This window comes from Schistocerca americana, chromosome 6 (genome assembly GCF_021461395.2).
Source record: "Schistocerca americana isolate TAMUIC-IGC-003095 chromosome 6, iqSchAmer2.1, whole genome shotgun sequence".
NCBI classification, from domain to species: domain Eukaryota; kingdom Metazoa; phylum Arthropoda; class Insecta; order Orthoptera; family Acrididae; genus Schistocerca; species Schistocerca americana.
Genome location: NC_060124.1, coordinates 454,375,447 through 454,447,535, shown reverse-complemented (window position 1 = coordinate 454,447,535; position 72,089 = coordinate 454,375,447). Strand labels below are relative to the sequence as shown.

Genomic DNA, 72,089 nt, shown 5'->3' with positions numbered 1-72,089 from the left:
GAGAAAAGTTTAGAAAAATCACTGGTAGATGAAGCAACACTTAGGACTTTATTGTTGTAGATAGAGTCCGCCATCAAGTCGCGACCAGTCGCTGAGGGAGGCTCGGCAGTACTTACACTAAGCTGTTTCATGATTGGAGAATGGTTGGCTATAATACCCATAGGCCATGAACAAAGTATACAGAAAGATCTTGAAAGAGAGGGCAAGCAACGAGGAAGATGACAAAATGACTTGATGAAGATATGAAAGGAAGCATACCTGCTCGATCTCTCAAACTTCCATGAAGTCCAGCGATCTAATCCGAAAACTGGGAAATGTCGAATGAATTGTACCCTTGCAGGAAGACAGAAGGTGAGGCACTTGATGGAGAGAACCGGCATTATCGATAGAAGGCCAGGGAGAGATGTAACCGTGAGGACCTTAATGCTTCATACCCCAGAAGGAAGAAATATTAGTCGGCCGGTGCAACGGGTCATCCCACTTGATACTGACCAGGTAGTGAGGCTGTTGAGGATTAAATAAATTCTCTATTTGCGATTCATCTCTGTAATACTTATATCTTTGAAAGGAGACGAAAATACAGCAGTAGACATGACATGTGGTGTCCTCTCAGTTAATACATGCGATTGAGAGTGTTAGTTTGTTGCCTTGACCAACGCGTTCTCTAGGTTGAAAACGTCTGGTAGTGCGTTGTCGAAAGGCTAGTGCGCTAGCACTTGCCAGTCACTACAATGGGTGGACTGTGGCAGTGAGTTGAAGCAACTCTGGATGATGTGTCCGTATCTCCCCTCTGGGCTCAGTTCACTCCGATGGACAACCGAATTAAAATTAATATCCCTGAGTGAGGAGGCAGTTCTGTGTACTTCACACTCTGTATACCCCCAGATTACATGAGAATTTAAACGCGTATTCTCGGTGCTCTTGCATATACGCGCAATGAGTTCAGCTTCGTTACTGGTTAATCTTCCTAGTGCTACGATTTTAAGGGCCAGAAGTGCACCTTTTTTGATGGTTGATTTACTATTAAAGGGATACACTAAAGCAGGAATTAGAGAGGGATCTAAACTCTGTAACCGCTAGACTAAAAGTGTTGCTTTTATCATTCGTGTTATGTGTTCTTAAGACTGTATCTTCTTATGTCAGAGGAACGCTTACCAATGGGAATTTAATTTCGCTTTTCTCGTAATACACTTGTGTCATAGTATACTTATACATGTACCACTATTTCTGCAACATTTACTCAATGAAAAATTAAAGACCTGGTTAAAACGTCGAGGAGATGACCATACCTTCGGAGAAATATAACAAGCACGAATTGCACAATGTTGCTTAACGAAGTGAACTGTGAACCTCTTCAGTGGACCCAGCCACGCATTGACCTCAGTCGATGTAAGGTATCAAATAGAAGAGCATAACGTGGGTGGTCGGACGAGTGTGTGAACACTTGTTATCCCAAATGTGAGTCCAGAAAGGCGGCAAAGAAGACAAAACAGTCCTCTTCGTCCCTTTCTTGGATAATGCTGACTTACAATTAATTAATCATTCATTCTCTCTGCTATTTTCGTATATGCACAATTAGTAAGGCCTCGATATATGTTACTCATCTTTCTGTTGAATTCTGATGGCCAGCGAGGTTACGTTACTAGCCATGATTTCATCAGATGAGCTAGGTACAATGAATCCGTGTCTGCAGTTACGTAGAAAGCGTTACAGCCTGTTTTCCTTCAGTTTAGAAGCCATTAATGGATCGTCTGGAGCAAAGTATTAAATTCCTTGTTCCAAAGAATGCCTATGAATGTACGATAGTGAGACATTACTCGTGTCGACTCAGTTTTCTAGCTGGCTACACAGAAGACGCACGAGTTTTCTAAATTAGTGAGCTGTGGGGTGAGTCAAACGAATAGCAGAAGCGATGTGTTCCTAGCGTGTGGCATTACCTAGCAACAGGTGGCTGCCAGAAGTCACTGTGCAGTTTCACGGGTCTGCAGTAGCGATTTCCTTCGGAACTTCTTAGACCGTTCTATCCACGTCTCACAACGCACTCAACCTGTAAGCTACCGGAAAGTAACTTGTACTCCCTGTCTCTCCAATGTTCCAGTATCCTTTACATGTCAACCACTTCTAGGTACCAAATCCCCTTTGTTGTTACAGCTAAATTTATAAACTGTCAGGTCTTCCCATTTTACCCGCGACATTCTACCTCCCATATTCATTCAAGCAGTCCATCCAGCTTTCATCGCTCCTATGCAATATGAGGCAGACGTGTAGTGAATGGAGCTTCCTTTTTCATAAATATCATTTTTCTTCTAGTATACACATTGAGATTATTATTCACTTGTATTGAACTGCTAGTTAAAATATTCGGGAATGGTAAGCCAACTGTAAGACAGCATTAGATATTATGATACGTGATATGATTAATGTTAGCAGGATAGGCCAACTGAAAGGTTACTGACCTGGAAAATAACAGTGTTGCATCAGTGAATATTATTCCTTTTAGGAATCACATGTGCATTGCATATGTGTCTGTACTCTGTTTAGCATGCAGTCTAATATTAATATATTGAAAATCAAACAAAACAAGATACGCAAGTGATAGCGAATTTTAATCATACAGACTGAGTACCTCCAATTGCCTGGATATGTATATATTCTAGTGTTCTATTAGTCCACTCGTCCGCTCCTTCTGTGTCCACTTTCTCCTGCACCTATCTCCGCTACTGTCCACATTATTCACCCCCTCACTCCATCCATTTCCTCCTGCTTTTCTTTTCACGCATCTCCTACGCCATTATTCTCATTCTCCCCGTTTGTCTGTCATTATTGTCCTTTAACCGTGTCCAGCTACTACTTACCCCTCACTGTTCCTCCGTCTCAAAATACATTGGTAACATGTGTACAAAGTTTGGTTAACATTGGATTTAGGAGCAATTTTTACTTGCAGCTTCACCTCTGTAGGCTTGTGTCACATACATTTCAAATATATTTAACATATTTCATACAAATTGGTACCCGTATGTGACTTGTACCCCTAGTGAATTTCACCCCGCAGTCTCCTTTTCACGAAGTTCTATGTTTTGACGTCTAATCTTCTGAACAATGTGCCGTACTAAGATGTAATGTTCCAGATACATTAAACGGTATTTGTGCGTACTCTCCGCAAAGTGTGTTGGGAGTAGAGTTGGTTCTGGAGTATTAATAAATTAAAACGTCATGCGCACTGAAGCAGCTTTTTACGCATGTAAGTGTATATGACGTCATATTTCCAGAACTATGTGCCGTACAGTGGTATATTTTGCAAGTGCAGTCGGTGGCATATGTGAATACTGTATGCGATATGTGTCATGAATAGAGTTTCTGTCAAAAAAAGCCATAAATTAAAATGTGATTTCTGATGCAGCTGTTTTACTGCACTACATGAAAATGTATTAAGGGATAAGCACTGAAATTACGTATAGAGTTTGTTCCGAATGATTAAGGGCCCTCACTCTTAAATGTTGAATGAATAAATTCCAGATATTTGTCAGTCATGGGCTATGCTACTTTTTCACCAGCACCCCCACCACTTTGATTGGTGGCTGGGTCCTACACACCACAGCGCTTCTTTCCAGACAGTGCGAAGTTTGAATCAAATCTATCCAGTGGTTTAATAGCAGATGTGGAATATTGGCAACGGTACAATTATCTGTAGGAATCAGCATGGGTTTCGAAAAAGACCATCGTGTGAAACCCAGCTCGCGCTATTCGTCCACGAGACTAAGAGGGCCATAGACACGGGTTCACAGTTAGATGCCGTGTTTCTTGACTCCGCAAGGCGTTCGATACAGTTCTCCACAGTCGCTTGATGAACAAAGTAAGAGCATATGGACTATCAGACCAATTGTGTAATTGGATTGAAGAGTTCCCAGATAACAGAACGCAGCATGTCATTCTCAATGGAGAGAAGTCTTCCGAAGCAAGAGTGATTTCAGGTGTGACGCAGGGGAGTGTCGTAGGACCATTGCTATTCATAGTATACAAAAATGACCTTGTGGATGACATCGGAAGTTCACTGAGGCTTTTTGCGGATGATGCTATGGTGTATCTCGAGAGGTTGTAACAATGGAAAATTGTAATGAAATGCAGGAGGATCTGCAGCGAATTGACGCATGGTGCAGGGAATGGCAACTGAATCTCAATGTAGGCAAGTGTAATGTGCTGCGAATACATAGAAAGAAAGATCCCTTATCATTTAGCTACAATACAGCAGGTCAGCAACTAGAAGCAGTTAGTTCCATAAATTATCTGGGAGTGCGCATTAGGAGTGATTTAAAATGGAATGATCATACGAAGTTGATCGTCGGTAAAGCAGATGCCAGACTGAGATTCATTAGAAGAATCCTAAGGAAATGCAATCGGAAAACAGAGGAAGTAGGTTACAGTACGCTCGTTCGCCCACTGCTTGAATACTGCTCAGCAGTGTGGGATCCGTACCAGATAGGGTTAATAAAAGAGATAGAGAAGATCCAACGGAGAGCAGCGCGCCTCGTTATAGGATCATTTAGTAATCGAGAAAGCGTTACGGAGATGATAAATAAACTCCAGTGGAAGACTCTGCAGGAGAGACGCTCAGTAGCTCGGCACGGGCTTTTGTTGAAGTTTCGAGAACATACCTTCACCGAGGAGTCAAGCAGTATATTGCTCCCTCCTACGTATATCTCGCGAAGAGAGCATGAGGATAAAATCAGAGAGATTAGAGCCCACACAGAGGCATACCGACAATCCTTCTTTCCACGAACAATACGAGACTGGAATAGAAGAGATAACGGTTAGAGGTACTCAAGGTACCTTCCACCACACATCGTCAGGTGGCTTGCGGAGTATGGATGTAGATGTAGATCCTTTTTATAAAATATATGGATTAATTTGACACACAACGACAGATTATTTCATTCTGTACCAGGGAAATGTACTGCATGTGGTCACTGGATGAGCTGCTCGTCTAATTACCCTGAGAACTTCAAATTACAGGTGATTAAATTATTTAGCTTCACAGCAACTAATGAATGAATTCTGGACAGAAATTATCATTAAATTACTGTCAAATGGATAGCACATACACACACACACACACACACACACACACACACACACACACACACACACACACACAAACACACACACACTGTGATGTTACAAAATAGAAGTGATGTTGCTATTCAATGGAAAGTTGGAAATTGAGATTTAACTAACTGTTTTATCAATCACAATTGGCGTAAGAATCATGGATTGACGATTGTCATAAAATATTGCATTATGAGATGTGAATAGTTTTTACTTGCGGTTTCGCGTGGCTTGAGGCAGTCTCAACTAGCGTGCTATTGATTAAGAAATTGCGTTATCGTCTTTCTAATTACTTCATGATCGTAGATACGATCATACCCGGTTGTGAAGTTATTGTTATGACAAAACAATTTCCTAAGGGACCAGAAAGTTCTTAAGGGCGCAAAAACAACTGTAACATCACATAAAAGGGAAATTCAATATTAAAGCTGATGCAAGAAGACGATAAAACAGTTTTCTTTTTATCAATGTAACACGCACATTAGACTGCTGATCTTGGTGTCTGTAATATTAGCAAAATGCATAATTAAAATGAAAATAATACTGAGGAGATAATAGGAATGAGCACTGCTAAATGATTCAGTATTCCCAGAACAAATATTTATTATAACTAAAACATATATCGTACCTTAAGCTTAATACAACAATGACGGTAGATTTTTATGTCCGTATCATGTCCACTGAGCGCTCTTTTATATAGCCATTGTCTTCTTTGAGTCGCTCGTGCGTCGTCACGGTAGGTTATAACAGTTCTTTACACTTCACTCAAACTTAAACATAACACGTTTTTATACATTTAGTAAAAAATTAGATCAGACTGCCACAAATCTGCGTCCGTCTTACTTCAGAAAAACAGTACAAGTCTTCTTAGCGCTCAAGGCTTCATTTGTTCTCCAGCGAACAAAATAGTGAAGGATCGCATATCCATCCGTACTTTTCTGTTTATATTGCCGCCCAAAGACGACGAATTACATTATCTAGAAAATTCCACCGTCGCCATGCGACGCCTTATTATATATTAATCATTCTTTATAAACAAGTATTTGCCTTCTAACCGTGGCACTATCACTGCAGACTGTTCGCATCCTAGAGGCAGTAGTACTGTTTCTTCCTAAGCTTCTAAAGCTACAGACAAGCACTTACATTGAATGAAGCGGTAGGAAAACACATCTTCTACGATCATGAAGTAATTAGAAAGACGCTAACGCAACTTCTTAATCAATAGCACGCTAGTTGTGACTGCCTCAAGCCACGCGAAACCGCAAGTAAAAACTATTCACATCTCATAATGCAATATTTTATGACAATGGTCAATCCATGATTCTTACGCCAATTGTGATTGATAAAACAGTTAGTTAAATCTCAATTTCCAACTTTCCATTGAATAGCTACATCACTTCTATTTTGTAACATCACAACACACACACACACACACAGACACACACATATATGCACAAGCATAAGTGTGTGTACGGGCTTGTGTGTGTGCGTCTGTTTCCATGTACCGAAAAGTTTCTGCAGTAAAATGCAAATGTCCAAACTTGACAAACAGCTCAGAACACACGGAGTCACCTGGTGCCGAGTCATCATATCGCCATCGAATACCGCAAGTACTCACTCATTAACTACGATTTCATAATTTCCTCCTTATCTCCGTACTAGGCACCAACAGTTTAGAGGAAACCGCACTTCGTCAAAGCGTAACAACATCTCCATTAACCCGTTCTATTGCCATTCAAATTTGGCACGGTAGTGTAAATCATCAACTTTTTTCCTTGGGTCTTGAAGTAGCTGAGCGTTGTTGAGTGTACGTTCGTTCGTTCCTGCTTTAGCGCCACCCGGATGTCACGTCGAAGAAACGGATACCTTCTGAATCAGCCTAGTGTGGTTCACGTCATTTCATACGGGTAGTTGGTGGATCTTGTAGGGCATCGTACATGGGAGAGCAAGTGTACTTCAGCTGCTTTCCTCCTTAAATATTTCGGAGCAATGTAAGATAGGACCGCTAATACGTAATTGAAGCAATAGTGTTACGGAAACATGTGATAGCTGGTGAGCGAATGAAACGGGAATGAAACCGCTGGGGAAGCTATTCGCACTGGGTAGAGGGCAGTTTTAGTTTCTCTTTATTTGACCCGTAACAGTTTACAAACAACGGGAAGACCGCCATTTGTATTTAGAAGGGAATACAGTTACTGATTATTTTTAGAGTAATTTAATTATCTGGCACAATCGCATTTATTCCTAACGAAGTAACCGGTTCCCGCCGAGATCGGCCTCCAGTGGCTGTGCTTCCCTTCCACGACTGCGGAAACCATGTTGTCAGTGGTGAGACGTAACCACGTACTGTATCGTATGACCTGAGGATTGCAAATGTCAGCCGAAACAGGTTATTTTGTTAGATATAAATATGACTCTGCAGATGATTTTATTATTCTAATTCTAAAAACAAGTCTAACGTGTGTGGTAAACTGCATCCTGGTTCATATGAGCCGTCAATAAAGTGACTGAATCCATCACGAGTGAAAGAAACGTCGGAAGCAGACAGAAGTTTACGCAGACAATTTTAATAGCAGTGTGTTCCCAACTTGCAAGAGCACCATGCGACCCCATCGATTAAAGCAGCATGTGGACTTGCCTAGACGTTCGTCCAGGCAGCTCCTAAATTTCACAGCAAGAGTTAGAAAGCAGAAACTGCATATTTCAATCACGTTTAGGCCAAGACCTGATTTGCACCCACACTAAAAAACCCTGGAAAAGTTCTATGTAGCTCAGCTCAGAGAGAACTGTGTGAGCTCTGCCATTGATCGACACGAGCTCACATCTCTGGCCATTTCATTGCTTATACAAACTCACGGTAAGAAATGAGTCCCAATAAAAGCAACTTTTCAGCAGTATTCGGTTTTGCTAGATGGGTTTCTACACACTTCCAGATTAATGTTTCTTCCGTCATTTACCGCATTACTTACCACCTGCCGTCTTTTTGGTAACTTCCACACAGACATGTCTGACCGCCTGTTCGACGTATGATGTCTGTCTAAAAGGAAAGACACGAAGCACGTAGTGAATTTCCGATGCGCTAGCCATACCTCTCATAGTTATTCCCATATTCAGATGTCGTACATGAAGCTCATTCGAACATATTAAATTTCGCACTCTTCTTTCATTAGAGACGAGCTGAGGACCATGCTTAGAACATTAAATTTGCGTTACGCTTTTTTTCCTCTCTCCTGCTCTGCATTTTCTTAAATGTCTTTTTCGAACAGTTTTGTCTTAGAAATCTTGCCAACATTCAGTTTGGATGGATTACGTGGGAGAGATGTTTGAGGTACAAGCTGATAACATCAGATTGAATTTAGAAGATGAAGGAGAAGAAAATGAAGAAAAACGAAGTTCTAACGTATTGAAATGTGTATTGGAGAAAGTAAATCAGTAGCTCCGGGAAAGGAAATCATTGGGCTATAGCAAAATACCGTCTGAGACACCGAAAATCTTCAATGAAAATTGATAGCCAGATTGACTGTGGTAGGAAACAGAATTTATGATGTCGGAATCTAGTATCAAGATTTACTTAAGACTTTTCTACTACCTTTACCTAAAACGTACTATACAAAAGAATGCGAAGACTATAAGACAATTAGGTTTATCTGTCCAGTTACAAAGGCTATAACGACAGTCATCCTACAGAGAATCGAAAGGAGAATTGAGGTAAATAATAGGGAAAACCAGGTTAGCTTCAAAAAGGGTAAAAAAGCAAGAGGTGCTATATGTTGTATGAGGATGATAAGAGAAAGAATGACAGAAATGAGCAAGGTGATGTATACTTACTCTGTCGACTGGAAGAAGGCTTTCGATATTGTCAGCTGGAGTACACTGCTGATATTTTTAAAAGACGTGGAAGGTGGAAGGATGTAAGGTTAATACAGGAGACGTGTGCAGAGCAAAAGATGATAGTGTAGGCGGTCTGGTGTCGGAATAGATGTGCACTGAAAGAGTTGTCAGGCAAAGATGGTCACTGTAACCGAAGCTATTCAACATACGTGGAGAAAAACAGTTAGGTAGGGCCATAGAGGATACAACAGACATTATCATTAGAAGAGAAAGGAGAATGACTATAAAATAAGCGGATAGGCCAGCAGTGCTGGCGGAATGAAAAGAGAAGCTACAGAAAATGTTGAAGAGTATTGCAGGAAGGAGCAACGAGTATAGGATGAAGATAAATACTGGAACGACAAAGCGCTAACAGGCATGAAGGAAGCTCCAGTAAACGTATTCCCAGAGAGAAAAAAGAGAGAACAAGTAAGAGTCTTTCTACACGTGAAAGTTTTTTTTTCATGAATCTGAAGTTATACGGACCAAAAAAGGAAGTAGAACATCTATAGGAAAGAGAGCGTTTGTAAAAGTGAAGCAGTTAGTAACTTCTAGAGGAATTCCAACGGAGTTGAGGAAAGGATTTGCTCAATTTTGTGTCTGTATTGTAGTGTATACAGCAGTGAATCATGGATGGTTAAAAAGAAAGAAAAAATATTATAAAGTTTCGAAATGTAGCTATGGAGAAGAATTCTAAAACCGACTTTAGAATGAGGAAGTTATGAAGAAAAAGGTGATGAAAGAAAATTTATCGAAGGAATTGGAAAAGAACGCATAGGATTTTTTTTGCACCAAGGAATTACATAGGGAAAAGTGGAAGGAATTAGAGGAACAGGTTGGAAGAGAACAGGAATGACAGATAACATTTGAAGACGACGGACGTATAAACAGATGATGTTCAGAACACTACAGATTTGAAATGTGTACCATCTCTGGTACTCTAAAGAAGTCGAATAAGAAGCAGCACACTAGGTTGCTGCACAAGAAGCCTGATCGAGACTCTAATCGAATTCGCGCGGCAAAGTAACGACATGCGCTGGTACACCGATTAGCCTGACTGTGTGTTGTAGGTGGTTTCCACGCTCGTTTAGGCGAGTGATATGCTGGTCCCCAAATTCCGAATCACATGACATGACACATAAGCTGCTCAAAACATTCAGAACAAAGTTTACGCAATTCACAGACAAATGGTGCACATTGCTTTCCTCCCTTATGTTACCGTGACAACTGTGGCATCAGGAAGAGCATTCGTCCACAGAGTTAAATAATAAAAAATAATTACTAAGTCGTCGAATAGGGGACTCCGTAATAGATGGCAATAAATGCTGGAGAAATGAAAGAAAGAAAGAAGCTGTTGAGTTGCTCTTATAAGCTTACTCTCTGTACGCACCCACAGAACATCAGTCTTCTTTTCCTAATTTAGTCCGTAATTATTTCTGCATAATTGTATACTTTTGTATTACATGTTACTTTAAATTTTTTTACTTTCTGTAACACTCTTTCTTTCATTTTCCCTCATTTCCTTATTTTCCTTTATTGATCCTTAGCTCAGTGTTTCTGTTGCATATCGGCGTTACGGCCAACGTAGTCTTTTGTAATGGTGAATTTTTGAACTTTTGCTTTCTAGACAATTTTTTTATGTACGAGCTTTATTAAGTAGGTTGCTAAGTCCACCTTCGTTAATCGTATTCTGGTAGCTTCATTTTCTCTTCCATTGGTCCGAAATAAAAATTTGCTTGTTCTTCATGCACCCATACTTCATGCTTAATTTTGACGATGCAATTGTGAAGTTTATCATTGTATTTCTCAAAGAGGTTTGTAGACGTTCATGCTGCTGATTTAATTACTCTTACTTATTTTAATGTTACCTCTGCGTTCGTGGAGGTATGTATGGTCTATGCAACTAAATGAAGGCAGTTTGTTTATTGCCATACGCGTTTCCCTCCTATTATTTGGGAAGCATCATCAGTGGCAGGAAATATATGTTACTTTTTATATATACGATAAACGTATTATATGATGGATATAATATGCTGCAATATTACATTTGTCGTGTTTTTCTCTTGCATTTTGGGTTAGAAATCACTTATGTAGCACAAGTTCGGTATTGTGAATCTATCGCTCGGTGTTACGATTTCTAGCACAGTTGACACATGTGTGTGGTCCTGGAGATGTATTTGTTAGTTTTCGTAATCCGGCTGGCCGATTTCTGCCGTCCCTTCATCGACATTTGTCACATCGTACGTTTCACTTTCAATTTCCATTTGGTGATCAACACATATGCGGTTTTTGGTGTGTAGTGTTGGAAACTGTCGTTGTGTGTTTGTCTTTTGTTTGTGTTGTGTTTCATGTTTTCATTTGTTTTGTGTGTGTGTGTGTGTATGTGTGTGTGTGTGTGTGTGTGTATGTGTGTGTGTGCGTGCGTGTGTGTCTATCCTGCTGTGCGTAAATGTAATTTTTTTAAATAAATATGAGGTTACGTGTGTGTGTATTTTACTGTGTGTACAGTAATTTTTTTATAATAAATACGTGTGTGTGTGTGTGTGTGTGTGTGTCTAAATGTATTATTAATATTTTTAATAAAAATGAGTTCATGTTTCTGTATGTGTGTGGGGGGGGGGGAGGAGGGGAGATGAGGGGAAGGATATTTATTAATTATTTATCGTGGTTACATTTCGGTTTGTTATTATTTTGGTGGCTAGCATGATCAGAGAGTTATGGTTTATATGGATCTAGTCGTTGAATACCTTCTCTTCCATTGCAATGGCTTATTGTATGTGATAGTTTTCTTGCAATGTCAGGAGCTTTCCGTTGTGATTATTGATTCCGATAACTGTCATGTCACAGTCCATGTTGTGTAAATGTATTATTATTATTCTTAATAAATATGAGTTCATTTTTCTGTATGTGTGTGTGGGGGGGGGGGGGGAGGTGAGGCAAGGCTATTCCTTAATTATTTATCCTGGTTGCATTTCTGTTTGTTATTGTTTTGGTGGCTAGTGTGATCAGAGAGTTATGGTTTATATGTATTTGGTCGCTTAGTACCTTCTCTTCCATTGGAATGGCTCATTGTATGTAATAGTTTTCTTGCAATTTCAGGAGCTTTCTGTTGTGGGTATTCACTCTGATAACTGTCATGTCACATTCCATGCTGGATGGTTGATGTCCATGTTTTATAAGGTGTTTAGCGGAGCTTGAACGGCTATTTTTATGTTTCCAACTTCTTATATGTTCTTTATATCTATCTTTGAAGTTCCTGCTTGTCATCGCCAGATATACTGATTTACATTCTTGGCACTCTAGCTGGTATATACCTGATCCTTGGTATTTATTTGGTGTGTCTGATGTTTGTAAATGTTATTGGAGTGTGTTTCTTATTCTGTAAGCTCTTTGTAATCCCTGTTTATAGTGTATATTTGCTATCTTTTGTGATTGTATGTAAGACTGTACCATGTTTTTTGTTATTCATGTCATGAGTGTTATTGTTTTGTGTTTCCGTGTGTGATGTAGTGTCTGTGGGTTTCTGTGCTCTCTGCATGTTTTAATTTCTCTTTAGTTGTGTTTTATTTTTTTGATTGCTTTATTGTACTATAAGAGTGCTGTAATCATTGTTTGTGGCTATGAGTTGTACTGTGTGTAATTCTTTTTCATAGTTTTCTTTGCTGAGTGGGTTGTTATTTAGTCTGTGTAACATGTGTCGTAGGGCAGCTAATTTTTGATTTAGCGAGTGGTTAGATGAAGCAGGTATAATAACGTATGTGGCTGATGGCCTTCTGAAGACGTCAAATGTGTGTTTATTATTCTCGCTCTCTAATGTTGTATCGAAATACATCTAAAGTAATAGTCTTTTGCTATTACGCTTTGGTTGGCGATTGTTGATTCGGATGGTATTTTGTGGCTGGTAGAGCTTTGAAACTGATTCTTCAAAACAGTTGTATAAGCACATAATATTAATTTTAGTTTTTATTATTTTATACCAATTGTCTGCTGCTTGAGTTTATGCGGACGCCACTTACCACTCTCTTTCTAAATCTACATCCACATCTACATCCATACTCCGCAAGCCACCTGACGGTGTGTGGCGGAGGGTACCTTAAGTGCCTCTATCGGTTTTCCCTTTTATTCCAGTCTCGTATTCTTCGTGGAATAGCAAGGGAGCAATATACTGCTTGACTCCTCGGTGAAGATTTGTTCTCGAAACTTCAATAAAAGCCCGTTCCGTTCCTTCTCTAGATTATCGCACAGATGATGAAATGGTAGTTATCGAAATAGACGACAGAGCGATAGAGAAACAATTAAATTCGCTCAAAAGAGGAAAGGCCGCTGGACGTGATGGGATACCAGTTCGATTTTACACAGAGTACGCGAAGGAACTTGCCCCCCTTCTTGCAGCGGTGTACCGTAGGTAGGTCTCTAGAAGAGGTTAACGTTCCTAAGGATTGGAAAACGGCACAGGTCATCCCCGTTTTCAAGAAGGGACGTCGAACAGATGTGCAGAACTATAGACCTATATCTCTAACGTCGATCACTTGTAGAATTTTGGAACAGGTATTGTGTTCGAGTATAATGACTTTTCTGGAAACTAGAATCTACTCTGTAGATTTCAGCATGGGTTTCGAAAAAGACGATCGTGTGAAACCCAGCTCGCGCTATTCGTCCACGAGACTCAAAGGGCCATAGACACAGGTTCCCAGGTAGGTGCCGTGTTTCTTGACTTTCGCAAGGCGTTCGATACAGTTCCCCACAGTCGTTTGATGAACAAAGTAAGAGCATATGGACTATCAGATCAATTGTGTGATTGGATTGAAGAGTTGATAGATAACAGAACGCAGCATGTCATTCTCAATGGAGAGAAGTCATCCGAAGTAAGAGTGATTTCAGGTGTGACGCAGCGGAGTGTCGTAGGACCGTTGCTATTCACAATATATATAAGTGACCTTGTGGATTACATCGGAAGTTCACTGAAGCTTCTTGCGGATGATGCTGTGGTATATGGAGAGGTTTTAACAATGGAAAGTTGTACTGAAATGCTGTAGCATCTGCAGCGAATTGACGTATGGTGCAGGGAATGGCAATTGAATCTCAATGTAGACAAGTGTAATATTCTGCGAATACATAGAAAGAAAGGTCCCATATCATTTAGCTACAATACAGCAGGTCAGCAACTGGAAGCAGTTAATTCTATAAATTATCTGGGAGTACGCATTAGGAGTGATTTAAAATGGAATGATCATATAAAGTTGATCGTCGGTAAATCAGATGCCAGACTGAGATTCAGTGGAAGAATCCTAAGGAAATGCAATCGGAAAACAAAGGAAGTAAATTACAGTACGCTTGTTCGCCCACTGCTTGAATACTGCTCAGCAGTGTGGGTTCAGTACCAGATAGGGTTGATAGCAGAGATAGAGAAGATCCAACGGAGAGCAGCGCGCTTCGTTATAGGATCATTTAGTAATCGCGAAAGCGTTACGGAGATGATAGATAAACTCCAGTGGAAGACTCTGCAGGAGAGACGCACAGTAGTTCGGTACGGGCCTTAGTTGAAGTTCCGAGAACATACCTTCGCCGAGGAGTCAAGCAGTATTTTGCTCCCTCCTACGTATGTCTCGCGAAGAGACCACGAGGATAAAATCAGAGAGATTAGAGCCCACACAGAGGCATACCGACAATCCTTTCCACGATCAATATGAGACTTGATTAGAAGGGAGAACCGATGGAGGTACTCAAGGTACCCTCCACCACACACCGTCAGGTGGCTTGTGGAGTGTAAATGTAGATGTAGATGTAGATGTAGAGGTAACTGAATGCAGAGCAGGCGTACAGGTTAAAACATTGCGGCAGACAAATAAGATGGATGTTTTCATTTTGATATCGGAAGACCAAATCCTCCAAGCTTTCGAGGCCTGACCAGTACTTCATACCGGACTCGAAATATATGGTGGCGCCACAGGAATCGACCAGACAGTTGTTTCAGTCTGCAGGCCATCATCGCGGGAAGCGGGAAGACCTGTGCAAGTTAATATACTTTACTGAAGATATAGGTTTCTAAAACCCGTACCTTGTGAAGGAGGCTAAGGGAACGGCGTTCATGTTCAACGACCGCCCCATGAACACGACTCGCTACCTCACTCCAATTTAGTGTCGCCATTTTGATTGGATTGCAATCCATTAAGATCCCTAAGGTCTTGGCGATTGAAGACCGTCGCCTAAGAAATGACGACATGATCGAAGCCTCTGAACGGTAGGAATGTGCATTTACGATCATTAATGCGAGCACGAGCAAGACGACAAAAGGAATTCAAGGTGTTCGTAAGCCTCGGTATGTCCTCGACATGTCGTTCTAAAACCATGACGTCATCGACGTATGCACGGACCGAAAAAACTTCCTCCAATATAGTCGAGCCACGTAACTGCATGGCGAGGCGGCGAAGTAAGGGCTCTAAGAACAAGACAAAAAGCGACATCGATAAGGGGCTTCCCTGGGGTAAAGCCCGTCTGATCGATATCCGTGGGGGGGGGGGGGGGGGTAAGTTGACCTCTCACAACCACTGAGATAATGATACCGGTAAAATGGCGACACTTAGTCTGTTGTATTTTGTCTTAATTTTCCATAAATCTTACTTCCATTATCAATCACTATGTCACAACTGCTTTCTCGTGTCCATCTTCATCAAAGCCAAATCCAGAAGCAGATCGAGAACATTCTTTCACATTCTTATCACCAATGTGGATGCATGAGCTGTTAAGCTAATTGTGCGACAGATCTGCATCATACTAGAGTAGCATTTGTTTCATGCACCTAAGTACTTCAGTCGTGCGTCATAGGTGGAACATTGTGGACCGTTTGGCTGCTTGCTTCCGTTGTGCCATAACCAGAGCCAGGTTTGTGTGGTCGTTCAACTTTAAACTGTCCGAACTTAAGCTTCAGAGCTTCGAAGATTGTGACTGATTCCAGTGACGGATAACCAATCACGTGATTAAAGCACCTTGTAATTTTTCACCCATTTGACCGCATTCATTATGTTTATTCTTTATGGTCAGTATTTGCGACATACGATCATCACCTACACTACCTGTGGATAAAAACAGGTCTTCGAAAGCAAGTGTCATATACTCAAAACTGATGCAGTATTGTCCAAATCAGCAAGGAACTTTCCCATAGTCACACACAGAGCTAGACGCTATAAGTAGGGCGGCATGTGATTTGCACGGATCATGATATCCTTCTCTGTAAAGCACACTCTCTTTCAAATACACCCGCCGCTGTTCGGATTGCGTTACATGCGCTGGTCACACGCTCCTGTTATGTCCGCACTTCGTCGATGGACTGGATGGGTATATACCAGTGACTTTTAAGTGCCTCCACAGCCAGAAATCCGGCATATTCGTCTCCGGTGAATGATGGGGACATGATACCGGACCTACTCGGCGAGGATATCGCCTAAAAAACGATGCGGTATGGTGCCCCGTTGTACACAGTTCTGCAATAGGACTGGTAATCGGTAATACAAAACACTTGTTAACCTGTTTGGTTAAGTGTCTGGCTCAATGATCTGTTACCTGCAACTGCTGCGCATTAACTGATGCTGAAGCAATCATGTCGCCACAGTGGCACGTTTGCACCAAAAATGCCATCAGCCATCGCGACCGTACCGCAGTAATTTACTGTGCCATCACATGAGAATGCCGCCTTACTTGTAAATAGAACGGAGGCTGTGAACTGGGGAAGTTCAACGATCCATATCTCAACAGGTTCTTGTTTCCGAACATTTAATTATTTTCTTCTTTCAGTTTTGAATAATACTAAATTCTGCAAGAATATCTGAAACTTTTTAAAATAGCATGCATCAGTTAATGTCTTCATAGTGAGAATAATCCCTATGGTATAAGATTACAGGATTAGTCACCTTCCGAAATATCTGCTAAGTCGGTCAAGATATCTGTCTGTAGAAGACTCTTTTACAGATTTGCTTTCTGCTGAAACGTCCAAATGGGTGAGCATACAACTTGTTCCGAAGATCGACAACAGACAGACGTCGTCAGTAACGCCGTATTATCATGTGAATCTGTCCGGCGACTTCTCCTGAAAACTGGATTGACCTACGCTTCTTTTCCAATCGCTTGGTACCGTCAGTTGCTCCAGCTACTTAGTGGCTCCATTGACCTATAATAAACTGGTAACTGAAGGGGTGCAACTTCTTTGAGGACCTCTGTAGAATGGCCCAGCTTCTCATCCGGCCTTGATGCGTTTCCTCTGGCTAGGGATTTCAGTTGATTTCCTATATCCTGAATATTTGTCTCAAAACTAACACTTCAATGTTTGTGCAATGACTGAAAGCAGTATACGAACTACAGTCTGTTGTGATTTTCGGAAAATCGAATTCAGCAATATGGTCTTCCCTTATCGTCTAGCATTTCTGTGCCAGTATGGCCAACGAAGTGACTGATAGATAATTCCGATTATTTAAGTGGATTCATCTTCAGTGGAGTACAACTTGCAGTAGTCTCAGAATGTGCTCGTTGAGTTCCACCAAACTGCCAATACGAGCAACGTATACCGTTTTTGGTGGTTCATATCAAACTGTCTCCACAAGTCCACAGTGCAGACACGGTAATCGAGGATGCACGTTGCTATATTTTAACTCCATCTCATGTGTCTACACGTTTCTGCAAACAGCATTAAACATACGTCCGAAGCAAATAAGTAAGTTAAATATCTCACCCGGAATTCTTCCACCTACCGCCATCGTAGATAAGTTATTTATTCACCTTGTGTGTATTCAAACAGATCGCCTTATGTCCAATGTCAAGTTTTTTTTTTTTTTTTTTTCAGAACTGACTGAATTATGTCCAGTGATTATGGAATCGTTTGCAACGTAAATGTAAAACTACAATAGCAAAACGAGCAGCCAAATTAAGTAAACCGTTTTCTCTGGATGTAAGAACCAACTTGCCTTATTACAGTAAGTGATTGGGTTCCGTCCACAAGAAGGTGGATGTCAATGCAAATACGCTGTCAGATGCATGTGAGGAGAATGCTAAGAATAAGTAAATGAAAAACACAGATAATGTATCATTATCACTATTCCCTAACAGTATCAGTAGTTTTTTTTCCACTACCTATGACCATACGTAGTGGGAGTTAGAAGTGAAATATTCCATAGTAAGAAGGTTCATACAGACTGTGATTCTCGGCTTGGCACTATCATTAACGTGAGGTATTTCGGACGTGTTATAGTGGTTTACAGGTTCAGTAAAATAAGTCACATGTTTTTTTAGGCGGTTTAAGTCAAGACCTTGCACCATGTGTGGCCGAACTACATCTTCGTCTGCTCTATGTGATGATCCTCCTCCCTTTCATTGTATTTTGTTACTAATACCCAAACCTCCAGATGTCAAACACTCAGATAGACACCAATCGTTGTGTATCGATAGAGTATCAACCTGCTATTCTCAGTGGTATTAATGTTACAAAGAATAAATACATAAAAATAAAAAATAGAGAAAAGGAAAATAAACAAACTACGTTCATTGCACCTCTACCCAACGTCCCCTACGCTTTCTTTGGTTCCTGGTGTGTGGGAACGGGATATGGTGGCCAGGTCTCGGGTTGCGACCCCTGCTCACTTTGCCCCCTCCCCTCACTTTGGGAGCAGGGATGATAAAAAAAAAAGAGGAAGGAGGTTGGTAGTGCTTGAGATCGTCAAAACTTAAAGTCACGGTTGGAACATCACTGATAACATTTTTTGTGTAGATGAAACAGTTGCATGGTTAATTGGGAGAACATTCTCCTGACATGTAAAGGGTCTTTTCGGAGTTTGCAGCAATATTTTTTGGCAGTCTGCTTTCGCTTCGTTAGTTGATAGTAGTAGCAAACCTACAGGGTACGTTTGTATAAACAGGTGTGTTCTTCTCTATACAAATGAATGTTACAGATTTGCTACTTTCAACCAACGAAGCGAAAGCAAACAGCAACAATAACATTACTACAAATTCCGAAGCGTCCTTTTATATGTCAGAATATGCCCTCCCTTATAACAATGTTCACGCGTAAACTGTTTTTCGAACTCGGGACGCTTAGGACGACGAGCTAACGCCTTACCCACTCTCCTACCAGAGCTCTCTGAGATCTTTCATCACCTATACGCTTCTCCTATACTCCATTGTGCTGGTGTTACTTTTTAATTATCGTTTATGCATGTTCTACTGGGTGACAGTACCCCGCACAAACTAAATTGGTGTTTTGGTTGATACTCTATTGACACACAACGTTTGGTACCGATCTGAGTGTCTGATATCTGGAGGCTTGGGTGTAAGTATGAGAAATAACGACACAATTTAGATTTTCTAACTTTTATTTGCATGCTACCGAGTCCACGATCTTCAGTGTTCTAATTTGGATGCCGTGATATATCAACAACAAGAAAGGCGCGACTGAAATATAATTATGTAACGAGCTTAAATGTGACGTGCATATAAATTACAAGATCTACGACTACACAAAAAGAGCTGAAAGACCGCAGAATTTCCTCATTCTGCGACGGGAGCAAATTGTGAACTGGTGTAACACGGATAAGGACACACAGTAAAAAAACTAGAAGTTATTTTTTGAATCTCAAATAGTTGATCACGATGCATTCATAATTGAATTATTCACTGATAGAAACTGATTTGGGTTACTGCTGCTAGGGTACGTCTAGTACCTCAGGGAGACAACATGAACTCAGGAAAGTTGAATGGATATCAATGATAACTTCTGCCGTTTTACCCAATGAGGCATTACCTGTATTCTTCACTTTTCAACTCTAAATAAAATAGTGAATGCCTTTAGTAGGCTGAATGAAGGAATTAAGATGATGCAAGCTTGATTACTCTATATCCAAGCTATAGATTAAGGATCCAAAAAGCTGCCAACTGATTAAAACAATTTCTAGAGCCGCGCTCAAGTTTCATCATACTTTGTGACTTACTAGAAAAGTAAAAACGAAAATTTGCTTTTGACACCTCGTCGACGTTCGGATCGGACAAAGGTGTACCATTCCGGCACCTGCTTGAAGTGGACTGAGAAAATGAATCAAATTCAGGCGAGATCATTGAATGAGGATCTCAGCAGCTCGAGATGTATGAAACTCCAGCGCGATAACCATTTTACCAACACGGCCGTCTCTTCTTTCTCGACCATAACTCAAAGAATACATTGTATCTCATTAAGACATCAGCTGGTGGAGGGCGGCGGGGGTGAGGGGGGAGGGAGGATGGGTAGAGTAAGTAAAGTATGGAGTAATATGAAGGAGGCATAGGTAGGACAGCCAACACACACACACACACACACACACACACACACACACACACACAGCCTTTATTTTGTTGCAGTTTTATTTTTGTTATTATTACTATATTATTTGGCCTTAGTTTACTGAGCCATACTGCAAACTACTTGGTACAAATGTCAACTCATATACACTACTGGCCATTAAAATAGCTACACCACGAAGATGACGTGCTACAGATGCGAAATTTAATCGACAGGAAGAAGATGCTGTGATATTCAAGTGATTAGCTTTTCGGAGCATTCACACAAGGTTGGCGCCGGTGGCGACACCTACAACGTGCTGACATGAGGAAAGTTTCCATCCAATTTCTCATACACAAACAGCAGTTGACCGGCGTTGCCTAGTGAAACGTTGTTGTGATGCCTCGTGTAAGGAGGAGAAATGCGTACCATGACGTTTCCGACTTTGATAAAGGTCGGATTGTAGCCTATCGCGATTGCGGTTTATCGTATCGCGACATTGCTGCTCGCGTTGGTCGAGATCCAATGACTGTTAGCATAATGTGGAATCGGTGGGTTCAGGAGGGTAATACGGAACGCCGTGCTGGATCCCAACGGCCCCGTATCACTAGCAGTCGAGATGACAGGCATCCTATCCGCATGGATGTAACGGATCGTGCAGCCACGTCTCGATCCCTGAGTCAACAGATGGGGACGTTTGCAAGACAACAACCATCTGCTTGAACTGTTCGACGACGTTTGCAGCAGCATTGACTATCAGCTCGGAGACCATGGCTGCGGTTACCCTTGACGCTGCATCACAGACAGGAGCGCGTGCGATGCTGTACTCAACGGCGAACCTGGGTGCACGAATGGCAAAACGTCATTTTTTCGGATGAATCCAGGTTCTGTTTACAGCATCATGATGATCGCATCCGTGTTTGGCGAAATCGCTGTGAACGCCCATTGGAAGCGTGTATTCGTCATCGTCATACTGGCGTACCACCCGGCGTGATGGTATGGGGTGCCATTGGTTACACGTCTCGGTCACCTCTTGCTCGCATTGACGGCACTTTGAACAGTGGACGTTACATTCCAGATGTGTTACGACTTGTGGCTCTACCCTTCATTCGATCCCTGCGAAACCCGGCATTTCAGCAGGATAATGCACGACCGCATGTTGAAGTTCCTGTACGGCCTTTCTGGATACAGAAAATGATCGACTGCTGCCCTGCCCAGCACACTCTCCAGATCTCTCACCAACTGAAAACGTCTGATTAATGGTGGCCGAGCAACTGGCTCGCCACAATACGCCAGTCACTACTCTTGATGAACTATGGTATCGTGTTGAAGCTACATGGGCAGCTGTACCTGTACACGCCATCTAAGCTCTGTTTGACTCAATGCCCAGGCGTATCGAGGCCGTTATTACGGCCAGATGTGGTTTTTCTGGGTACTGATTTCTCAGGGTCTATGCACCCAAATTGCGTGAAAATGTGGTCACATGTCAGTTTTAGTATAATATATTTGTCCAATGAATACCCGTTTATCATCTGCATTTCTTCTTGGCGTAGCAATTTTAATGACCACTAGTGTATGTGGAGAAGACATAGTATAAATAATGTGAACAACGGTTTCTAATTAATTTGCTGTTTCATATATGTTCAGTACTTAGAACTAAGGAATCTTCACGTATCAAATGTAGTCACAAAACAAGAAGTAGTATTGAAGAGGTGTTAACAAGGGTATTCACTTACAAATAACAAACCATATTTTAACACACTATTATTACGTGTAAAGCAAATAAGGGCTTTCTTGAATGACACCTTAGGTCTGCTGCCGCATTATAAACTCAACTTTATACAATATTTCACTTTATACAATATTTCAGCAATCCACCTGATCCCCATAATAACAGAAAGCTGCTGCTGTGTCTTGTTGAAACTTGATGCCAAGGTTGCAGATCCTCGTAATACACAGGCCTCTGAGGAGACTTTCGATACTATTACTCCGGGAAAGGCTAAAATTTCAAACAGGAGCTTTATTTATCCTCCTCGGTTCTGAGCTTGGGTTTTGCGAATGAAAATTTTCTGTTGGTTTCAATGAAATGTTCTGGGATCGAATAAGATTTAAATACAAAATTTTAAAAAATTCTTGTGTATCATAAAAGTATTAGAGTAAGCACACTCACATATGCTAAATCACTCATCAAACTCGTTTTTCATCCTAATAATGACAAATTTTCACAGATTATCTTTAGAGATTTTATTTGTTATCTAACAATGTAAGTTCCGCCAAATGTTAGTTAATTATTATGTAATAAAATACTATCATAAAATTGTTCTCTCCAGTTCCTTCAGAAAGTACGTTGCACGTTGCTATGTCACGCCAAGTACATTTTATTGACTGCTGCATTAAACTTCAAATTGACACAGATACATGACAATGTTTTGTAACACCGTCATCAAAGCTCTGTATACAAGACTCTAAATGTTTTAACAGTCTCTCACTTCCTCGACTATAGAAATCTGCTCCTTGGCCACGGAGCCATTGTAGAACACCTGTGTAAATGTTTTCATCGTTGGAAAATCTGTGATTGTTATGAATCAGTTCCTCGATACCTTTACATTGTCATCTATGGTAGACGTACAATTCGATGGTCTCCATTAGCGATTAGCATGACCCTCATCTGACCGGCTTTGGTCAAACTGTTGGCAAAATTTCACTGTTGCTGAACGCGGTATTGAATGTGGTCCATACAGCAGCAAAATTCACGGATAATCTCGGTGTCAGGCGTTATGCCCACAGTGATCGTTCTGTCCTATTCAAACTGAAGAAATGTGTCTGGAGGACACCCAGAGCATGTACTGACTTCTGACAACGCGTCACACTTGTTGCACAAGTCCGTATGTATATGCTCCTTTATAGTGTTTCTTCTATTTGCTATCTCTCTCTCTCTCTCTCTCTCTCTCCGTTCTAACAGGCCATGAAGGCAGACGGTGCCGACCGACTACCGTGTCATCCTAAGCCCACAGGCGTCACTGGATGCGGATATGGAGGGGTATGTGGTCAGCAAACTGCTCTCCCGTTCATATGTCAGTTTACAAGACCGGAACCGCTTCTTCTCAAACAAGTAGCTCATCAGTTTGCCTTACAAGGGCTGAGTGGAAACCCCGCTTCTCAAAAGGGCTGGGCAGACCGCATGGTGGCCCATCCTAGTGCTAGCCCAATCCGACAGCGCTTGACTTCGGTGATCTGACAGGAATCGGTGTTATTACTGCGGCAGGGGAACTGTTATGGAACAAAAAAATTACCTTCTTTCTCTTTCTCTGGAACTAAACGTATTTTGCATTTAGTGCACTATACAAATGTGATTTGGAGAACATCATTACACCAGAGGTCAAAGCTCTCCAGTACGCATATGATTTGTTTCTTTTTTCTACACTTAAAGGCCAAATCTCTGTGCCTGACTTAAGACAGGCATAGCAATCAGAATAAACTTTTACAAGTTTTATTCAACATCTCAGGTAGATGCACTGTATGAAACATCCTTACTGTTCCATTGGCATAGGCTTTGGTGTTCTGGTGCGCTTCCTCATTGGAAACGCGTAATCTTCGTCATCATATTCCGCCTTCTCTTCTTCGCTCTCTTCTACGTCTAGTATTCTCTGCTGTGAATGTGCCGAATTGGGACTTAGCGCTACACCTATAAAAAGCATCGCTGCGTTGTTTCGAGTAAATAAAAGATCTCTTTCTCTATAGCGCAGGGTACAGTAATATTGTGAAGCGTTTTCTATAGTCAAACTAGTACAAAAGTACGGAAATTACCTATATTTTTTAAAACCATGCCAACGCTGGGATAAACATGTTTCATGAGTCAACCTACTTTGAGCTTGCAGAAACGAAAGTACGTGATGAACAGAAAGCAAGTGGAGCGAAGTACAAGCCACAATCGAGGACAGCTAATTTACTTACTTTCTGAGCTAGAAGAAAATAAAATTAGTATGTAGCGTTTATTCATCAGAAGGAGTGGGGAGGATATTTGAGGATCTCTATGATATAGCAAAACATGAGCACTTGTTGGAATTGGGACCATCAAATTCACAGGGTTTTGCGCCAATAAGTTTTGATGTGTTTCCAAGTACTTGTAGGTAAACAGATAGTTATTTGGGTCTCCTTTTTTCTTGTGTGTTCTGACACTCGCAGAAACGGATATCCCTGACATCTGCCAAATGTAAGTGGTTAGGATGAACTTATGGTTCATACGAATGAGTACCAAGATAGTTTTCAGCTTCCTGCCCGTCTGAAATTCTCGAAGACAGGAGAACCTTCTAGTTACTACCTGGATCGTAGTGTCGCACTGACTTTACGGCCAGTTTCCGCACCCACAGCTGGAAATCGGAGAATAGTAGAATGACGTTCATCACACATCCAGAACCATTGGAATTCTTCGCCAGATTTTCGACTATGTCTTCTAAACCAGTCATACATGATGTGGGGGCCATAGCTATGAGATTCTCATACCTTTGCGTTTATTTCTCAATGCTTCTCGCAAAATTTCAAATACCTAAATATTCATCTTACTGTTACATTTTATTTTGAATCGAATAGAACACACTTTTTGAGTTCGAGACTACTGCAGGTTTTGGAGCCTCACATAAATACCTAATGTGAGAGCCTCTCGAATCGCTGCCGCTTCTGCAGTAAAATATGAACAACCTGGTGGCAGACGAAGTTCTTAGGAATACTTCAGCTGCGGGAGAAGTAATACGCATCTTTCTGCTGAAGTCTCTCGAGATTAAAAGCAATCACTATAAAAGTGAACAATGTGCGTCACTAAAGTTTAAAGGAGGGAATGAAACTGGAACTCATTGTGCCAAAGCAATTTTTCATCTTACTGTAAATAGTGAATACCGAGATTTTACATCTGATACGGGACAGGATTTCTGAGTTGGTCTATGGATGTATCTGTTTGAACCCAACTGTAGATACTGTGCACTGAGCCTGACGCTTTTACTGGCAGAGGGCAAACACTCCTCATTTCCGATGTAGACCTCGTGTGTGGAAGACAGTCTCATTTTTTCGCAGGAGCATTAATCTGTATTGGGCTGCTGCCCTACTTGGCTATTAAAATATCTCTCCAAGTACTGACGTCGAACACGCAGCAGACTTTCAACAACTTCTCCTGGTAAGACATTCTTGTAAGTTGTTCGCATTTCTCCAAGGCCCACAAGCCTGCACCCGAACTGTACTAAGTCAAGCTGATTAAGTGCACCTTTCGTAACGGTATGGTACAACGATCATTCTAATCGATGATGCAGAGAACGAAGACAGTGTTACAGTCTGCAGACTGTCACGTTCCAGCTGCAGGTCTCATCGCGTTAATGCTGTTTCTTTTCGTGGTTGCATAATGGGCTGAAGAGCACTACAGAAAATTTCTTAGTCAATATGTTAGGTCGTTGGCAGTCATACAGTCAGTGAACGTGTAAATGGCTCTGCCTGACCTGAGGCATAGAGATTTTATCTTTAATTGTAGAAAAAAGCCATAAATCATATTCATGCTGGAGAGATTTAACCACTGGAGTAATGATCTGAGCATTCTGGGAGCCTTCTTGAGTTCCTATGAGTAATTTTTTTTAATTCTTGCAAACTTGGTACTGCGCTTTGGAAAGATTTGAACACAAAACAAAATAAGTCTTTCAAGAGCTCTTTTAATAAACGCCGACAAGCCGACAACGGAATGGGTATGTAGGAAGTTGGACTTCCATGCACCGATTTAGTTAGGGAACTGGAACCATTATTTGAACTGTTAAGGGAGGTAGCACTCTAGAATTCAGATGTCGATAAAGTTAGTAGAAAAGTCGTGAAGGGACTATTTGTCACGAGAGAGAGCAGAGGACAGTGAACCTAATCCATTCCAAGGGCTGAATTCGTAGAGGAGTTACGTATTTAATTTATGTCTTTCATCTCAGACGTGAATCTTAGGAAATGATCATATGCGATGACTGCTGGGTGGAATTTATCCAGTTGAGAGATTTTCACAATTTTTAAAACATGTTAGTTTGAGCATTTATCTTGCACTTGCACGGGTAATTTTCCACAGATGAGAAGATGTTACCCATCTTATGTTCTAGTCGATGTTCGGTAGTCTCTGGTGAGTATTCCGTATTCCACCGTACCACGGAGTTCGTAATATGTAACTAAGTGATATGTCGCTTTTGATACTAGAAATCTGTTGCATTTAATACACTGAAGAATGTGTAGTAAGATACTTACACTGAGCCGGTTTCTGGTATACTTACTTCAGCAAGTGTGTTCTTACTTTTTGAAAGAGTGCCAGTTTTTGTTATTTGTGTTCCAGTGACTTTTAGGAAAGAATTCCACGTCTCTTGTTGTCGCTTCCAAAGTGCAAGTAACAGGAAAAGTTACCTGATCTTGATATTTGATGCAATATCGACCGAGCACAAATATTCACTTTTGGTGGCAAGCATTACGTGAGCCCCTATAGTGGAAAAGAGACTCCAGGATAGAACAGCCGTAGTTGAGGACTATATGGTGACTGTCTTCCATTACATTAGGTGAGCTATGTCCTGGGCCTCTTGTACACGAATATCCATAAACAGAGGTGTGAGCGCTGAAATAACTCTGCTCTGGTAAGTAAATGTACCTCAGGTGTTAATATGACACTCCAGATATTATATCGGAGTTAACTGCAGCTGCCATTCGTTGTGGACGTCCTGAACACTGACACTGTGTTAATATGGAATTCCAGTTCGCCTAGGACAAAAGAAGCAGGAGATATTGTTTGAGCCTCCATTGTGTCTCATAACTCCTCACTTGATGTAATATAAAACTAATTCGAAAACATCTGCATACCCGCACTGTTCGATGTTGCACTTCACCACAGACCCACTGAACGTGAAGCATAGATCTAAGCATATAATTCATTTTTCTCAACGATTGGAATAAATACGTCTATTAATGCAGATTTTACATTTTCAGGAGATTATTCCGACAGACTGAGGCAAGGGTCAAACTCTTGTCGGAGCCAGTCAAAAAAAAAAAAAAAAAAAAAAAAAAAAAAAAAAAAAAAAAAAACTCAACTTTCTGATTGCTATATAGTCCACGTTTCAGGCGGCTTCATCGTTGTCTTAATGTGTGGGCACTGGTTTACGCGTATAGTGATTTTGTTTTGGCTTCTCAGGTGCTACGCAGAATTTTCTGCTGTCCGTGTCTTCCCTGCAGGAAGAAAACGAAGAAAGCGAAGAAAACAGAGACAGCAACACCTTATGTAGAGCGCTATACAAGTAGGAAAGAGTGGAAGAAAGACCTTGATGCTGGGATAATGGATCTGAACATGGTGAGCAACTCCAAGACGTATCAAAAACGGCACAGCGATGTTAAAGCATTACTGAAATGAGTAACAATGCTTACTCTTGTAGCAAAATCTGTTCTTTTAATTTCCCAATTTTTTTCAATATTTCTACTATTTGTTTAGTTTTCTGGTATATAATAAATCTTAAATTAGATCTTACAAACAAACACAAATTTTTGTTGTCTGCTTATAATTCTGGAGAACTGTTGTTAGACTTTATTTGATATCTTTACGTTCTCAACGGTGGTATAAATTCGACAAGATGGCTGCAATTATCACATTGAATTTCCAGGTACAGTTTCTTTATTGTATGCACTTCAAAGATTATAATTGTTGTATCATTTTATGTTCATCTGAACACTTAAGGAGACGCTCTCCTTTATTGCCTGTGGTTCACTGTCAAAATCTCTTTGCCCTCGGCCATCCACAATCACTTCCTATTAAGAAGTTCAAATCCCACCTTAAGATAATATTACGTGTTTATGAAGCAACTACATTTTCATAGCTAATGAACATATATTTAAATAATAAGCGTAGTATTATATAGTCGAAATATTTGTTTTATAACAGGACAAATACTAACAATTAAATGAATCCGTATAAATAAAATAATGGACGTGTTATGAATAATTGCAAACCATTTAGTGTCTGTTAGCTTTCATTACTAATTTCTGCAGCAGTATTATCATAAACATAGGTTTTAAACGGAATTCGTTCACTTCGTTTGCATTAGAACTCTCCTTGCGTTTATTAATAGGGAAAATTTGACTGAAAGCATTGGCACTTACGAATACTTGCTTGTTTTTCCATTTGATAACACTGCTACATTATTTGATGGAGAAGTACTGCCTTTGTGGCATCAAAGCGGGGGTTCTGGAACTATAAACATACAAGAACAATTGCCAATGATACTTAGATATCAAAATACTGGAAACGATTTAGGTCATTGAAAGATATACTGTAACGGTAGATCAAGTATGTTTACTTATGGAGGTACCTAAACGAAACAATTGCCCTACAATAATTGGGAGTAATAATAAGGGTGTGAATCCTTAAAGAAGAAAGGTATAGCAACTTTAGAGCAACTATACAATTTCAGAAACAATTACACCGTGCGATGAATCTGACTTATTATATGTGGCAAAATTTATTCCATATAATAATTTATCAGGGCACATAATTTATGTTATTAACAAGGTATTTCACTAATTAATTTAATTCAGCAGATGATTTAGGGTGGTATTATTAGCATAACTTTATATTTTCGTTTCCACGTTTAATTTTTATATTTGTATACAAAACTTACTATGTACATAGAGTTCACATCTATGCTAAACATGTACTGATGTAATTACTAAGCAAAATATCATCATAGACGTTATACCCAACCTGGGCCACAGATACTCAATTATGGTTATGGAAAATGAGTCTCTTGACGGGTTTCATTTTTCTTCATGAGCTAATCTTTTTATATCAATACGTTTACCACAATGCGTCGGCAAAATCTGCCTAATATCTTTTAAACTTTGCACTTACACAAAGGGTTTGGTTTCAAGTGGCCGTTAACTACTTTAGGATTTCTTAGCAGCAGTCCCATTAACCTGGGTCCAACCCCGTTGAGCACGTTCCATTAAAGGGGTACCTCACCTTTTCACTCTTGTACCTCTCATTTTCTACTTTATTTGATTTATTATTTTATAACCGCTCCCTATAACACTATGTAACACATTCTTCAGAATTTATACTTACCGACTGAGTATGTGGCCAAAAATTCATTCAAGTGTGGTAAGTCTAATCTCTAGAGTATTCTTATGTGTTAGTTATATACAACACTACTTGAGTCAGTAATGGCAAAAACAAAACACTCACAGTTTATGGAGTACGGGCGCTTCAGAGAGAGAAGGGAGCCAGAATATCCGTCCATCTTCGAGATCTTTCCCTGTCAGCCGACTCCAGGACCTGCCCCTCGAATCAAGAAAGAAGAGAATAATAAGGACGACACTGGGAAGGACGGCCGTGCAGAGGTGAGCGAACATCAGTACTACCGGGTTTGCATCGCAGAATCAGTCACTCTCCCAGACAGCTCTCTCAGTTTTACACGTGGGCCTAAGTAAGGAACGCACTTTGTTGTAATCCATTAACATAAAATAGCAGTGGTTGCAATATCCTAAAATAAATGTGACATAAACGGAATGCTATTGCTGTGGAAAGTAAACTTTCATTGTAAAATTACAACGATACGGATTATACCACTTGTTTGAAACATGAGATAAAAACGCATGTTAACAGTCGATTCAGTCTTACATGGTTTCCCATGTGCATTCGACATGCTATCTAATGTGTCCAGTACACGATGTCCGCTCATACGGAGTGTTAGCTTAATAACTGTTCATGAAACTAAGTGCTGCTATGAACTGCAGTGGGCATATGCTGTCGGTAATGAGAGGCACAAATCCGACTTCAGCTTCTATTCAGTGGCTGCACGAGAAATACACATGACATCAATGCGACATAATATGGTTTACAGTTCCAGTGCTTGTGGCCTCCATCAATGCGACATGCAGAATAAAGTTTTGAAACATGAAGAATAGTTAACGAGAACATAAGTAACCAGACCAAATCACACGAAGATATAACAAAGAATTGTATAGTGTGGGGGCTCTTAAACAAAAGTTAACGATGGCGTCGTAATCTCTTCGTGTAGTCTTCCAGAATGTGAATTTGTGATAGACTAGGCAGCGTCATAGAACTTTACACGTATATTCACGTGACGATCAGAGGATCAAGTGAGAGAAATTAAGGTAACAGAGTATTATAAATACAGATGTAAGTTCACACTAGCAAATTTTCTTGTTTAAAATTGCCTGCGTATTTTACTATGTTCTTGCTGTACGTACACTTCTGCTCTACTGTCGCATTTATGAACAAAGATGCATCACAAACGTTATTTACAAAACGTATCACAGACAATGTCTTTGTTTTTCGAGCCAGACATCTATTGAGTTGTCTCAGCTTTCTTCATATGGTGTGTACTACACAGTGCGCGGACAACAATCTGGTTTTTGAACACTTTGCACACCTTCACATTCTTCCTCTTTCTGGTGCGGGGTTCATTATTCCTAGATGCCTTATCATTATTCGTGTCAACCAACCTTTATTCTGTTAAGTGTACCCCATTAAAACATTCTCTACCCATTTCATTCGTGTGCCTCTCAGCTCCCTATCTCTGTTTGGTATGTTATTACTTGACAAACGCCTATAGGAACACATTTCACATTCGTTATTAGACACAATTATGGTCTGCTTACTTAATATATCAAGTCAGTTTTCTAAAGTTTCCTTCTATTACACATATGGCAACGTTGCTAAATAAGCGATAGTAAAATCAAACCATCTGCAGGGCCATGCTGTTGGTCGCGTTAAGAAGAGGAAGGCAGCCAAAGAAATACCATCGTCAGATGACCGCGAGCGTAGACACACCGAGCAGCGTCGCCGTCGCCGCAAGAGACGTCAGAATAAACTGGTCGCTGCGCCGCTGGAGGGCCCTGCTGGGGTAAGTCAGCGTCATCACTGCCACGAAGAGCAAGCAGGGAGAGGCGGACAGACAGGTTGAGACCTAAGAAACAACATCTACTTCTTAAACTGCACGCACTGTCGAATCAGACACTCTCCCAGATCATGTCTATCGACAATTTCTGATGCTCCAGACATGCCTCCTCCACTATAAATTCAGGAAGGACAATTTTAGGGCTTCACTTTATTACAATCAAATGATACATTCATTACAAGATAATAACGTAAATCTTGGGTCGTACGAATAATTATTATTGTGAGACGGGTAGGCCCGATGTAAAATGTCCACGGGTTACGATTACAACACTTGTGTGAAACACAGCAGCTTCAAACAGCTTCATGTGCACAAATTATAGATCAGCAGCTGTGCGAGTCACAACTGGCCAATCACTACTGCCAGTCGGAGACACATCCGTCCATCAATATCGCAGATTTGAAAGTAATGGTGTAAGACTAGCGAACGGCATCCAGTGTCGACGAATTCATTATAGATGTAGTTCGAAGTGTGGAACGTCGGGGAATGAAACCGTTTGACTCATTTTAAACGCAAGTATGCCGATAACCTTTTTATGTGATTTATGTAAACGCCAAGAACCGCAATCCGATTGGTCGACGTGAATTTAACTGAGCACATACTGATTTCGCGTAGTGCGCCTTAAGCAACTCGACCCATCACCTGGTTAAAGTTTCTTGTGGAAATACCTTCTTTGTTCAGTTTGCCTCTTACGGAGACATGAAATATCGCCTATTTATCAGACTGGAGAGCTAAACTGCTCCATTGGTTGGCTCAGCATATGGTGATCTTAAGTACCTCTAGCTCCAATTTGATTGCGTCTTTAGCTATTTGCTAGCAAGGAAAGAGAAAGTTAGCTGCACGGTAACTATAAATCGTGGTATCATACTGTCGTCAAGCCAGTCCCAAAATGAGCACAAATACTGACGCCAGGACCTATCACATCAAAGAGAAAACTGCCATGTACGTAAAGATAAAGGTACAAGTTATATTAGCCCAGACTGTTAACGGAACTCAACATTACAGTAGGACACACTAGTACGAAATCACAAGCTGAATATCGATGTCGCCCCATATACCATCAGTGGCACTTATGAGACAGCAGGGAACCAATAAAGCACTCGGAATCAATTACAACAATTCGGCGATTTACACCTGTAAGAAAGTGATGACTCATCTAACGTACATGGTAGAAGCGAAGTGACTACCTTAAAGGTAAGAATATGTGGAAGTTAAGACTTCGGATACATTCCAACTGTATTAATGAAATCCTCTGTGACTGACACAAATGGCATACCGAGAACAACTTAAGTTTCTTAAAACAGACCTGACACATGAAGAGCATCAGTGCAATCTTTTCTGGTTTATTATAATTCCATCAACAATTGTTCACGTGATGAGATAAGCGTGAGTTTCCAACTACTTAACTTAGCCAGACTATTTGTGTGAAATAGTAGTAATAACAGTCGGTAGATCACACACGATGTCAATGGCACAACTTGCAAAAATGTGTTACTGCCTCCCACTGGAGCGAATCAGACATGGCCCAGGAGCCTTGGTACAGTTTTGATAGGATTACTCCGAAGATGAAACCAGATGTCATCTCATCTGTACGTTCACTTCATCTGCGATCAGCATAATAACTGAAGTTTTAGCACGTAAAGATCCTAATTAAAAGCATGGACAGTGTACTTCAGATATAAAGCGCTCTAATATGACAGGTGTGAACTAATAAAATTGTGCGGTGTTAGTAACGATACAGCTGATAAAGGGGCTCTGATGCTATACAGGAACAGCGCAAAATGAGGAGTAACGTTTTATCAGGCCAACTGACAATATAGGTAATTAATAACTCCACGTGAGTCACTTTTAATTCAAAGTGTCACTTTTCTTTGGCGCAAGATTCTGAATAATAAAGTAAAAATAAATTACGTTTTCGTTAGGAAGCTGCCTTTGTGAGGTTACGACGAAGCCATCCACATACCTATGTGGAAGTCAGAAGTATCTGTACCGGGTGACCTAACCGATTAACAAATCGCTTCCTATAGGATCACAGGAGTTTAGTTAAAGGTATTTATTTAACAAATTGTGGTCCTAGTGGCGTTATAAGAATGTAAATAAGGGGTATATGATACTACTGAGTGAAACAGTGGTCACTATAGGGCTGCATATATTACACTTCGCTACAGACGTCATGTTAAACATAAGCGCACACGAACAGAAAACTTATGTTCAATAAGTATTAACTTACTTTATACTGTAACTAAATTAGCCATACCTTGGCAAAGATTGGTTGATTAGTTTGGGGAAACAACCATGTTCGCAAAAGTTGCGCAGTGCTTCCCGAATATTAATCATATATGAAAGAAGTACAGAAATACCCCTGCCTGTACCCATTGTCTTGACTCAGTACATGTTGTGTTCGTCATTGCCAGTAAACTCAACTGAACGGTGGTAGTCGTAATGTCAGTCGGAAATCTTTACGTACACCCTGCAACTCTGTTAGTGGACGCCGCTGTCGCTCACCGTACTTAGCGTTACCTGTTGCCGCGGGCGGCTGCCGTAGTGGCTGCAGCACTCTGTCGTCTGACCTGTACTGAAGACTGCTCTCCCTGAGAGCCGAAACTCTATGTGCCTCTCTCAACTGAATTTTATTTACTTTCCGGAGTGTGCGGAGTTTCGGATAATCAATGAATGTTACTCTCCTGAGTGCCAGCCAGCAGATCCCTTGTAACAGTGCAAAAATCCCCCTTCCCTATTTAGTTTAACATAATAAACCAGTCATAGGTTCATTGTGCTGGAGCTGAGAAGCAGGCAACATTTGACTCCCACCATCAGTTCTATATCACGTTCAGCCAATCTGGCCTTGTCCATGTAGACAAATGCGAGTTCTATTCTTCAACTCCAAAATTATTTTGCATTATCCTATGTCAGTGCCCGCATGTTTCTTAGCACAGCCAACAAAGTTTCAGTTAGCTTCTCAGCAGCCTGTCATCTCAGGGAGCCGCGCTGTTAAGCACATAAGATCCAGATGGTCTCCAATCTTACCTTTTCACCGTTGTGGTACGAGGAGTTCCGAGAACATGGGAACATGACCTGTAGCTGCTAACTCGCGACGTGCCGCCTCTGCGCCAGTGGACACGCCAAGTTAAAACTTACAAATCAGCTTTCCATCGTTTAGGATGCAGACACGGACAGTGCCTCTGCCGTGGAGCTCACGCCACATGCTCTATACTGGGGTCTGACACCGAAAGACGCTCCCTTCTTCTGGTGGCCAGTGTTCTACATGCAGTCAGTAGGATTTCCCGCAACTCATTTAAACAATCGCCCAGATTCAGGAAATAATATGGAAATCTAGCGGTAGATACAAAAATCACTGACGTCACTTTCAACAAAAACTGTTATTTCTTGCTAGGAATTGATTTTGATTCGTTGGGTTAATAGAGTTAACGGAGGTTGACTATGGGACCAGTCATGGTTTACGAAAACGTTTGCACAGCACCCTGGTTTGAGATACATGCTTACTTTGCTGTGTATTTGGCATACATAAGTTCATGTTGTGCTGTGGTAAGTAGTAAAGAAAAATCCTTCACGAACGTTACCTACAAAACAGGCCACGAAAAATGTCTCATGTGGTTAGATCTATCACTTAACAGGCTGGTTTCATTCTTCTGTGTGAGCTAAACTCATTATGTCGAATGGTTCAAATGGTTCTGAGCACTATGGGACTTATCATCTGAGGTCATCAGTCCCCTAGAACTTAGAACTACCTAAACCTAACTAACCTAAGGACATCACATCGTCGACGCCCGAGGAAGGATTCGAACCTGTGACCGTAGTGGGCGCACGGTTCCAGACTGGCGCGCCTACAACAGCTCGTCCACGGCGGCCGGCTCTGTATGTCTTCTCGCACATTATGCGCTGTTCTGGAGTAAACTGTTTCTTATATTCCAATCTAGGGACATCGTCTCAGCTTTTCCTATCAAGTGCCTGCGCAACTATTCATCGATGAGATAGAAATAGTCATGTCAACCTCCCACTAATCATCGACCTTTCATTCTTGTATCCCACAGTTCTCTACATTATTTAATATCTTAGTTTTAAACTGACATCTTCTTATAGCCTAAATTTAGGGGCTGCTAATTTAATATATAATCTGTTTAAGAATGCTAAGTGAAGCATATAAAGCTTTATCTATTATTGATATATGCCATCCTAGCTTCATAAGTAACTGTAACATCAAACCACCCACAGGTCCACGTTATTGGGCGCTTCAAAGTAAATAAGGTAGTTGAAGATAATCCACCGCGCAAGGATCAAGACAGCGACGTAACTTCAGAAAGGGAGATTTGCCCCAAGGAAGGAGATATAATACTGCTCGATGCGCCGCAGGAGGGCCCCGCTGAGGTAAGTCAGCATCATTACTGACATTAGAGCAAGTGTGAGGATATGGTCTGACAGTGTGAGAGCGATGAGTAAACAGCTACATCCCTGATTGTACACAATGCGGAATTAGCCACTCAGGCAAATACATCAGTCGAAAAAATCTCGTGATTTGCACATATCTCCATGACTGTACAAACCCAATTGACCCTCAAGTTAACGTTAAGTATTAACAGACAGATTCACGATATTGTAATCTAATAATGCCAGCAATCGTTGATTCGAAGTCCCTAATGTAAATATAAAGCACTACTCAGGGAATGTAAGATTCCATTGTAAAACTGTCACGGGTTCGGAAATATCACTGGTGTTACAGATGGCAGTCGGTAACGATTTCGTATCCACTAACTGTAGAACTCTGCCATGACTGGTCTCAGCAGTCGGAGAGACTTCCGTTTATCAGTACTGCACGTACCAAGTAACAGTGTAAGATCAGCAGCTGAATTTCAGTTTGCAACAAAGTCGTAATCGACTTCGTGCAACTTATGGTATTTTCTGTGGAATACCATTTATGACTGGCTTGTCTCTTACAGAGATGTAAGACTTTGGCAAAATATCCCACTGAATCACAGCTGAAAAATTGTACGGTTGCTAGTGAGGGTAAGAACGTCTGGCTACAGTGCGATTGCTGCCGTTGTCATTTGCTATCAAGTATAGCGGAAGTTCTTTAGAAGCTGCTGTGTAATGAAAATCTCGACCACAGTAACATACACTGGTCTGGTCGGTCACACTTTAAGCAGTCACATCAGTGCAAAGAAATATCACAATAAAAAGCAAAACTTCCTTTGTACATATACACAAATAAGTACAATTAGGCAAACCTCTTAGTGGAGCAGAGCACTTCTGCGTGCTACGCATTTGTCAGTGGATGTGAAACCGGCTGCTGGGAATAATTGACGCCATGAATACCACCAAAGAAAATGTGAAACTGTTCTCTCTCGCAGGCATATGTTCAATCAGGTGCTGGAAGGTTACTTGCGGAACGGCAGCCCAATCTTAACGGAGTGTTGCACTGAGGAGAGGTATCGACTTCGTTGGGTGAGGGCTGACACGAAGTCGGCGTTCCAAAACATCACAAAGGTGTCCTATGGGATTCAGGTCAGGACTCTGTGGAGGCTAGTCCATTACAGGGATGCTATTGTCGTGTAACCACACCGCGATAGGCAGTGCATTATGAACAGTTGCTCGATCGTGTTGAAAGATTCAGTCGCCATCCTCGAATTGCTCTTCAACAGTGGGAAGCAAGAAGGTGCTTAAAACATCAATGTAGCCCTCTGCTGCGATAGTGCCACGCAAAACAACAAGGAGTGCAAGCCCTCTCCATGAGAAAAACGACCACACCCTAACACCACCGACTCCGAATTTTACGCTGGCACGTGACGTTTACCGAGCATTCGCCAAACCCACAACCTGCCATCGGATGGCCACATTGTATACCGCGATACGTCACTCCACACAACGCTTTTCCACTGTTAAATCGTCCAATGTTTACTCTCCTTACACCAAGAGAGGCGTCGTTTGGCATTTACCGGTGTGATCTGTGGCTTATGAGCAGCCGCTCGACCATGAAATCCAAGTTATCTCGCCTGTCATAGTACTGACAGTGGATCCTGATGCAGTTTGGAATTCTTATATGGTGGTGAGGATAGTGTCTTCCTGTTACTCATTACGACCCTCTTCAACTGTCGGTGGTCTCTGTCAAACAGACGAGGCCAGCCTGTATCGTTTTGTGCTGTAAGTGTCCCTTCTCGTTTCCACTTCCTTGTCACACCGGAAACAGTGGACCTAGGAATGTTTAGGAGTGTGGAAACGTCTCGTACAGACGAATGACGCAAGTGACACACAATCACCTGACCACGTTCGAAGTCTGTGAGTTTTGCGGAGAGCTCCATTCTACTCTCTCACGATGTCTAATGAATACTGAGGTCGCTCAGGTGCAGTGCCCGGCATTAGGTGGCATCACAGTGCACCTACTATGGAAAACGATTTTTGTTGTTTTTGGGGGTGTCGGGATACTTTTGATCACACAGTGTCCCCTCACGTGAAGAACACGCCAATTACTCAAACACGTACCAATTTTCGAACATTTAAAGCCTTTTGCCATTAGTTGTTCCACTTTTAAATCTTATCATGTCTCCTTCTTCTTCTTTGGTCTTTAACTATCAAGTTGGCTACCAGCAGCTTGCCAAGCATTTCTGTCTCCGGCCTTTGAGTGCAGTGAAGGTAGTGGAACTTGTGTCGTCCATGATGCGGTTTATGTATACTAGACTATGTTTGTCTCTTGTGTTCCTCCTTTCTGCTGTCCTTTCAGCAACACCTTTAATGACACCATAATGTCTCAGCATATGGCTGACATATGTGGCGTTCAATAAGCTTTAGGAGACATAGCTGCACCAGTTCGTTTAATACGTCCTTTTCACAGAAAATCATAAGCCTTCTGCGATAGAACCACATCTCGAAGGATATCCGTTTTTTTCCGCCTCCTCGATTGCCCATATTTCACACCTGTACAGCGGCACACTCCACACAATATCCTTATGAGGTCTTTCCTCAGGTATTGGGGTATGAAACAAGATGTGCAGGGTTCCTGCTCTTGTTGAAAGCAGCTGTTGCCTGGTTTATTTGGCATGCAATATCCTTTCTTAATCCATCTGAGGGTGGTTTTACTCCATAGGAAGCAAAAGGATTCTACGATCTCCAGTCCCTCTTTGTTAAGTGAGCACTGGGCAACGGTATTTTGTCTACTCATCAAGATTTTGGTCTAAACTTTATTAATTTGCATGTTGGGAAGAAATGGGGCTGACTTTCATCTTCATCTCGCTTCTGTAGTCCCGCACATTCACTTAACACTGTAGTGTCATCAGAAAATCTCAACATGTCTCTTATCTTACCTGCAATTTTAATTCCTCCTACAAGTCATAGTGTGTCCCTAAATTCATCTAGAGTCCTCCGAATGTATCCGCTGAATAAGATAGCAGAAAGTGAACAGCCCGGTCGTACACCTTATTTAACAGTGGCTTGCTGTTGATGTTATCCGCTTCTTATCACTCCCATCTTTTCTCTGTGGAAATGGAAGTGTTGTGTGGCTAGGGCCTCCCGTCGGGTAGACCGTTCGCCTGGTGCAGGTCTTTCGATTTGACGCCACTTCGGCGACCTGCGTGTCGATGGGGATGAAATGATGATGATTAGGACAACACAACACCCAGTCCCTGAGTCCTGGGAGGTACGATCAGTTTTCAGAGATGCGACAGGAACCATCATTCGAAGCAAAAGAGACTAGTAAACATAAACTCTAAGACTCGTAGCTTAAGATCTGCAAGCACTTGTTTTGTAGAAGGGATGTGTTTCACAACAGTGAAGCTGCACTAGTGCCCAAAGGTCTGATGCTGAGCACTTTACAGCCCATATTTACAGGAAATTTTTTTCCTGATTTGGGCCATACTTACGCCCCTCAAAATATAGAAGGCCAAGACGAGATTTCGTAACAATATCGAAGATGAAGTGCTCATAGCTGCATTTTAGAGTCCATATTTAGTAGATGGTTAAGCTTCAGATGATCGCTCCTGCCATACACTTGAATACTGACCATTCCTCCAACGACACACTGCTGCATTCTTGGCTCTTGCTTAGTCTTGTCTCAAGTATTAGCCGTAATCCGAGTATTGCTTCTCGTGTGCCTAAAGCTCCTCTAATGCCAACTTGATGTTCCGTTTTTTGTACACTTATGCTTTCTTCAGTCCGCGTTATAATGATACAGTCAAGATCTGGGTGGCGTGTGTTATCAAATTGAGGGTGCTGCATTGTTCACTTTTGTCTGCAGATTCTATTTTTTTTTTTTTTGGGTTGGTGCTGTAACTATTCTTCGAAGTCTGTTCGGTGTTCCCTGGTTTCGTGTGAAATTTGTATGAAATGGAACTGTTCTTAATTCAGATGTTGTCTAGCAGCTTTGACGAGTTCTGCTGGTTTATAACCATACGTAATTTTTGTCTACTTTCCGTGCTGCTTGCTGAATTGCTAGGTTAAAAACGTATCTCACTCCCATCTCAGCTACTGTATTCCTGCGAGATCCTGAGATCTTTATAATTGCACTTTGTTTTATGCACAAGTATGGGATAACATCACTCCCTGTATTTTATCCCTGTGACCCTCACAAATTGAAATCCTACCGATTTACTTTTGCCTTGCAGCAGTCTGTCTTCAGAGTCCTGAGGTCGGAAATGACTTACTCGTTCCCATACCTCCGCGCAACCTAAATTCGTCTCCACAGAAATTCTCTGCTACCGATGTCTTCATTAATAGCCCGCTTACGATGTTTCACATATCACGTTGAACACTTTTTTCAGGTTCCCTACCAGTGATCTTAACAATTTTGAAACACTTTAGTGTACGCCAAGAGTCTTTTTTCGAATTGGGTCTTTTACTGCTGTGTCAAACTCTTTTTAGTGTACAATATTTCACTTATAATCTTCATCCATTCCCTTTTTTAAGTGGGCTTACTTTGTAGGACCCATTCTGACGTTAAACCCAGCTTTCAGATCTCCGTCCTTTCGTTCGTAATGGCTTGCCAGGTAAGCGTTTGATATTTATACATCTGAATCTGTCTCATCTAACACTTTCCACAGTTTTCCCGTATATGGCATCAAACTTGCCGATTGTTACACAAGCTTCTATTGTTTCGCATTTCTTCTGCATCCAGTGTTGTTTTCCCGTTTTCGGCTTACTGCAAAACTTATTTTTACGTGTGTATATTCCCGTTTGAGGCTTCATTTCCTGTTTTTCTTTTTAAATTTTCTTCTTTAAACAGTTAAAAGCAGCATGTGGTGAATTAGACAAGAATTCTATTGGAAATAATATGTTTGCCCATTTTATTCTCAACTGCCCTCTTTACTTCATGTGTTCAAGTTTTTCATTCGTCTTCTAATGCAATGCTTCCCCTTTGTCACTGGGTCTTAGACATACCTCAGACCATTTTCCAGATTTCAATCTTGCTGCAGCATCTTCAGTTTCAAATAGGCCGTTATATCCAACAAAGTATGGCTATAGTCCAAACTGCTACTGGCAAGGACAACGTGTTTAAAATCTGGTTTCAAAATCTCTGTCTTGTTAATACACAATTTCAGCGGCTTTGAAACCATAGGGAATAAGAGCAAATGGGGAATTATGCGTCATTTGCGAATCCCCAAACTGCGTAACGCTTGTAACTGACACAGTTCTTCGTCGGGTGGTAGTGTCACTTTCCGAGTCTATACTAGCACTACACAAGGCGAAAAGAGCGACGTACGTAAAATTTATATCCCGTACTTCAGTTGACGTATACAGGTCAACTGAAGAATATGATACCAATGCTAACGAAAACGAAGATATCGACGCACGTTAATTCGTATCCCATACTGCAATTAACCTACACAGATAGACTGGATTTCGAGATACAACTCATATATGTCAACTGTGGTGTTCTACGCTAGCACTACGTTTATCCTTTTTTTCGATTATTTTTTACTGCAGCACTAGGGCTCAAGCAAGCGATATCCTTAACATTATGACGAAATATTACTGGACGTTATATATGTCTACCACCTGTTTTTCTCTCCTGCGTTCCTTAGTTTACGAACACTTGTCTCAGCTGTTGAATCTGCGTAGTAAATCATCTCTGGCAAATTCTGACGTCATTGGTCAGAGCCGAAGTTGTATCCCGTTCTTCAGTAGGCCCGAAACACGTAAGTTACAGATATGCTGCTAGTATGAGGATCACACCGATACATTATTGTGCAGTTGGTGATAATGGAAGACCCTCTTTTTCATACCATACACTACGTCATCAGCTTCTAATGCCTACGCCGTAATAATATTCCAATATCTTACTTGCTAAATGTTAAACATTGCCACTACTATTGAAATTTTGAATTTCAATTGAATCTGACTTATGATCTATGGAAACCTCTTGTTCGCCGTAATGTCTGAAAACTCTTAAACATTATTATTTCATACTGTAAGCTCTAGTGTATAATGTTCTTCCTAGTTTAACCAAGCACCTAACACTGTGTTGGTATCCTAGGTGGATGCTGCCCAGGTGGATCAAGAGGAGGAGAGAGTAGCTAATTGTCTCGTGGATGCTGCCCAGATGGAACAAGCCCATCACTATTTACATGAGAAGACAGTTGAGGGTCGCATGGGTGCTGCCAAGGTGGTTGAAGTGTGTGGAGAGATTAAGGAAGGGGCAGATGAGAGTCTCGAGGATGATGCTGAGGTTGACAAAGCATGTGGAAATGAGGAGGAAGGTGCAGCTAAGAGTCGCATGAATGCTGCCGACATGGAAGAAGCGAGTCAAGATTTAGAAGAGAAGGCAGCTGAGAGTCTCATGGATGCTGTCAAGATGGGCGAAACATGTGGAGAGATTGATGAAGGGGCACATGATGGTGTTGTGGATGCTGGTGAGACTGACACAGTATGTGGAGATGAGGATGAAGAGGCAGCTGAGTGCCTCATGATTACTGCCAGGATGGAACAAGCCCATCAAGATTTACAGGAGAAGATAGTTGAGAGTCGCATGGGCGCTACCGAGATGGGCGAGACATGTGGAGAGATTGAGGAAGGGGCAGATGAGAGTCTCGAGGATGATGCTGAGATTGACAAAGTATGTGGAAATGAGGAGGAAAGTGCGGCTAAGGGCCCTGTGAATGCTGCCGAGATGGAAAAAGCTCATCAAGATTTAGAGGAGGACGCAGCCGAGAGTCTGATGGATGCTTCCAAGAAGGAGGAAGTTCGTGTAGATGTTGAGGAGGGAACAGCTAAGAGTCTTTGTAGCCAACCCTCGGGTGCCGCTTGCACCCACTGAAAATGTTCGTTTGTTCCTAAAGTTCTTCTTTGTGTTCAGATTTTGTTCTATGTGTTTTTCGTTTCGTTTTTGTTCTATGTTTCGTTTTTTACTGCGTTCATTTAATGTTGTTTGTGTTTATTCATTTTTCAATTTTCATTTACAATCCTCGGCTTATTTGAAGTAAAAAATAAATTTTACGTATTTCACCAACTGTTCTCTTATTTTTTAGTGTACATCTGCAACAATAATAGTTGCTGAATTGAACGTACGTTTCATTTTCAGTTTATTCTATAGGTGACTCTCTCCCTGTCGTTACAATTAAATCAACAATATACTAAACCCGGGGCTCAATCTAAGGCATTTATGAAGCTCATTTCAGTATCACTGAAAGGTCTGTGATATATACACGATAATAGTCATCAGTAAGTGCTAGACTCACGTCTGTATTGCAAACATCACATAATGCCGATTTACATAGTACGATTTTATAGTTGTTAGAGAGGGTTATGTAACCAGCCGTAATACTGTGGGCCCCATGGCTCTAATAGCTCTGGGTAAGGTCATGGCCTACACATCTGTCCGCACTTATGACCTATCTATGTGAGTGTATTTCACGGCTGCAACACGTGTGGGAGTGCGTTGGATGAAAAATGACGAAAGAATATTGCAGACATTACTGTAATCTGTTCTCCCCTATGTAGCTAACTTCTTTGTAGTAGAAGCGTACATCCTTAAATCTGAGACTTGACAGATTTGAGTTATTTTGTTTGTGATCCTCCCTGCTTCTCCACTGAGTTTCTTTGTAGCTTGTTTAAAAATACTGTCATGACGTCCCGGAACACATAAACTGTAGTCGAGCTACCATAGTCTCATTTCTTTCTGTTATGATTGTGCGCTAATCATAGATGCGCAATAAATTGGGCTGTTTCAGTTTTGCTCTCGTTTTAACTCGGGAAACTCCCTAGAGAGGACAAATAGAGTAGGAGTGGTGCTGTGGGGAGAAGTCAGATTCGAGCACGTATCCTTCTCTGACCAGCTTCTCATCTGCGCAGCACGGTAATATGATCCGCTCTAAGGAGAAATGTATCGTATGTCACTCAGCTTCATTATGCCACTCATTCCTATCCTCGATGAGTATTCTTGCACTATGTGTTCATCAGTAGTATGTAAAAGGACCCAGTTATTTACGGTTAATGGGCTAGGAAAGTACGTGCGTGAGCAACAGAGATTCTTTCCATATGCTACAACAAGGTGTATTATTTGAAAGCAAGTGTGTGGTGGGAAAACAAAGCATACAACTTTGTAAGTACATACTGTAGGTGCAGGGCGTGATGTACCAACTCAGTATGCTAAATGGTCTCATTATTATTTAATTTAGTGCAATGGATATGGAAGGGAAGTGTCCTCAGTAACTAATTGGTCGGGTTTATAGCTGGTCCGTAATACAATCACTTAAAAGTCTGAAGAAATCAACTATGGCACCAAACGGCTACCAGAAATTGTGGGCATTCAGACCGGAGACTAAATATTTACAAACGGTACACAGAGAGTGCACACCTACCCACTGATTGTAGAAGTTAAAGAAGTTGCCGATATAACAAAAAGAAGGTGGGCTCATCGGTGTATCAGCGTAACAGAATTCACAACATCGCACAGGCCAAGAAAGAAGAAACCTCATCGTCTATGTAGTTGTGACCACGTGTGAGCGTAGTAGACATCGTCCACGCATCGACTACAACGCACACAAAAGATTTATATCAAATTCACATTAACACAAGCACACTGCCTGACCTGCAAGCTATGCACAAGGAGCGGATGCACATTGTCTGTACAATCATGCGCACGTGGCTTTTTTAAAACGATGGTATACACATTACGCACCATTTAATAGATCTTGATTCCGATAAAATTCACACAGTAATATTCTTTCTTAATGTATGCTTGGTCACGCATGCTGCCTTAAATGAGAGTCATTAATGAACGGTGAGAATTCATTGTCTATGTAGCCATGGCCACGTGCTACATGGAGAACAGTGGCATACAGTTTACTGACCGTGAGATCTTTCTTCAATGTAGGAACGGTCACACAATACTATTTTTATACAGTACACACGAAAACATGCAACGTATTCTGTATGAAATGTGCGAGTTAAAGTGAAAGCTAATTGTCTGTGCGGCAACAAAGATAGCCCATGGAAGGCAATGGTTGGTACCTTTCTCACAAAGAAATCAGCTGTTGATCCTATACAGATTGGTGGAAAAATATGAAAGGAACACCGGTAATTAAATATGAAAACATCAGCAGTCCCAAGGCTGAAGGCTAAAGGCTAAATGCTGATGATTCAATGATTGCACGGTGGAAATTCCATCAGAATTTGCTCTTCTTATTGACTTTACCGGAAACATAAAAAGTAATGTGTATTATAACACTTCGCTACTATTAACAGACTTACAAGGAAAGTGATTAATCAGTTACATTTGTAAATAACTCATTCTTGTACCTTAGACAGCAACCTGAAGGTGACGCTCTGACAGAGCAACCGTTAACTTAAAAGACAAAGATACTATGCCCATCGCGGCATACAGATGAGGCAGCATCGACTTTCTGTTACACGGTAGAATAAATTGAATCAATTCTGTGATCAATCATGCCACAATAAATTTCAGACTATTGTATATCTCCGTCATACCTATTTTGATTGCATTTTTTCCCAGAAACATAGGTAGTTAACAACTTGACATTACACATGCATTTATGGATGCATCAGCAAACATTCACGCTCTTGACTCACGCCACGCTATCTACAAGGTAATAAAATGCGGACACATAATGGAAAAAAGGGGGTATGTGCACTAAACAATAACTAAACCTGTTATCCTCAATCTTCCTCAAGAGGCTACTGAACACTGGATAGGTAAAGTTGTTAAGAATATAATAGTACTGATAAATTAAAAATGAAGTAGCACTTGTACAATGTAAGTAATACCAAAAGCCGCAGTAATTTAACGGTATATTTTGTAGCCTGTCGGCATTAATGTAATATTATACAGACCTGAGGTGATTGGGTTAATTAATGTTTTGTTTAAATGAACCTCCTCCTTCCATGATCATACCCAAATGGTGATTTTTATCCACTGTATACAAAGTCACTGTTACCGAGATACAGAATTGAGTCGGAGTTCGATATGTATCGAGATATTATGGATCTGCTAAATCTTATTTTTTCGTTGAGTATACCAATTGTGCTGATCTCACCTTGATAATCGTTTAAAATTAGAGAGAGGTTGCTTGCGTACGCCTAACCTGCACTCTTCACCAGTAGGAATGTTAGAGGTTTTAAGGGTCGAGTGTGCACACCATTCCTTCCTCTGAAGATGGTAGTAGAGACTCCAACTGTGGCAGGTGGAGGTCATGTCCCTACTTAAGTCGTGCCTATTTCTGTCATTTCATGATGTCTCAGTGCTCCAGTTTCAAGCAAGTAATTTACCAGCCATGAAAACTGAGACAGCCAGTCAAACTACAATATTAAATCAGACTAAGAACAGCCGACCAGTTGCAAAGGATAAAGTAATCTTTACCTAGGTTTCAATAGATATAAATCTATCTTCTTCAGAAGACGGCCTGGGGACAATGAACATCGTAATATATATTAAGGTATGAAACTTGAGTCAAGAATAAAGTTTAACATATGTTAGGAAAATATTGTATTACAAGATGTGAGAAAGATTCTTGGTACTTACAGTATTATAACATGAAGTGATATGTCCTTATCGTTTAGGCAAACATCCGCATAGTTACATTAATCATATAAAATATAGCCCTGAAACAGGGTTTGTCAAACAAATAAAATAGGTACATAGAAGTTGCAGAGCGCCTAAGCGACTGACTAAAATCGGCCAGCGTAGTAGCACAGCGGCCACGGCAGGTGGCGCTCATGTCGCGAACTATGTGCCGATAGGCGTACTGAAGTAACATTTGAAACATCAATATTAAATGCGTTCTTAAATAGAGTGATAATAAATAAATTGGCAAGCATTTAACATTCCCGTTATGACATTGTGGGAGGTATAGGAACAATAACGTAGATACATACATCAAAAAGACAGGTGGCGCTTCCGCCGTGAGTTACATGCAGTGGTCTATATAGCCAAATATAAAGTTATATTACCATATTAGTGAAGCCCATAGAACGTATATGAGTCAAAACATCAAGAACAATCAGTAATGGCTTTTAAGAAAAATTAGAAGACCTGGTCTACAATCCAGTTACTACGTAATATAGAATAAGAGAAAATTACATGAGGGCCGCTGTAGTAGCAGCCGTACATCGTGAAAAGAACACATTATATAAACGGTAGTAAACTGGAAGATTTGAAAGTGCATTATAGCTTCCTGAGGAAATAGACTACTGAGGTTACTAGCATTAATGTTATATATTACACAGTACGGGTTTAAAGCCTTCGAAAAATTGTTTACAGGCAAGGTTCAAGTGATCATTCAGAATATTGTCGTCTTTGAGCTCTAGATGTTTAAAAATAAATAGCTCTTCCCACAGATCTAGTCTCCGTCCTTTGACCTGTCTATGTAGGATAACCGTGTCTTCTAACTGTTTAGGCGTATGGCCGGTTATCAAGAGGTGTTCAGCAAAGGTAGAGTTGCGAATATTCGTTCCTTTTTTACCCAACAGATGTTCTTTATATCGTGTTTTCACAGCTCTGCCGGTTTGACCAATATAATAAGAGGGGCAGTTATTACAGGTTATCTTGTAAATACCTGAATTAGAAAACCAGTCCCTGGCAATCTCTACTGACTGTACAAGATTTCTTTTTAAACTGTTATCTGTAGAAAAGGAGACGTTACAGTTATATTTTTTATTTAGAAGACGTTTAATCCTATACGATAAGTTACCCAGGAAAGGGATGGAAATAAATTTTTTAGTTTCTGTGGTATCCGTGGGGAGAATATTTCTCAAAGTCGAACATTTTTGGGAGATTTTCTTATTGAGCAGGTAATCGATCATATTCTGGTTATACCCATTATTAACCGCAATCGCTTTGATGACATTCAATTCCTTTTTTTGATCCGCAGGTGATAAAGGAGTGGTTACCATTCGGTGGATGGCGGAATGAAAAAATGCCAATTTATGAGCTTTTGGATGGGTTGAGTCAGCAGGAATGACATTATCGGAATATGTTTCCTTGCGGAAGATATTAAAATGGAAGGAATTATCTTCTACAGAAATTGTTAAATCGAGAAAATTAAGTTCACGTTTATCATTTTGAAGTTCTTTTGTGAAGGAAATTTTTTCATGTAAACCGTTGAAAGTGTTAAAGAGATGCTCTAACTCATGATCAGTGCCATCAAAAGCAATGAAAATGTCATCAACATATCGTGCATAATAGCGGATTTTGTGGCGTAATTCTGAACTTGAATTGAAGAACGTTGTTTCCAGGGCGTTAATGAAAACCTCTGCTAGAATACCGGCGAGGGGGCTACCCATTGCTAGACCATCTGGTTGTACATACATTTTCCCGTTAAATGTGAAGTAATTGTATTTTAAAACGAAAACGGGAAAATGTATGCTAAATCTGATCTCACAATTAGGACGGAAATTTAGTCACAGTTTGGGAATCATGAAACTTATAAGATACCTTTGTAATCGACCTAGTTGTCAACTAAAAGACCTTGCTTTCGTCGTTACAGCAGGTTCCCTGTACAGCAGATTGCATTGCAACTGTGTTGCGACAAGCATTAACCGAAGGGAAGTTTCTTAAACAATATACGCCGTGGATATTTAAATTAATAACAACTTGAACTTGTATCATTAGTTACATTAAAAATCTGGTTGGAGTTAGTCCCTCATGACAAATTTCCGCAGAGCTATTGGTGTTGACATCATTAAATCGGATGCAAACGCCGTTGGAGATTTTAGTCCGACATTTAAAAAGCTTACCAAAATGCGTCTGTTCGAACGCTGAAACACAGAGAATCCTTCCGCCTCAACAATCCTCTCGAAGTTTCAGGATGTTTCTTAAGTGATTCAAAACAACTCTACATGCGACACATCACTTTGATTTAGTGAGATACTACGATATGCATGATTATTAGTCTGTTGCAGAAATCTCAAAGACAGAACCACAGGAACTACAAGTATAATTCTCGGTAGGTTCCTGCTTTCTTAATAATATCATTTATTGCTCCCAAGAAAGTAAGGCCGTATTTTATAGGAATAGTTTGCTGTGAAAATATGGTTTCACCGCAGTTTGTTGAAATAGTGGACAGTCCGTTAAGATACAGTTTCCTAGGCACTTGCTAATGTCCCTGTCGGAGCTAGTAATCCCTGGACCAACCGTACGAAAAGATAGAAATTTCAGGCGTCTAGGCTGATTGTCAACGAGAATACATCACTAATCTGTCCAGGACGTTAATCGCCTGCTGACTGAACATAACTACGATATGGTAAGATTTGTAATGTAAAAAATGTAATTTGCAGGCATATTTTTTATAAATGTTCTCGCCCCACCCAGAACCAATAATTATAATAATAAAGGTACATAATCCTTTATTAATTTGTTTGTTCCGGCAGCAGGTAAGTGATTTAGCAGGTAAGTGATTTAGCAACTACATTTTTCCCTTAAGAGAACACTAATATTCCTTTAATAGTGCAACAACCGAAATAATGTTAAAACATCAAGAAATATTCATTAGAAATCGTAGTTATTATATATCTCCAAAATATTGCTCACAAATTTCAAGCGAAGTTCCGACCACCTGAACACTGTAATAAACACCTGAACGTCATATTTAAGTTAATATTACCAATACAATTTTTTACACTCTGCATTTTTTTAGCTTTTCTTAATGTTAGTCTGGTATGACCGTAAAGCGTCAAAGGGTTATTACGCTACGGTTTTTTTTAAAAAAAATGTAGTATGAGTTCACATAACAACAGTCTTTTCTTTTACGATAGTTTTTGAAACTTCTTTGGCATTTATTTATGGTTGTTCATAATTTTCTTCTATATGGTACGTCTTAAAACATTCTCCCGGGTGAAGTCCAGGTTTCCCTTTGCGTGGTTAGCTGTAGGAAATAACTTCTCTTCTTCCTCCTTTCTTCTAGTATTAGCTTTGTGGGCTTCTTTTAAATTTTGCATTATAAAAGGCATCTTCCCATTTAGTCTCCCCCTAGTGTCAGAAGGTGATGGTCTCCCTCCTTTCTTGGAGTTTTTATTTCTCGCGTGGCTGTCTAGCTGTCTGATTAGGTTGTTTCTGTAGTTGTTCTCCACATTCCTTTTTGTCTGTTGAATAAATAACGTAACTGTTGACTACTTCAGCTTCAATGTGCCAGAAGAGTAACTATTGCCACTACTTCTATGACAGCTGTGCAATAAGGTAGCAGTCACAGAATTGATCAGCCCTGTCCACTCCTTACACAAACTTCGTTTATTCCAAAGTAACAGAGGGTTTCAGGGACGGAATAGGCTCTTTCTTCCTATAGCCAGTCTTGGAATTAAAGACATTCTTCTGAGTCTGATCGCGCACAAAACTCGTATTCAATAAGTTTCGTGTTCTTAAAATCGCATGCGAAATCCTGCCTAAAAGTCATATCTGTCACTGTTGCATGAAATTTTATTTTGAACAATTCTCGAGCAAGTTGAGGGCTCGTGTATAATCTGTCAGTAAAGACGGGATAACCTGAACCGCTTATGCGAGCTAGCAACTGCTGTGCCAAATGAACCTCTATTCGTATTGAAAAAGGCATATCAGGACGAATTAGAATCTCTGTAGTTGTTATCCCATTATATTGAATGTGAGAAAAAACAGAACCATTTTCTGGATCACACAAACAGAAAACAAGTAAATCCCCCTTCGTAGGCTTTCTTGGAGTGTAGAACGTGAGTTGAATTCTTCCTTTGAATCCTTCTGTAATTCCATCTACAGTCATAGTTTTGGTACATAAATTTATTTGCATATACTGTCAATATTTTCGTTAACGGTCTTCATCTTCCTCCCTTTCGTACCATGACACTTCTGAGCTGTGACAGGTGGGACTAAATGCAGCATCCAAAATATCTGAAAGAAAAATCGTCGACAACACAAAACATCCTTCAAAAGTGGGAAGAGTGGAATTCATTCTAGACGGTCTTCCAAAATAGTTAACTAGTGTCATCAAATACAGGGCCATATTCAGTATTACACCAACAAACGTCTTCAGTTCTTCTAATGAACGTTGTTTCACAATGTGACATTAAGTGTTTTGTAAATTGACTGGCTTTCCGTATATTTCATTTTGCATACATATTTTATAATTCACATTTTCGCTAATAAGACTGTCAGTGAAGAAGAGTTGGATATATTCAAGTTCGGGTTTGGGCCGAATACCATGAGGTATGGTGAAACATTGTTGCATAACAGAAGAAGGAAACTTCCTGAGATCAGTCTCGCCATCACGACAGAATTTCCAGATATTTACTACAGGTTGTATCTTTCATCACTTCCCACTCCATCAGTAGATTCTGATTTACTAAATCTTATATCACAGTCCATGGTGGAAGTTTCTTCCTATTCACTTTTATCACTAAATTGTTCTTCGTCTCTACCGGCCATTATCGTAGTAGAATGCACGAATGCAATGCGCATTGAATTGTCAGATATGGGTCCTGATCTGTTATAACTTTATACTTCAAAGTAAATGTACTGTTTCATAAAGGAAATGTACTGCATACAGTGTGTGGTAAGGTTCATCCTATTGAATATATTACCGCAAAGAGGATGTATCGTCAGTCGAGTTTAGTATGAAAAAGTAGTTAAATTATCTGTGTAAACATCTAAATCCCTTCTCTCATCCCGTATGGTATCGCCCACGCTTAATTGGTGGCAGACTAATGTGGGTTTCTTGCACGAAAAGTATACTTTGTGATATAATTTTCAGCAGTCCTGCAACACACTCGCTTACTCAAATTCATAATTTTACTGAGAATAGCTTAAACTATGTACTCCAAGTCCGTGATTAAAACAGAGAGGCTATACCTATATAAACCACTCAGGAAACGGCATTACAATCCCACAAGGCTACTGAAAGTAACAAGTACATGATTCAGCTCTAAAACCGGCAATAGAAACATTCCTCTTCTACCTCACATACATTAAGTGAAATATACAGCATTTTTTTTTGTCGAGGGAGAGGATGAAATTCTTGAATGTACGTATAATAGGATAACATGAAAAAGTAATGTATATTGCTGTAATCATCTTCCATGCAAATATCTATTGGTAATGTAAGAGCTCCCATTATACTCTGATGAGCCAAAGGAACTAGTACACCTGCTTAATATCCTTTAGGATCCCCCTAGAGCATGCAGAAGTGCCGCAACACGACGTGTCTTGGACTGGACTAATATCTGAAGCAGTGTTGGAGGGAACTGACACCTAGAATCCATAAATCCGTTAGAGTACGAGGGAGTTGAGATCTCTTCGGAACAACACTCTGCAAGGCATCCCGGATTGGTCAATAATGTTCACGTCTGGGGAGTATGGCGGCCAGCGGAAGTGTTTCAACTCAGAAGACTGTTCCTGGAGCCACTCTATGGCAATTCTGGACCTGTACGGTGTCGTGTTACCCTGCTGGAATTCCTTCGGAGTGCACAATGGACATGAATGGATGCAGGAGATCAGGCAGGATGGTTACACACATGTCACCTGTCAGAGTCGTATCTAGACGTATCAGTGGTTCCACATACTCCAACTGCACGCGCCCCACACCATTACAGAGCCTCCACCAGCTTGAACAGTCCCCTGTTGACATCCAAGGTCCATACCCGTACACATCCATCCGCTCACTACAATTTGAAACGAGACTCGTCCGACCAGGTAAAACATTTCCAGTCATCAACCGTCCAATGTCGGTGTTGACAGGCCCAGGTGGGGGGTAAAACTTTGTATCGGATAGTCGTCAAGGGTGCACGAGTGGGCCTTCGGCTGCGAAATGCCGTATCGATGATGTTACTTTGAATGGTTCGTACACTGACCCTTGTTGATGGCTGAACATTGAAATCTGCAGCAATTTGCAGAATGGTTGCACTTCTGCCATGATGAACGATTCTCTTCAGTCGTTGTCGGTCGCATTCTTGGAGGACATTTTTCCTGCCGCAGCGATGTAGTAAATTTGATGCTTTACTGGATTCCTCATACTCACGGTACAATCGTGAAATGGTCGTACAGGAAAATACCCACTTCATCGCTGCCTCGGAGATGCTTTGCCCCCTCGGTCATGCGCCTACTCTATCACTACGTTCAAAAACTCACGTAAATCTTGATAACCTGCCATTGCAGCAGCAGTAACCTTTCTAAAAACTGCGCCAGACACTTATTGTCTCATATAGGTGTTGTTGACCACAGCGCCGGATTCTCCTATTTACATACCTCTTTATATGAATACACATGCGTATACCAGTTTCTTTGGCGTTTCACTGTATTACTCATAGACACACAGTTCGATTCCGACGTGTGTTGTGATTTTTAACTACTAATACCAGTATAACCTCACACACAATATCTAACTCCTTCGCATCAAATAAACTGCAGTAGCCTCACCCAAACTTTATTCATTTTGGAACCTGCGTGTCAGCAAGGACAATCTCCATAGAAAAGCTATCCTCTCTCCACATAAGGCTCACCTCAAAGAATGTAACAAAACTGGAACACCAGATAGCATCAAATGTAAAACAGAAATGGTCAATTCACTTTCAAAGCTCAAAAAAATCTAACAAATCTGGAACGCCTGAAACAATCGAATGTAAAACAGGAACGGTGATTTCACACTCAAACAAACAAGATAACATAGGCAAAACGGCAAATGATTCTGACGGATCGAAAGCCATCTGGTATAGTAAAGATGTAAGTCTACATCCGTGATGTAGTAAAGAGGCTGCTACAGTGGTTGTATCTGATAATCGATACTTGTTAGGGCAGACCTATAGAAGCAATGTCAAAGATAAATGTCGTGATCCGTAAGGTGGCAGCTTGAATGAATAACAATTCTGCACTTTACATGAGATTTTATACGTCGTAACAAGTAGATGAATACGTGTCACTACTACAGCGATAACGAGCAGATTTGCCTATCAAAAACGCATGTAATGCACAGGGTTGACACGCAATTCAACTCCATTAACTCACCAAATCCAAATCCTGGATGTCAATGAGCAAAAGGTAAAAAAAGCTGCTGGAAGAAACGTTTTAGTTTGGGGGCAAACGCGAGTTGCCCCGTCACGTCCCCCATACAGTGGAAGGCTTCTGAAACGGGTTGGTGACCCATGGCGAGAGGGACAACGAACGCGCCGGGCGATACACCAAGAGGACCAGGTAGCGGAGCAGCGCTGCTTGCTATGGAGAAATTCTTTAAAAACTGTGTTGGGGAATTTCCAGATGGGTACAAACAGACCAGCAACACAGTTGATGATGTGAAATGCCTGTGGTACACTCGTGATGTACGTGTGTAACTTTTAGTCCTCAGGAGCGGGCACAAAATGTACGATTGGCTGAAATAAACTCGGAAGGAGTAAAAAGGGGTGACATTTTGACTGAGTTTAAACGTAGACCGTTTGCAATTGGTAGGGGTAGTTTCCACAACATGAAAGAAATGCTCTCATTGGTCTGAAGAAGACGTGACGTGAAGCACGAAAGGACACAGGTGGAGGGACGGATTGCTACAAAAGACCCAAGACCTAAAACTTGGGGGATCTCCTCTGAAACACCATCAAATGTAGGACAGGGTACATCACACTCTGTACGACGCAAAAAGAGGAAGTTTGTGTGAACACTTCATTCACTTTGGCTGACATTCAGCTACAAATTAACTGAACAATCGTTGAGCTCCACCAGCGGAGAAACGAAAGAGCCACATAGTTAATCGTTCTTGCAAGAACTGGGACAGTGGTGAAGCATACACACTGCTCCATCTATGCACGTGTATATCGCCATATTTTCCAGACTAGGGATGAGTGCATGTTTTCTTGACTAAGAAGAAACATAGGACAGTTTCCGCTAATAAAATGATAGTGATTTTGATTAGCATTTTATAGAATTTTCAGAGGGCGAGAGCAGCCATGCAGCCAACAGTATGTCACAGCTTAGGTAAATGCCGCTGTCAGAGACGTAAACTTGTTGGTTCACCAATGTGTGCCCACTGTGAACTCGAGCAACCCTGAGTAATCTATAGCTCATCTTGTCATAATATCTCACCATCCTCTGCAGACTTGATTGTCATCCTAAAACGTATCGAACTTAGAAACGGAGTAGGGTGATTTGTCGTAGTATTGTATAAGTAATAAAAATCTTGTAGAGAACCTTTTTATTTTAATTTGATGTTGTTGCGTTCAGTGTTATTTTTGCTAAAGAAGAGATAATGTGTTTTACTTAAAACTGTCCTGAAATTGTAATTTCACAAACTATGTAAACTCATGTGCTTATTTAATGACAAAACAGCAGTAAACCAATTTTATAGCTAAACACCAAGGCCATCTGTCATAGAAAAAGGGTCTGCTCCTAACCCCAGTGACTGATTCTAGTGATGTTAACGCACTCACAAGGTCTTTTTGCTGTTGTCAGACGAATGTGAAAAGGAGTGGCGTGCCAGATAATAGCGACTCTGCCACGATGGCAGTTGGTCTGCCATGATGGAAATTAGTCAAATTAGAAAGTGTAATTAAAAGAGTTGATAGTTTAGCACGTAAGGCGTCTGGTAAGGTGCAACAAATCATGGAAGAACTCAATGTCAGAAAACGCTAGACGCTTTAAAAGATACGATATACGCGTCGTAAACATCTTCTCGAACAACACGCAACAAGCGGCTACACGGGTAGCAGGGGTTGTGTGGCGTGGGCTGCGCGGTTTTTTAGGTTAGATGGCCTTGGGCAAGTACAGAATGGGCAACAGCCTCAACGGGTGCGGGGCAAAGTCAGGACATGCGGGGACCAAGCAGCAATCGGTATTGTAATTGTCAACTGTCGAAGCTGCGTTGGTAAAGTACCGGAACTTCAAGCGCTGATAGAAAGCACCGAAGCTGAAATCGTTATAGGTACAGAAAGCTGGCTTAAGCCAGAGATAAATTCTGCCGAAATTTTCACAAAGGTACAGACGGTGTTTAGAAAGGATAGATTGCATGCAACCGGTCGTGGAGTGTTCGACGCTGTTAGTAGTAGTTTATCCTGTAGTGAAGTAGAAGTGGATAGTTCCTGTGAATTATTATGGGTGGAGGTTACACTAAACAACCGAACTAGGTTAATAATTGGCTCCTTTTACCGACCTCCCGACTCAGCAGCATTAGTGGCAGAGCAACTGAGAGAAAATTTGGAATACATTTCACATAAATTTTCTCGGCATGTTATAGTCTTAGGTGGAGATTTCAATTTACCAGATATAGACTGGGACACTCAGATGTTTAGGACGGGTGGTAGGGACAGAGCATCGAGTGACATTATACTGAGTGCACTATCCGAAAATTACCTCGAGCAATTAAACAGAGAACCGACTCGTGGAGATAACATCTTGGACCTACTGATAACAAACAGACCCGAACTTTTCGACTCTGTATGTACAGAACAGGGAATCAGTGATCATAAGGCCGTTGCAGCATCCCTGAATATGGAAGTTAATAGGAACATAAAAAAAGGGAGGAAGGTTTATCTGTTTAGCAAGAGTAATAGAAGGCAGATTTCAGACTACCTAACAGATCAAAACGAAAATTTCTGTTCCGACACTGACAATGTTGAGTGTTTATGGAAAAAGTTCAAGGCAATCGTAAAATGCGTTTTAGACAGGTACGTGCCGAGTAAAACTGTGAGGGACGGGAAAAACCCACCGTGGTACAACAACAAAGTTAGAAAACTACTGCGAAAGCAAAGAGAGCTCCACTCCAAGTTTAAACGCAGCCAAAACCTCTCAGACAAACAGAAGCTAAACGATGTCAAAGTTAGCGTAAGGAGGGCTATGCATGAAGCGTTCATTGAATTCGAAAGTAAAATTCTATGTACCGACTTGACAGAAAATCCTAGGAAGTTCTGGTCTTACGTTAAATCAGTAAGTGGCTCGAAACAGCATATGCAGACACTACGGGATGATGATGGCATTGAAACAGAGGATGACACGCGTAAAGCTGAAATACTAAACACCTTTTTCCAAAGCTGTTTCACAGAGGAAGACCGCACTGCAGTTCCTTCTCTAAATCCTCGCACAAACGAAAAAATGGCTGACATCGAAATAACTGTCCAAGGAATAGAAAAGCAACTGGAATCACTCAATAGAGGAAAGTCCACTGGACCTGACGGGATTCCAATTCGATTCTACACAGAGTACGCGAAAGAACTTGCCCCCCTTCTAACAGCCGTGTACCGCAAGTCTCTAGAGGAACGGACGGTTCCAAATGATTGGAAAAGAGCACAGATAGTCCCAGTCTTCAAGAAGGGTCGTCGAGCAGATGCGCAAAACTATAGACCTATATCTCTTACGTCGATCTCTTGTAGAATTTTAGAACATGTTTTTTGCTCGCGTATCATGTCATTTCTGGAAACCCAGAATCTACTATGTAGGAATCAACATGGATTCCGGAAACAGCGATCGTGTGAGACCCAACTCGCCTTATTTGTTCATGAGACCCAGAAAATATTAGATACAGGCTCCCAGGTAGATGCTATTTTTCTTGACTTCCGGAAGGCGTTCGATACAGTTCCGCACTGTCGCCTGATAAACAAAGTAAGAGCCTACGGAATATCAGACCAGCTGTGTGGCTGGATTGAAGAGTTTTTTACAAACAGAACACAGCATGTTGTTATCAATGGAGAGACGTCTACAGACGTTAAAGTAACCTCTGGCGTGCCACAGGGGAGTGTTATGGGACCATTGCTTTTCACAATATACACTCCTGGAAATGGAAAAAAGAACACATTGACACCGGTGTGTCAGACCCACCATACTTGCTCCGGACACTGCGAGAGGGCTGTACAAGCAATGATCACACGCACGGCACAGCGGACACACCAGGAACCGCGGTGTTGGCCGTCGAATGGCGCTAGCTGCGCAGCATTTGTGCACCGCCGCCGTCAGTGTCAGCCAGTTTGCCGTGGCATACGGAGCTCCATCGCAGTCTTTAACACTGGTAGCATGCCGCGACAGCGTGGACGTGAACCGTATGTGCAGCTGACGGACTTTGAGCGAGGGCGTATAGTGGGCATGCGGGAGGCCGGGTGGACGTACCGCCGAATTGCTCAACACGTGGGGCGTGAGGTCTCCACAGCACATCGATGTTGTCGCCAGTGGTCGGTGGAAGGTGCACGTGCCCGTCGACCTGGGACCGGACCGCAGCGACGCACGGATGCACGCCAAGACCGTAGGATCCTACGCAGTGCCGTAGGGGACCGCACCGCCACTTCCCACCAAATTAGGGACACTGTTGCTCCTGGGGTATCGGCGAGGACCATTCGCAACCGTCTCCATGAAGCTGGGCTACGGTCCCGCACACCGTTAGGCCGTCTTCCGCTCACGCACCAACATCGTGCAGCCCGCCTCCAGTGGTGTCGCGACAGGCGTGAATGGAGGGACGAATGGAGACGAGTCGTCTTCAGCGATGAGAGTCGCTTCTGCCTTGGTGCCAATGATGGTCGTATGCGTGTTTGGCGCCGGGCAGGTGAGCGCCACAATCAGGACTGCATACGACCGAGGCACACAGGGCCAACACCCGGCATCATGGTGTGGGGAGCGATCTCCTACACTGGCCGTACACCACTGGTGATCGTCGAGGGGACACTGAATAGTGCACGGTACATCCAAACCGTCATCGAACCCATCGTTCTACCATTCCTAGACCGGCAAGGGAACTTGCTGTTCCAACAGGACAATGCACGTCCGCATGTATCCCGTGCCACCCAACGTGCTCTAGAAGGTGTAAGTCAACTACCCTGGCCAGCAAGATCTCCGGATCTGTCCCTCATTGAGCATGTTTGGGACTGGATGAAGCGTCGTCTCACGCGGTCTGCACGTCCAGCACGAACGCTGGTCCAACTGAGGCGCCAGGTGGAAATGGCATGGCAAGCCGTTCCACAGGACTACATCCAGCATCTCTACGATCGTCTCCATGGGAGAATAGCAGCCTGCATTGCTGCGAAAGGTGGGTATACACTGTACTAGTGCCGACATTGTGCATGCTCTGTTGCCTGTGTCTATGTGCCTGTGGTTCTGTCAGTGTGATCATGTGATGTATCTGACCCCAGGAATGTGTCAATAAAGTTTCCCCTTCCTGGGACAATGAATTAACGGTGTTCTTTTTTTAATTTCCAGGAGTGTATATAAATGACTTAGTAGATAGTGTCGGAAGTTCCATGCGGCCTTTCGCGGATGATGCTGTAGTATACAGAGAAGTTGCAGCATTAGAAAATTGTAGCGAAATGCAGGAAGATCTGCAGCGGATAGGCACTTGGTGCAGGGAGTGGCAACTGACCCTTAACATAGACAAATGTAATGTATTGCGAATACATAGAATGAAGGATCCTTTATTGTATGATTATATGATAGCGGAACAAACACTGGTAGCAGTTACGTCTGTAAAATATCTGGGAGTATGCGTGCGGAATGATTTGAAGTGGAATGATCATATAAAATTAATTGTTGGTAAGGCGGGTACCAGGTTGAGATTCATTGGGAGAGTGCTTAGAAAATGTAGTCCATCAACAAAGGAGGTGGCTTACAAAACACTCGTTCGACCTATACTTGAGTATTGCTCATCAGTGTGGGATCCGTACCAGGTCGGGTTGACGGAAGAGATAGAGAAGATCCAAAGAAGAGCGGCGCGTTTCGTTACCGGGTTATTTGGTAACCGTGATAGCGTTACGGAGATGTTTAATAAACTCAAGTGGCAGACTCTGCAAGAGAGGCGCTCTGCATCGCGGTGTAACTTGCTCGCCAGGTTTCAAGAGGGTGCGTTTCTGGATGAGGTATCGAATATATTGCTTCCCCCTACTTATACCTCCCGAGGAGATCACGAATGTAAAATTAGAGAGATTAGAGCACGCACGGAGGCTTTCAGACAGTCGTTCTTCCCGCGAACCATACGCGACTGGAACAGGAAAGGGAGGTAATGACAGTGGCACGTAAAGTGCCCTCCGCCACACACCGTTGGCTGGCTTGCGGAGTATCAATGTAGATGTAGATGTAGAACAATAAGCAGCAGTATTAACAGCTTCGTACAGAGCTGAAGCTGTATATTGAGATCCGTAAAGATAGCAGAAGTGCAGCGATGGTATTGGTAGTATTATCTGACATAGTGGTGGACAAAAATCCAGAGGTAACCAAGTCCGTTATGCAATCTTCCGTGTCAGTTGCGGAAATACAAAAAAGTCATGAGATTCCACCTGAATGTCACAAGATGTTGCGTAGTGCATCAGAAAAATATTCAAGGTTCATTTTTTGACAGTCAGAAAATTCCAACATTACAAGGAAAACGGGAATGGCTTACACCCCCGCACGTTTATACATCAATACCAAATCGTTTTACCCGAATATTAGCCACTTTGACATAAACTTGATTTCATTTGTAGTCATATGGAAGGCGCAATAGCGGAAACGATGCAAAGAGTCGCTGCAAACTGTCAGTCGTATGAACAATTTCAGTCTGCATTCTTGGAGCGATAGCGGTCCGCGGAAACTCAAAATAGGATAAATTATGAATTGTTACAGAAGACGTCAATCGAAAATTCGGGAGAAAATAAGCCAGTTAGATTTTTCGAAGAAGTGATGAAAAGGAATCAGTGAATAGACAATCCATGCAGTGACAGGGAAGTGATACGTATGTGCACAATGAAGTTACCCTTGCTTTATCAGCAATCGTTGGTTGGCAGAGCTGGAGATAGTATACAGCCATTTACATGGATGTTAAGGGAACTCGAATTCGTCTTTAGCGAAGACGACGCGAAGGAACAACAAGCAGTGAGAGAAACCAATGGTAGGAGGAATAATAGAAACCGACTGGCCTTTAATAATGCTTACAATTGCAATAGTAATGTTGGAAAAGGTAATCGTTTTGGGAAGAATAGTAATCGCCCATGGGATAATAATAGCTATGGTATGGCAACTCACAGATGTAAAACATTAATTATGGTTTTGGTGAGCCTCGGAATTACAATAATGGCTTTTGTTCCAGAAATTATGGTGGTGAATGTAATTTGCGATATGATCATCATGCGAACGAAGCAGGGAGATTTAGTTTTTCACCCCAAGACACAAGATTATTCGGGCGGAACTAGAATGTCTAGAATGCAAATAGGTTGCGAGAACCAATCTTCAGCAGCACAACACACTTGAGATGAACCGGTATAGGAAGTTGAGCTGAGGTCACCAAACCCTGGTAAAAGACAGAGTTGACGAGACGAACGGCTTGAAGACCAGTCCCAACAGATTCAATCGCCATATGAAATTAATTTTATAATTAAATATTAAGTAGACTTAGCTTTGATCCAGAGTAAAACATCAACATCTAGTAAAATTGGCACTGAGCAACATGAAAGCTGTGGCGTTAAATAGAAAGAACCGAGCGGACAAAACGGCAACCTTACGAATATTTTCACTAGGACAAGAAGTACTTGCGAAAACCCACCATCTCTCTAGCAAGAAAAAACATTAAAATCATAAATTCTTTTCGGTATATAAAGGGCCTTTGGAAGTAAGTAAAGTGGTTCGTGATAATGCAGTCGACCTGATTAACTCCAAAACAGGAAAATCATCGGGATTGCACCATGTGAGTTACTTGAAATTGTAGAAAGGGTAAAACAGCAAATAGTAACTCCACGAGAAAAATTAGACGTATCAGACATCCAGATTCCAATAAGAGCAAATCCTAGAAGTCAAAAATCAGGAAAGCTAAAAAAATGCATACAAGTACAAATTTTTAATTTGTACTTAAGTGAACTGGTTTGTTCACCAGCATGCATCCATAGTGAACTCGAGCCACCTTGAGTAACCTATTGCTCATCTTGCCACAAAAAACAAAGATCCTCTGTAGACTTGACTGCCATCCTACATAGTACCAAACTTAGAACTGGAATTGTCTGATTTGTTGTCATATTCGCCGAATTCACTGTGTATAAGTAAGGAAAATGTAGTAGAGAATCTTCTGTTCAAATTTGATATTGTTTGTTCAGAGTTATTTCTGCTAAACAGGACGTAATGCGTTATATTGACAACTGCCCTCAAATTGTCATGTCACAGTCTATGTAAACTTGTGTGCTTTTTTAACAGCAAAATAGGAATAAACCATTTTTATGGCTAAACACCAGTGTGCTGTGGCCTAGAATCAGGATCCACTCCTAACGCCAGCCACTGATTCTACTGACGCTAGCGCACTCGCAGGGTGTTTATTCTGATGTCTGACAGACGTGCAAAGGTGTGTATGGTCAGGGTTCTACTACAATGGAAACGTGTTGGCTAGTAATGAAACTGCCGAGCGAACAGGAGTTTTTCATATTCTCTCCCTTTGTAAATTGAACAGATTTTGATTGTGTTGTGGAAGACACCATCAGAAAATATAACAAATTGTCTCTTCACATTCCAAAACATTTGAAAACGGACAAAAAGTGTTAAATGAGAACATTAACAATAGGAAGTATTGACACTTGATAAAGTATGTGGGGTAATCTCACGTCATTACCTCTAGGCATATTTTACACAAATTTAGGTTGTTTCCATAATTTAAATTGTACAGTTGTAAATTGTAACGAAGTAAGTTCCAGCAAAATAGCTTGTAATAGATTACTGTTCACCAGCAGGAGGCAGTTTTCATGCTACACGAGCTACGTTTGTCGATCCACAGGTCAGGAATTTTCCGTTAACCCTGCTGACAGCTGCTTGATGTTAGTGTCAGGTACCTTAGTCTGATTCAGCTGTGTATTTGGTCTCAGTCAGTGTAGCTCCAATGGAACGGCCATGAGACATGACACCCCTAGATCTGCTAATCGAGTGCCCAATGGTTTCTCTCTGTACCTCAAACATCTGTCAACCATATGGTACAGAAAGTCTCCATCAAAATTGTACATACAAAAAATTACTTCAGTTGTTCTCCTGAATTCAACACTCCTAATAATATGTTGAAACATTTATGTATAAAAAGAAAAACTAACTGTGTGTGTGTGTGTGTGTGTGTGTGTACAATACTGGGCAGATGTGACACCCAGTGTTTTTCAACAATGAAGAAGGCGAGCAAGACTCAGTTCTGTACTGCCATCTAGCATTGGTTAACCCAGGTCGAGCGATTGCTACCTTTAGACATAGGGAGCCATGTAGATTTGCAAACCTATGAGCAGGTAATTAACTACACTATCTTAGATGCCAACAAATTATCAACCGTAGGTATGTTTGTTAGGGACATTTCCTGGCGAGAATAGCCAGCTGTGCATCTAGGACATATATAAGATAACTAACATCATGCATAATGTTACACAATAACCAAAGCCCTTCGAATAATGCAGAGTAATGGACATGTTCCACGGGCACACAACATTTGTTAGAATCAGTTAAACACACATTGTCACAAATACGTAATGCATTGAGATAAGAACTTTATGAAAGGTGTGTAGTCTTTTCTGCCTGGGAAAGCAGATGTTACCCAAACAGTAATGAAACTCCTGTAAATTAACATCAGTTGTGAGAAGAAATGAATGAGCTAGCCATTCAGTCACTAGGAATGCACAAACAAATTATGTCAAAATCTAGTGTGTCCAGTTGACTTACGTTAGAAGGAATGGCATGTATATCTACATCTGTACTCCAAAAGGCACTATGAAGAGTATGGTGGAGGGTACGTTTTAATATACTGGTAGCATAAGTAAGCTGTTTCTGGAGCAGAGACTATGTTTTTTAAAATTTCTCGATTTAAAAGCAAGATTTTAGTTTTGTTAAAAACTTCTCGATATGAAACAAGATTATAGTTTTGTCATTTTACACATTTAAAAAAGTGTATATGTGTTAAGATAAACTTCATTTAATTAAAAAACAAATTTATTCAAATGAAATTCAACATTCCAAAATTTATATTTAAAATACCAAAATTCTAAAATTAATGCAAAGTCAGTAACATGAATCAGATGATCTTTTTTGCCTTTTACCTCAATAATGAAATTTTAATCCAACAGTTTTTCTAATTCATCATCATCTTCTGAAAAGGTAATCCCATTATGAACTGGATGAGTAAATCTATATTTGATACCCAAAAGTAATATAACATTTTTCTCATATTTAACTATCAAAATTTGAGCTTTCGAGATTTGTATGGTAAATAGTTCTTTTTTACCTCTGATAAACTGATGAACAATTTTGCATAGCCCTTACTATAACTGTTAAGTTCGTTTATTAGACTCTACTTATAAGAGAAATAACTTAGATATTCAGATGTTTCGGAAAAAAATTGGGTTTGATACTGAAAATTATAAAAATTTGGAAATTTTCTAGTTTCTTATTCAGTTATACAACTAAAAACTCTTTATTTAAAATTCTTTGTTTAGAATCATAACTTTTATTCTTTTTACAAAAAATTATTACATATACAGTTCTATTATTAGTAATATATTTATCAAAAAATGCATCTAAATTCATTTTAGTTTCATGAGAATTTAAAACATTAATTCTTTTCGTCATATTTATGACATAGACATGATATTTGAGTAAAATTGAATGAAATCGATATTTTGACTGAGTTTAAACGTAGACCCTCTGCAATTGGTAGAGGTAGTTTCCACAACACGAATGGAACACTCCCATTGGTCTGCAGAAGGCGTGACGTGAAGCACAAAAGGACACAGGTGGAGGGACGGATTGCTACAAAAGACCCAAGACCTAACACTTGGGGGATCTCCTCTGAACCACCATCAAATATAGGACAGGGTACATCACACTCTGTACGACGCCAAAAGAGGAAGTTTGTGTGAACACTGCATTTACTTTGGCTGACATTCAGCTACAGATTAACTTAAGAGTCATTGAGCTCCAACAGCGGAGAAACGAAAGAGCCACATAGTTAATTGTTCTTGCAAGAACTGGGACAGTGGTGAGGCATACACACTGCTCCATCTATGCACGTGTATATCGCCATATTTTCCAGACTGGGCATGAGTGCATGTTTTCTTGCCTAAGAAGAAACATAGGACAGTTTCAGCTGATAAAATGATAATGATTTTGATTAGCATTTTGTAGGATTTTCAGAGGGCGAGAGCAGCCATGCAGCCAACAGCATGTCACAGCTTAAGATAAATGCCGCTGTCAGAGATGTAAACTTGTTGGTTCACCAATGTATGTCCACTGTGAACTCAAGCAACCCTGAGTAATCTATAGCTCATCTTGTCATAAAATCTAACCATCCTCTGCAGACTTGATTGTCATCCTAAAACGTATCGAACTTAGAAACGGAATAGGATGATTTGTCGTAATATTGTATAAGTAATAAAAATCTTGTAGAGGACCTTTTCATTTTAATTTGATGTTGTTGTGTTCAGTGTTATTTTTGCTAAAGAAGAGATAATGTGTTTTACTTAAAACTGTTCTGAAATTGTAATTTCACAAACTATGTAAACTCATGTGCTTCTTTAATGACAAAATAGGAGTAAACCAATTTTATAGCTAAACACCAATGTGATCCGTCATAGAAAAAGGGTTTACTCCTAACCCTAGCGACTGATTCTAGTGATGCTAACGCGCCCACAGGGTGTTTCTGCTGTTGTCAGATGAGTGTGAAAAGGAATGACGTGCCAGATAATGCCGACCCTGCCACGATGGCAGTCAGACTGCCAGGAAGGAAATTAGTCAAATTAGAAAGTGTAATTAAAATTGGATAACAACGTTATTTTAGAAATACAGAAAGCGATAAGATTACTCAATGTATGTGGCTGCATAGTGGTCAGATTAATGTAAATGTGTGATCCACAAAGTAGATAAATTTATGTTAACGAGTTTAAAAAAAGGAAAATTGTTGTGTTCCAGATAAACGTGCTTGTGTATGACCTTTCTGGTGCATGTGAAGTTATCCGTTGCGTCGTTGTGTTGGTATGAATCCTGAAAACTGTGAATGGCGTTGATAATGATGTGTTAATGGCAAAAGAGACTTTCTGTGATATTTTGGAGACGTGTCAAGTCATATAAATTCATGTTGACTAGAGCTCAGGTTCGCGAAAATCGTGGAAGTAGAGGGTAGTTAGACGGTGTGACATGGAGGACAGACGTAGATAATCGATTATAGTGTAAATTGAAGATCTTGATAGGACAGATAATGATGTACAACCAAATGTATCGAATGCAAGTCACAAAACCGAGCCAAGTGACAATGCAGAGGAAGTGGATTCTGTCTAGTGATCGGTATCTCAGTTTGCGACCGCACAAAACCTAACAGATGACGTATGTAGTGGTTCAGAAGCAAAATCAAAGGATGCGCAACTTTGGTACGTTGAATCAAATGTTCTAACTCTGAAGCAAACTTGACAGTTTCCTGCGGAAACAATGTGTGTAAGTACATCAGCACTATGCACAGAAGTCTGTGAGCCGTCACAAGAAAGACGCGAAAGGCAAAATTTGCACCAAATGTAGACAGATATCAAAGACGAAGAGTCTGATAGCGTGTTCGCAATGTTAAAGCAATGCAAAATTGTTGTCAAGCAAACAACTGAAACGATGAGAGCGGTGTTAGCAGACTTAAAAACCGAAATCGCGAGTTTAAAAATCGAAACGGCGAATTTAAAAATTGAAACAAATTTAGGGATAGAGGCCACAAATGCTGCTTTAAATGATCTCAAATTTTAAAACAATGCTGGGTTCGAAAAAGTCCTCAAAGATCAGCAAAAGATGAGAAAGGAAGTTCATGAACAATTTATTGAAATCCGGAAGGAGGCGAGAGACTTGCGCGAACTAATTCAATTGCTCATGGCCGATCACAAAAAGATGCATACTGACTTTGACCTGGTGCAGGTTGCAGTGTCTAATATGAAAAAAAGAGTTCATAGTTTAGCACGTAAGGCGTCTCGTAAGATGCAACAAATCGTGGAAGAAATCAACGTCAGAAAACGCGAGACGCTTTAAAAGATACGATACACGTGTTGTAAACATCTTGTCGAACAATAAGCAGCAGTATTAACAGCTTCATACAGAAATGAAGCAGTATATTGAGGACTGTACAGATAGTAGTAGTGAAGCGATGGAATTGGTTGTATCATTTGACATAGTGTGGAAAAGAATCCAGAGGTAACCAAGTCCGTTATGCAATCTTCCGTGTCGGTTGCGGAAATACAAAAAAGTCATGAGATTCCACCAGTTTGTCCACAAGATGTTGCGTAGTGCATCAGAAAAATATTCAAGGCTCATTTTTTGACAGTCAGAAAATTCCAACAATACAAGGAAAACGGGAATGGCTTACACCCCCGCACGTTTATACATGAATTCCAAATCGTTTTACCAGAACGTTGGCTACTTGGACATAAACTTGATTTCATTTGTGATCATATGTAAAGCGCAATGGTGGAAACGATGCTCAGAGTCGCTGAAAACTGTCAGTCATACGTAAAATTTAAGTCTATATTCTTAGAGCTGTACCAGTCCGCGGAAACTCAAAATAGGATGCAATATGAATTGTTACAGAAGATGTCATTTGAAAACCAAGGAGGAAAAAAAACCAGTTAGATTTTCCAAGAAATGATGAAAAGGAATCAGTGTATAGACAATCCATGCAGTGATGGGCAAGTGATGCGTATGTGCACAATGAAGTTACCCTTGCGTTATCAGCAATCGTTGGTTGGCAGAGCTGGAGATAGTATACAGCCATTTAAAGGGATGTTAAGAGAACTCGAGTTCATATTTAGTGAAGATGACGCTAGGGAACAACGTATAATGTTAGAAACCAATGGTAGGAGGGATAATAGCAACATACTGGCCTTTAATAATGCTTACAATGGTAATAGTAATGTTGGAAACGGTAATTGCTTTGGGAAGAATAGTAATCGACCATTGAATAATAATAGCTATGGTATGGCAACTCACAGATGTAAAACATTAATTATGGTTTTGGTGAGATGAACTGGTACAGGAAGTCGAGTTGAAGCCACAAACCCTGGTGAAAGACAAGCTTGACGAGATGACCAGCATGAAGACCAGTCCCAAGAGATTGAATCGCCAAATGAAATTGATTTTATAATTAAGTATGTAAACAGTCTTAGCTTTGATCAACAAGTAGGTTTAGGGGGAGATCAGATACAAATACCAGATTGTTGGGAGACAATTGATGGGGAATCGTCCAAAGATGAGGAACAAGAAATGTCAACAGTTAATGAAGGCAGCTGCACAAAAACTGATTATGACCAGATTGTGGAGGATGTAGTTCACTTAAATGAAACAGAGGGAGAAATGGTATGTGAAGAGGATAGTGCACCACTGGCAATACCAGTATTCACACACAAATCAGATAATGTGTTTAGTACAGGGACGTATCCCGAAAATAATTAAATTCCTAACAGTATCCAGAGTAAAACATCAAGATCTAGTAAAATTGGCACTGAGCAACATGAAAGCTTTGGCGTTAAATAGAAAGAGCCGAGCGGACAAAACGGCAACCTTACGAATATTTTCACTAGGACAAGAAGTACTTGCGAAAACCCACCATTTTTCTAGCAAGAAAACACATTAAAATCATAAATTCTTTTCGGTATATATATAGGGCCTTTGGAAGTAAGTAAAGTGGTTCATGATAACGCAATCGAACTGATTAATCCCAAAACAGGAAAATCATCGGGATTGCACCATGTGAGTCACTTGAAATTGTAGAAAGGGTAAAACAGCAAATAGTAACTCCACCAAAAAAATTAGATGTATCAAACATCCAGATTCCAATAAGAGCAAATCCTAGAAGTCAAAGATCAGGGAAGCTAAAAAATGCATACAAATACAAATTTTTAATTTGTACTTAAGTGAACTGGTTAGTTCACCAGCATGTGTCCACAGTGAACTCGTGCAACCTTGAGTAATCTACTGCTCATCTTGCCACAAAAACCAAAGATCCACTGTAGACTTGACTGCCATCCTAAATAGTACCAAACATAGAACTGGAGCGTATGATTTGTTGTAATATTGGCCGAATTCACTGTGCATAAATATTATAAATCTAGTAGAGAATGTAGTGTTTAATTTTGATATTGTTTTGTTCAGTGTTATTTCTGCTAAACAGGATGTAATGCGTTATATTGACAACTGCCCTCAAATTGTCATGTCACGGTCTATGTAAACTTCTGTGCTTTTTTAACAACAAAATAGGAATAAACCATTTTTGTGGCTAAACACCAATGTGCTGAGGACTAGAATAAGGGTCCACTCCGAACCCCAGTCACTGATTCTACTGACGCTAGCGCACTCAGGGTGTTTTTGCTGATGTCTGACAAATGTGCAAACGAGTATAGGGTCATAGATCTACTACAATGGATATTTGTTGGTAGGAATGAAACTGCCAAGTGAACAGGAAACTTTCACTACCTCTTCCCTAGTAAATTGAAAGATTTTGATTGTGTTGTGGAAGACACCAGCAGAGAATATTACAAATTGTCTCTTCACATTCCATAACTTTTGCAAAACGGACAAAAAGTGTTAAATGAAAACATTAACAAAAGGAACTATTGACATTTGATTAATTAAGTGGGGTAATCTCATGTCATTATCTCTAGGCATATCTTACACAAATTCAGGTCATATTTCCATAATTTAAGTTCGACAGTCCTAATGTACTTCGTAATAAGCAAGACTTGTACAGTTGTAAAGTGTAACGAAGTAAGTTCCAGAAAGTAGCATGTAATAGATTACATAATATATATAAAATATGTAGTCTTTAAGTTGCAATAATTTGATTTGCAGTGGAAAATCATTGACATATTACAATACCAAGGGCATACAAATATGTATAATGCTTAAGTCAGCCTGAAAAGGATATTAAAAACCAAACATTCTAAACAAGGTTGTTGAAAACCTTTTAAAAGAGAGAGAAAGCAAGGGAATTTTTTCTTAGGCACTATGAAAAGTATGGTGGAGGGTACGTTTTAATATACTGGTAGCATATGTATGCTGGTTCTGGAATAGAGCCCATGTTTTTTAAAATTTCTCGATTTAAAAGCAAGATTTTAGTTCTGTTGTTCCCCACATTTAAAAACTTCTCGATAAGAAACAAGATTATAATTTTATCGTTTTACACATTTAAAAATATGTATATGTATTAAGATAAAATTTATTTAATTAAAAAACAAATTTAATCAAATGAAATTAAACATTCAAAAATTTATATTTAAAATACCAAAATTTTAAAATTAATGCAAAGTCAATAACATGAGTTGAACGCTCTTTCTTTGCATTTTACCTCTATAATTAAATTTTAATTCAACAATTTTTTCTAATTGATCATCATCTTCTAAAAAGATAATCCCATAACGAACTGGAAGAGTAAATTTATATATGACACGAAAAAATAAATGAAATATTTTTCCCATATTAAGTTTTCGTCATTTAAGCATTTGAAATTTTGAATGGCTTAGTTCTTTTTTAGCTCTGATAACTTTATGAACTCTTCTGCATAACCCTTACTATAACTATTAAGTTCTTTATTAGACAATTATCAAAGTGATTCTTGCTCTTTTGCTCTGCTTTTACTTAGAAGAGAAAAAATTTAACTATTCAGATTTTTGAAAATAAAATTTATATCTCTGATACTGAAAACTTTAAAAATTTTAAAAATGTTCCATTTTCTTAATTATTTATGCAACTAAAAATTTTTGATTAAAACTCTTTATTGAGAATAGTAACTTATATATTTTTAACATAACTTATTTCATATACAGTTCCATCATTAAGCATATATTTATTCAAAAATGCATCCAATTACATTGGAGTTTCCTGAGTAGTTAAAACATTCATTCTTCTAGTTGTATTTATGATATGGACAGGAAAATTATAAATAAAACTGAATGAATTTTCATGTAAATCGTTATTTAATAGGCTTGTGCTTTTAAAATCTGTATCAGCATTGCAAGCGTTTAAAAATATTTCATTATTCACGAGGAAAAATATCATCTCTTCAATTTTTGACATAAATATGTTGTACTTTAACATTTCCGAATAACGAACTATGATTTATATCATTATTTTTTCGATTAGTTTGGAAAACATCGAAAATAAAGTAAAGCATATAAGATTGAGCAGAATTATAATAATTAGTTATATGTAGTTGAATTTTTTTCCACTTAATCTAGCAAATTCAGTTGGTTGTATTCAAAGAAAAATTTGGAATTTTTGTGTTTTTCAGTTTTCTTTTTCAACTTCAGGCAAATGTTTTGGTTCATATTTAACAACAGGAACACGAATTTCCAATCTTTTTGCAACAATGTTGCCATATTTTGGAATTGTGCTATTACTATTCCATCAAAGAATGGAATCTTCTTTATCTTCCGAACTCCAAGTAAAAATTACTGTAAAATCTCCTTCCCAAATTTTTTATTTAAAAGCCTGCAAAAATCCACTATATAATTGTAATTTGTGACGTACATTATTTTGTTTGTTGTTAATTATATTATTTGTAAGAAATATCCTTACATAGCTATTTCATTTGATAATGATGAAGTTAATGGAATGAGATTTGATGAAGAAATAAATGGATATTCTAGTCTAGATACAATATTGTCTTTTTTTTAATTGTAATAACATTGAACAATTTTAACACATTTTATAAATTAGTTTAATTTCTGCTGTACTATCATATTCTGACAAATCCATTGTATTTGTGTGAATAACATCAAACATCATATAAAGTTGTGCTTTATTATGATGAATCCAACCATAAGCAACATTAATACTAATACCTATTTCCTTGATAGGAAGAATTAAATTATTATTTGTTTTCTCAATAACAGGAAATAAGTAAAACAGATGTCTAAACTTTATCATGATTTATTAAATAAAAAATTGAATAACACATATTAAAAATTACTGTCACACAAGTACCATCGAAAACAAAAAAATTCTCACTTTCATCAGTTAAAAGAATTATTAAATTTTGGATAGAAACAAAAGTTAGAATATTTATAGAATCATTTGGATCATAAATTGTTTGACCTCCAAACTCAGCATTTGGATTAAACAAAGAAATAATATTAGTTTCTCTATGAAATGATCATCATGTGTGACAAATATTCCATCAGCTAGATTTAAATTAATATTCATTAATTGCAATGTAATAATTTTAGGAACATTATTAGCAATTGTTTTTTCATTAGCTGCAATAATTCGATAATTAATCCTAAAATTTGACCTATACAATCTTTAAATATAAATAATTTAATACCACTTTCAATAACAGCTCTATTTAAAATTTTATCTTCCTTAATGACTACATTCGGTTTTATCAATTATATATTTTTTAAATTTTTCCAACGATATCAACCACAAGGAAATTGTATCGATCCTACATTAGTATAAATTGTTTTCTAATTTTTGGAGATAACTAAGTTGAATATAAAAAACTAGTGAAACCCTTTTATAAATCTCTTTGCTTAGAGCAGTTAAACTTTCTTCAGAACAT

The 72,089-nt window shown here is 40.2% G+C and overlaps 1 protein-coding gene across 1 annotated transcript; it reads left to right on the top strand.

Annotated features, from left to right (window-relative positions):
* Positions 1–29,467: 29,467 nt before the first annotated feature.
* LOC124620202 (caldesmon-like) lies at positions 29,468–42,484 on the top strand. Its single transcript, XM_047146870.1, has 4 exons — positions 29,468–29,644; positions 31,021–31,173; positions 35,461–35,613; positions 41,705–42,484. Exons 1-4 carry the CDS (start codon positions 29,468–29,470, stop codon positions 42,482–42,484), a joined length of 1,263 nt encoding a protein of 420 aa, XP_047002826.1.
* The last annotated feature ends 29,605 nt before the right edge of the window (positions 42,485–72,089 follow it).

Excerpts from the sequence above, each read along its gene's own strand:
- LOC124620202 (XM_047146870.1), top strand. The coding sequence starts at position 29,468 with ATGGCAAAAACAAAACACTCACAGTTTATGGAGTACGGGCGCTTCAGA. Across the intron at positions 29,645-31,020 it reads GGAAGGACGGCCGTGCAGAG|GGCCATGCTGTTGGTCGCGT; the intron begins GTGAGCGAACAT and ends AACCATCTGCAG. Across the intron at positions 35,614-41,704 it reads CGCAGGAGGGCCCCGCTGAG|GTGGATGCTGCCCAGGTGGA; the intron begins GTAAGTCAGCAT and ends TTGGTATCCTAG.